Source organism: Ovis canadensis, chromosome 1, assembly GCF_042477335.2.
Source record: "Ovis canadensis isolate MfBH-ARS-UI-01 breed Bighorn chromosome 1, ARS-UI_OviCan_v2, whole genome shotgun sequence".
Lineage (NCBI taxonomy): Eukaryota > Metazoa > Chordata > Mammalia > Artiodactyla > Bovidae > Ovis > Ovis canadensis.
Genome location: NC_091245.1, coordinates 123,122,295 through 123,194,383, shown reverse-complemented (window position 1 = coordinate 123,194,383; position 72,089 = coordinate 123,122,295).

Below are 72,089 nucleotides of genomic sequence, written 5' to 3'. Positions count from 1 at the left end.
GTCCTTGACACCCTTGATTCAACTCGAGAAGTTCCCTGACATACCCGCCTCCACTCGAGAGGAACACCAAAGTTCCCGCCACAACTCAAGAAGAGCCCCATTTTTCTCTCCTCATCTCGAGATGAGGGTCTATTTCCCTGCCTCGTGGGGAAAGGAATCACGGCCTTCCAGTCGCACCTCAAGAGGAGGCGGTCTCAACTTGAAAGTAGAGAGGAATGCCAGGGGTCATGCCACTATTCCCAAAGACCCTGATTGCCAGGAACCAGCATGGGTGATCCCACCCAGGACAAGGTCATGTGAAGAGACCTTATGGGTAAGGCGAGTCAGGTCTCAAGGGGTCCTCTGCCTGAGCATCTACCCCCAAACCAAAATCTGTCTGTTTACTCTCTGCTATACTATACTCTTCTGCCATTACAGGAGGCTATCCCCAACCACCTTTCCTCTGGAAAATATTAACTTAGAACTCCAACTGGTCTCCTGCATATGAAAGGAGTGGCTCAGCTCAAATCCCTCTGATGGCCCTCTAACTTGCCTGACAGGTTCCCCTGGACTTTTACAACTTGTGAATTTTTTACAGCCCCCCAGCCGCTAGAGGCATGCAGCTTAAAGCACCTTAAAGATATAGAGCCTTTTCTAAAAAGCTAGAAATTATATTGATGATAGGTTCCACTGTTGAGTCAATGACTGCCAGGAGCCAGCGTGAGGAATTTCGCCCATGACAAGGTCATGAGGAAGGAAGCTGACATACTCAAGGTCGTGATCAGACTTCAGGAGCTCCCCCTGGCATTTCCTGAGCATCCCCCCCACCCCAGCAAATGACTGCTGCCAGGCCTCCATATTCTTTATCTTTTAGGCACCTGAAGGATATTAATCAATGTAATTGGGATATAGAAAAAAGAATAGAATAGTTTTTTTTAATAAAAAATTGTTTATTCTTACTTTATTTCACTTTAAATACCGTATTGGTTTTGGCATACATTGACATGAATCTGCCACGGGAGTACATGAGCTCCCAAACGTGTACCCCCCTCCCACCTCCCACCCCACATCATCCCTCCGGATCATCCCCATACACCAGCCCCAAGTATCCTGCATCCTGCATCGCACATAGACTGACGATTCGTTTTTTACATGATAGTATACATGTTCCGGTGCCATTCTCCCAAATCATCCCACCCTCTCCCTCTCCCTCAGAGTCCAAAAGTCCGCTCTACACATCTATATTTCTTTTGCTGTCTTGCATACAGGGTCATCATTACCATCTTTCTAAATTCCATATATATGTGTTAGTATACTGTATTGGTGTTTTTCTTTCTGGCTTACTTCACTGTGTATAATCGGCTCCAGTTTCATCCACCTCATTAGAACTAATTCAAATGTATTCTTTTTAATGTCTGAGTAATATTCAACTGTGTATATGTATCACAGCTTTCTTATCCTTTCGTCTGCTGATGGACATCTAGGTTGTTTCCATGCCCTGGCTATGATAAACAGTGCTGCGATGAACATTGGGGTACAAGTGTCTCTTTCAATTCTGATTTCCTTGGTGTGTATGCCCAGAAGTGGGATTGCTGGGTCATAAAGCAGTTCTATTTGCAATTTTTTAAGGAATCTCCACACTGTTCTCCATTGTGGCTGTACTAGTTTGCATTCCCACCAACAGTGTAAGAGGGTTCCCTTTTCTCCACACCGTCTCCAGCATTTATTGCTTGTAGACTTTTGGATTGCAGCCATTCTGACTGGTGTGAAGTGATACCTCATTGTGGTCTTGATTCACATTTCTCTGATAATGAGTGACGTTGAGCACCTTTTCATGTGTTTGTTAGCCGTCCATATGTCTTCTTTGGAGAAATGTCTATTTAGTTCTTTGGCCCATTTTTTGACTGGGTCATTTAATTTTCTGGAATTGAGCTGCATAAGTTGCTTGTATATTTTGGAGATTAGTTGGTTTTCAGTTGCTTCATTTGCTATTATTTTCTCCCATTCAGAAGGCTGTCTTTTCACCTTGCTTATAGTTTCCTTTGTTGTGCAGAAGCTTTTAATTTTAATTAGATCCCATTTGTTTATTTTTGCTTTTCTTTCCAGTATTCTGGGAGGTGGATCATAGAGGATCCTGCTGTGATTTATGTCTGAGAGTGTTTTGCCTATGTTCTCCTCTAGGAGTTTTATAGTTTCTGGTTTACATTTAGATCTTTAATCCATTTTGAGTTTATTTTTGTGTGTGGTGTTAGAAAGTGATCTAGTTTCATTCTTTTACAAGTGGTTGACCAGTTTTCCCAACATCACTTGTTAAAGAGATTGTCTTTACTCCATTGTATATTCTTTCCTCCTTTGTCAAAGATAAGGTGTCCGTAGGTGCGTGGATTTATCTCTGGGCTTTCCATTTTGTTCCTTTGATCTATATTTCTGTCTTTGTGCCAGTACCATACTGTCTTGATGACTGTGGCTTCGTAGTAGAGCCTGAAGTCAGGCAGGTTGATTCCTCCAGTTCATTCTTCTTTCTCAAGATTGCTTTGGCTATTCGAGGTTTTGTGTATTTCCATACAAATTGTGAAATTATTTGTTCTAGTTCTGTGAAAAATACTGCTGGTAGCTTGACAGGGATTGCATTGAATCTGTACATTGCTTTGGGTAGTATACTCATTTTCACTATATTGATTCTTCCGATCCATGAACACGGTATATTTCTCCATTTATTAGTGTCCTCTTTGATTTCTTTTATCAGTGTTTTATAGCTTTCTATATATAGGTCTTTAGTTTCCTTAGGTAGATATATTCCTAAGTATTTTATTCTTTTCATTGCAATGGTGAATGGAATTGTTTCCTTAATTTCTTTTTCTACTTTCTCATTATTAGTGTATAGGAATGCAAGGGATTTCTGTGTTGATTTCATATCCTGCAATTTTACTATGTTCATTGATTAGCTCTAGTAATTTTCTGGTGGAGTCTTTAGGGTTTTCTATGTAGAAGACCATGTCATCTGCAAACAGTGAGAGTTTTACTTCTTTTCCAATTTGGATTCCTTTTATTTCTTTTTCTGTTCTGACTGCTATGGCCAAAACTTCCAGAACTATGTTGAATAGTAGTGGTGAAAGTGGGCACCCTTGTCTTGTTCCTGACTTTAGGGGAAATGCTTTCAATTTTTCTATGTTGGGGATAATGTTTGCTGTGGGTTTGTCATATATAGCTTTTATTATGTTCAGGTATGTTCCTTCTATCCCTGCATTCTGGAGAGTTTTTGTCATAAATGGATGCTGAATTTTGTCAAAGGCCTTCTCTGCATCTATTGAGATAACCACATGGCTTTTATTTTTCAATTTGTTAATGTGGTGAATTACACTGATTGGTTTGTGGATATTGAAGAATCCTTGCATCCCTGGGATAAAGCCCACTTGGTCATGATGTATAATCTTTTTAATGTGTTGCTGGATTCCGTTTGGTAGAATTTTGTTGAGGATTTTTGCATCTCTGTTCATCAGTGATATTGGCCTGTAGTTTTCTTCTTTTGTGGCATCTTTGTCAGGTTTTAGTATTAGGGTGATGGTGGCCTCATAAAATTAGTTTGGAAGTTGACCATCCTCTGCAATTTTCTGGAAGAGTTTGAGTAGGATAGGCATTAGCTCTTCTCAAAATTTTTGGTAGAATTCAGCTGTGAAGCCATCTGGACCTGGGTTTTTATTTGCTGGAAGATTTCTGATTAGAGTTTCAATTTCCATGCTTGTGATGGGTCTGTTAAGATTTTCTATTTCTTCCTGGCTCAGTTTTGGAAAGTTGTTCTTTTCTAACAATTTGTCCATTCCTTCCACGTTGTTCCTTCCATTTTATTGGCATATAATTGCTGAGAGTAGTCTCTTATGATCCTTTGTATTTCTGTGTTGTCTGTTGTGATCTCTCCATTTTCATTTCTAATTTTATTGATTTGATTCTTCTCTGTTTGTTTCTTGATGAGTCTGGCTAATGGTTTGTCAATTTTATTTATCCTTTCAAAGAATCAGCTTTTGGCTTTGTTGATTTTTGCTATGGTCTGTTTCGTTTCTTTTGCATTTATTTCTCCCCTAATTTTAAGATTTCTTTCCTTCTACTAACTCTGGGGTTCTCCATTTCTTCCTTTTCTAGTTGCTTTAGGTGTAGAGTTAGGTTATTTATTTAACGTTTTTCTTGTTTCTTGAGGTATGCCTGTATTGCTATGAACTTCCTCTTAGCACTGTTTTTATAGTGTCCACAGGTTTTGGGTTGTTGTGTTTTCATTTTCATTCGTTTCTATGCATATTTTGAATTCTTTTTTGATTTCTTCTGTGATTTCTTCTGTGATTTGTTGGTTACTCAGAAGTGTGTTGTTCAGCCTCCACATGTTTGAATTTTTAATAGCTTTTCTCCTGTAATTGAGATCTAGTCTTAATGCATTATGGTCAGAAAAGATGCTTGGAATGATTTTGATTTTTTTGAATTTATCAAGGTTAGATTTATGGCCCAGGATGTGATCTATCCTGGAGAAGGTTCCGTGAGCATTTGAGAAAAAGGTGAAATTCATTGTTTTAGGGTGAAATGTCCTATAGATATCATTTAGGTCTAACTGGTCTATTGTATCACTTAAAGTTTGCATTTCTTTGTTGATTTTCTGTTTAGTTGATCTGTCCATAGGTGTGAGTGGGGTATTAAAGTCTCCCACTTTTATTGTGTTTTGTTGATTTCCCCTTTCATACTTGTTAGCATTTGTCTTCCATATTGCAGTGCTCCCATGTTGGGTGCATATATATTTATAATTGTTAAATCTTCTTCTTGGATTGATCCTTTGATCATTATGTAGTGGCCTTCTTTGTCTCTTTTTAAGACATTTGTTTTACAGTCTATTTTATTGGATATGAGTATTGCCACTCCTGCTTTCTTTGGGTCTCTATTTGCATGATATATCTTTTTCCAGCCCTTCACTTTCAGTCTGTATGTGTCCCTTGTTTTGAGGTGGGTTTCTTGTAGGCAGCATATAGAGGGGTCTTGTTTTTGTATCCATTCAGCCAGTCTTTGCCTTTTGGTTGGGGCATTCAACCCATTTATGTTTAAGGTAATTATTGATAAGTATGATCCCGTGGCCATTTACATTATTGTTTTGGGTTCGGGTTTATACACCCTTTTTGTGTTTCCTGTCTAGAGAATATCCTTTAGCATTTGTTGGAGAGCTGGTTTGGTGGTGCTGAATTCTCTCAGCTTTTGCTTGTCTGTAAAGCTTGTGATTTCTCCTTCGTATTTGAATGAGATCCTTGCTGGGTACAGTAATCTGGGCTGTAGGTTATTTTCTTTCATCACTTTAAGTATGTCTTGCCATTCCCTTCTGGCTTGAAGAGTTTCTATTGAAAGATCAGCTGTTATCCTTATGGGTATCCCCTTGTGTGTTATTTGTTTTTCCCTTGCTGCTTTTAATATTTGTTCTTTGTGTTTGATCTTTGTTAATTTGATTAATATGTGTCTTGGGGTGTTTCGCCTTGGGTTTACCCTGTTTGGAACTCTCTGGGTTTCATGGACTTGGATGATTATTTCCTTCCCCATTTTAGGGAAGTTTTCAACTATTATCTCCTCAAGGATTTTCTCATGGTCTTTCTTTTTGTCTTCTTCTTCTCGGACTCCTATAATTCGAATGTTGGAACGTTTCATATTGTCCTGTAGGTCTCTGAGATTGTCCTCATTTCTTTTAATTCGTTTTTCCTTTTTCCTCTCTGATTCATTTATTTCTACCATTCTATCTTCTATTTCACTAATCCTATCTTTGGCCTCCGTTATTCTACTATTTGTTGCCTCCAGAGTGTTTCTGATCTCATTTATTGCGTTATTCATTATATATTGACTCTTTTGTATTTCTTCTAGGTCCTTGTTAAACCTTTCTTGCATCTTCTCAGTCCTTGTCTCCAGGCTAGTTATCTGTGATTCCATTTTCATTTCAAGATTTTGGATCATTTTCACTATCAATATTCAGAATTCTTTCTCAGGTAGATTTCCTATCTCTTCCTCTTTTGTTTGGTTTGGTGAGCATTTCTCCTGTTCCTTTACCTGCTGAGTATTCCTCTGTCTCTTCAATTTGGTTATATTTTCTGCATTTGGGGTGGCCTTTCTATACTCTGGGAATTTGTGGAGTTCTCTTTATTATGGAGTTTCCTCAGTGTTGGTGGGGTTGTATCAGTGGCTTGTCAAAGTTCCTTGGTTAGGGAGGCTTGTGTGGGAGTTCTGGTGGGTGGAGCTGGATTTCTCTCTGGAGTGCAGTGGAGTGACCAGTAATGGGTTATGGGACATCAATGGTTTTGGAGTAACTTTGATTTAAATATACAAAATTGACAACAAGAAACAAAAATAAAGATTAGAAATCTAGAGTAGAGGTTGGATTTTCAAAAATATAATATTAAATAAAGAAGAAGAAGAAAGAAAAAAAAACAAAAGAACAAAGCCACAAGAATTATTTAAAAAAAATAACAACCACACAAATGCTATATATGGCATTTGCTTTAAAAAGAAGGTCTTTTTTTTTGGAAAAGTAATAGTATGTTATAGAAATAAAAATTAAAGGAGAAATAGAGGAGTTAACAATTTTTAAAAGTTAGAAAAAAAGAAGAGAAAGAAAAGAAGAAAAAACAACCATACAATATCAACAAAAAAAAAGCAAGAAAAAAAAAAAACAAAAAAGGGGAAAAAAAACAACAAAAAAAAGAATGATTGTAAAAATAGTAAAGATATATCTGGCCCTTACTCTGGTGTTGTGGGCAGTGTGGGGTCAATTCCAAGGCGATTCCCTTTGTTTAACTTCGGTTTGCTGGTCTCTTCAGTGTCTGATTTCTGTCCTGACAGAGAGGGGTTGGTGGTGGACACTTTTTGTTTTTTTTTTAGGCTCACTTGTTTAGTCACGCTGTATGGAGGGAGGGATGCTGCAAACAAATAACACTGTTGTGTGCACGCAGTGTCTCAGCCCCGATGGGCCTGCTCTTGCTTGCGGCGCACAAACTGCTCTGGCTCTACGTTGCTCCACCGGGAACTGTCTGAGGCCGGCCCTAGACTGCATGCAGCTCCCCTGTCTAAGCTGCTCCGGTTCGGTGCACAGGTAGCCTTCCAAGGCGCAGATTTGGTTGGGACTGCGTTTTGTGCCCTTCGCAGGTTCGAGTAGCTTAGGTGATTGGCGAGCGCGTTCGCTGAGACTTATCGCCTTTCCCATCTCTGCCGCTCAGTTTTCTGGGTGTACCACTGGCACCCCTTGTGAGCCGGATGGTGACTGTCCAGAACTCCCAGAAGTCTTAGCAAAGAAGCCTGCTTGCAGTTTGGTAGGTAAAGTCTCTCCGGGGCTGCAACTGCCCCATTCCAGCCCTTACGGCTCTGGCTGCCTGTCACCGGTGGGGGATGGTCTGCAGCTGGCCAGTTCTGTTCCACCCTTTGTTCTGTGAGCGGTCCTGGCGGTGTCTTATTTACGAGCTTTTCACGTGGTAGCTATCCCACAGTCTGGTTTGCTAACCCAAGTTAGTTCGTTCTGGTTATGCATGGGGCATTCCTGCCAATTCTTAAAAGCACTGCAGCCCTCGCCTCCTGCGCCTCCCTGCCCTGCCCCCACTTGCTAGTGGTGGATGCAGGCGTTTGCACTGCTTTTCCACTGGGGGAGTTACTGTTGGGCTTTTAATCTGTTGGTTTTAATTATTTATTTATTTTTCCTTCCTGTTATGTTGCCTTCTGTGTTTCCAAGGCTCTCCACGGACTCGGCAAAGAGAGTGTTTCCTGGTGTTTGGAAACCTCTCCTTTTAAGCTTCCCTTTGCGGGATGGGATTCCCTTCCTGGGACGGAGCTCCCTCCCCACATCCTTTGTCTCTTTTTTCGTCTTTTATATTTTTTCCTACCTGTTTTTCAAGTCAATGATCTGTTTTTCTGGGTGCCTGATGTCCTCTGCCAGCATTTAGAAGTTGTTTTGTGGAGTTTGCTCAGCGTTGAAATGTTCTTTTGATGAATTTGTGAGGGAGAAAGTGGTCTCCCCGCCCTATTGCTCGACCATCTTAGGACAACCTCCTAGAGTAGTTTTAGTGTTAGCAACATTAGATTTTTGAGTTAATGAATTTTCTCTTTGTTATAAATCACTGTACTGCTCTTTCCTTGTTATAAAGTGTTGTGTCCTTGCTATGTAAGAATGTAACTTTATTTAGTGCTTTCTGAGAGTGGCATCAGACTTTGGGAAGAACACCATTAAGGCAAATAAGTATTCTGGTTGACAGACCCTTATCAGAAAAGGGCTGTAAAATGTTAATTGGCCTTCTGGCCAGAAGATGATGTTAATCACCTAAGACTTGTGTATACAGCTGGGTATGCAGAGACAAAGCCTGGTCTCAATAAGAGTCAGGGCTGCTAATGCTGCATAATTTTGTATTATCCATTGATCTCTATGTACAACCAAAGGGATCAAAAGCCTTTCTGGACAATAAAAGATGGGCCAGTCACTGGAAAGACTGGCTTCCCCCGTGTCGACTCTTTCTCCCTCTCCCTCCCTCCCTCTCCTTTTCAGACTGAATTCCCATTTGGAACATGGAGGCTCACTATGTCTACTTACTTGCCCTGGCATCTAAGACTCATGCGAGAGGGAGCCCAAGGCGGGGCACCCTCTGCTATTCAAGCGGGTACTTTTGGCCTACATAGATGGTGCAAACCTCTTGTCTCGGGGTTTTATTAGCTCTCTACATAACCCATGTTATTCAACCTCTTTTCTCCACTAATTTTCCTACTATACTATTCTATCCTAATGTTTATATTTCTAATTAAATAATTTTTTCTAAGACGCCAACTCCATCTCCCCTTCGAATTGCCTGGATCCACCAGGGCTGGACCCTGGCAAGTGCGCCCGGAACAGGCTATTCGAAGGTAGATTTCAGTATTGCTCAGTAAGATAGGTATGGTTAGAGGGAGTGGGAAGTGTTTAAGGGTTGAAGAAACCTACGGGTTGAAAGAAACCCCCCCCCCTTAGTGAAGGGTAGATGGGTTGAAAGAAACCCCCTTTGGCAAGGATAGAAACCTTGACAAGGCAGACTTTTACAAGTTGAAAAGAAAAAAACCCCTTGGCTAAGGTAAAACCCTTGACAAAGCAGACTTTTCTATAAATCTTAATTTTCTAACACGGGTAACAATGAGTTAAGAGATCGACAACTCTTTAATGAACTAATTTTGCAACTGTTAAACAAAAGAGAAATTTAAGTTAAAATGGCTAGTGTTCAATTCTTTTTCTAAATTTGTGTAAGAGCAATGTCCTTGGTTTCCAGAAAAGGGCACTGCTAATTTAGATACTTGGGTGAAGCTAGCAAAACAGCTAAAAACATTATACTTTGCATGGGCTTGTAAATGCTTTTGCTCTGTGGAATATGATTAGAAATGTTCTGGACCCCCATCATGAGGCTTTAGATAGCTTATGGGAGAGGCTATAGTGAAGGATGGTAGTGGGTCTCCACCTTCTGCGCAGATCATATTTTCTGCAATTGATGAAGAAAGGGAAGGATATTGTGCTCTCCCTCCCGAGGATGGAGAGGGTTTACAGGATGCTGTGGCTGGAGTGCCCTGGCGAGCCCCCTCCTCCTCTACACAAACCTTGAAAAATTTATCCAACATTTTCTGATTTAAGGCGACCACCCAACCTCTGCTTGCGCCTCCCCAGGGCTTAAGAACACCCCACTTTGCATCCAAAGCCCCCCAGAACATTGCTTAAGGTTGAAAAAGATAGGGAAATATTTTTAAACAAAGGAGCTTTTAAAACAGTGCCTGGTCCTTGCATAAAACCCCCTTGGGGGGGGCCTCACCCAAGCAAAAAAAAAAAAGGAGAGAAAAAGAAAAAAATACTCATAATAAAAAGGATTATACAAATAAAAAATGTTTATCTTATGGCTAAATAGAACATTTTTGCCGGCAATGTCCTGCTAAACAGAGACAACAAGCCATGCCAATCAACCACAGGTAGCTTAGGACTGGACCTCAGCTCCACTACCACAACAATATTAATTCCTGATGTGCCAGTTACTCCGATTCCAATGGGAGTGGCTGACCCCCTGTCTGAGGGCATTGTAGGACTTGTGCTAGGGCGTAGCTTGCTTTCTATTCAAGGAATTTCGGTGGTGTCTGGTGTAGTAGATTCTGATTACACTGAAAACATTACAGTTTTGGTCTCACCACCTACTAAAACTGTGCAAATTAATAAACATTAAAGAATAGCACAGCTTTTGCCTTTACCTTATTAGACAAGAAAAACCTTGACTTCTCAAGCTAGGGGCCCCAGAAGATTTGGATCTAGTGATCTAGCTTTCTGGGTGCAGGGAATTACATCTTCTAGGCCTTTAAAATATTTTTTTTAATTCAAGGATATAAAATGTCAGGGCTGTTAGACTCTAGAACAGACGTTTCTTGCATTGCTGGGAAAGACTGTCCCAGCTCCTAGCCAACACATACTACTGAAAATGAGTTGTTGGGATTAGAGAAAGTGATATGCGGGTTGGGAATGCTGCAGAGGAAAAAGTAAGGGAGAGTTGAAAACCTTGGCAAGTAGTGAGTTCCCCGTTGCTGGAAGTATTCAAGCAAAGATTAGATGGTTGCTTGTCATATAAAAAGCTATAGATCAGATTTGGGTTATGGAAGGATAACTGGAGAAGCTTATAAAGATAGTGTGCAACACCTCTTTATTTGCTTCTCATAGTTAGGTCTGCCAAAAGTTTTGAAAACTGATAATGTCCCTTTGAAGCTACAGAGAGATTGTTTACTAACTTTAAATGATTTCCAAAAATTATTAGGGGATATTAATTGGACACGCCCACATTTAAAACTGACTACTGCAGATTTAAAGTCTTTTGTTTGATTGCTTAAAACACAATCCTAATCCCAGTTCTAAGAGAAAGTTGACTAATGAGACAGTGTCGGCTCTTGTTAAAGTGGATGAGGCTTTAAATGATCAGTTAATTAGGATTAATATTACCAAAAGATGAGATTAAATTATTCTTGCCACAAAACATACACCTACAGGATGCTTGTGACAAGAAGGCCCATTGGTTCCATCTACCAGTGACCCCAAGAAAAACACTTTCATCTTATCCCAGCTTGGTGGCACAATTAATTTTAAAACAAAGAAGAAGAAGTGTGGGACTTTTTAGAAAAGAAGTAGCAAATATATTAATTCCATTCAAGGAGGATCAACTGCAAGTCTTTTACAAAATAGTGATGATTGGCAAGTTGCCCTGATAGACTTCAGGGGTCAAATTTTGTTTCATTTGCCCTCAAGCCCCCTCAGTAGTTAAACACGCAAAAATATTAAATTGGCAGTTTGAGGATACCTGTGAAACTTCCCTAAGTCTATGTAGTTCCTTCTCTCCCCTTTACCGTATGGGGGAGGGATGTGCGTCTCAAACAGGAGTTGCTCGGAAAAGGGATTTCTCAATTTCTTAGTTATCAATAGGCGGTACAGTTAACAATATTTTATGTATTGTTATAAATACATAATATAAATATATTTGCCTAATTACAGTTTGACTAATTATGTATGGGTATCAGTAAAATATAATATAGATATACCGAATTCTATTTATAAATTTATACTTAATTTGTATATAAATTAATATGTATACTATATATATAAATATATACTGTATAATTGTATTATATATAATATATATTGTGGTAATATAATATGTATGTGGCTGATATTGATTGATATAGATTGCTGTGCTGTGATAACATATATTATATATACTGTATAATTATATTGTGTGTGTGTGACATATATTATTAGAGTGCATTGGTTTGTGTTGGTTGGTATTAGTTGTGTGCATGTTGTATTGCTGCTGCAATATATATTAGTTAATATGTTAATTATAAAGATTAATTCAAGCATATTAATTTATATATATGTCAATAAGTTTATTCTTATTGCCATATATAAATACATATAGTTCCCCCCATCAGATTTTACAACATGCTGTCTTTGTAATAGATAATTTAAATGCTGATTGGTATGGAAGAACAAAATGCAAAGCCTTAGGTAAAGTGGAAGGACCTCCTCTCCAGACAATGGAAAGGTCCCGACCCATTATTAAATGGCGGTCGAGGATGTGCTTGTATTTTTTCCACAGGACGCAGATTCGCCAGTTTGGATCCCGAACAGGCTGATTCGTCATGTCGCAGTCCCCCAGGCACCTGGTTCCTCCACTGCCACGACCACAAAAAACAAAAAGGGAACTCCTCTGCTGCCGCCGCCATACAAAACAGCCACACACCGGGAGCTGCGGGCGGGGCCAGCCTCACTGATGGGACCCAGTGCACTGTGCCCACCAGCAGGAGAGGCAAGATAAACATCGTGATCCCAGCGGGACTGACAGAGCTGCTGCAGCATGAACTCCGACCAGAAAATAATTCTACTTATTCTGTTTTGGTTTGTCTACCCACTCCTTATGTATTTCTTTTCACCAATGATTCCGGAAAACTTAATGTACAAATGGACCTAAAGTAGTCCATTGTGAACAATGTATGCTTTCATTTCGATTAACTCTTCAATATAATGTTTGTTCTTTTGTGGTGTTAAAATGTCCACCCTATATTATGGTGCCTGTAACTGTAACTTCTTATTGGTATGATAATTATGGTCTTGCTGTGTTAAAACAACAAGATTTAATGCGATCAAGATGATTTGTGGGCTTACTAATCTTAGGGAATTCAGCTTTAATAACAACAATACTACTGTTACTGCTACTGTTACTCTCACTATTACTGTTACTGTTACTTTGGCAGCAATATCATTGACTCAACAAGTGCATACTGCCCAATATGTTGAAAAATCTTATTTTAGGTGTTTGGAACAGCTCAGATATTGGTTTAGATTTAGGGAAACTTCATAATCAGATACAGGCCATGGAAAATTTCTGATTGGATTTTACTGCCGCAGGAGCAGCTAATGACTTTTTCCACACTTTCTCCAACTTTATTTCGGGGAAGAACATTTTGTCTACTATTTTTGGCTATGCCACTGTGGGTGCTTGCGGGGGGTGTTCCGCAGAAAGAGAGAGGCAGTGAAACTTCCCTCAGCAAAGCCGAGGGGTCCCGAGGAGAGGTGAGCCTGCTGTCCGCCAACCCAGCCCCTCGGTGAGTGAGAGATGATCAGACTCGACAAGGGTTCCGTATGAGCAGTTCCACTTTATTGCCACAAACTCTTGGTTTATATAGGCAAGCAAGGGAGTTCTGTGAGGGACCTCCCATAGTTGCACCAATCACGTTAAAGGTCAAATTATAATATGCCATAGTTACACCAATCACGTTAAAGGTCAAGTCGTCATATGCTTCATTGTACCAGGAGTCTATGGTGATCACATGCTGTCCACGTGCACGGAAATCAAGAGAGCCAATCCAAAGTTTTAACATAGACCACACCCCTATATCTTCTGCAGGACGCCATCTTGGCTTCCAACCGCAAAAGCTAGCCCCTTTTTTAAAAGGTTTCCCACCTAGGGCCCCACAGGTGCTCTCCTTTTGCTTCTCATAATCATTTTTCCTTTATTGTGAGGATTCTTCAACAGACATTCAGAAGCTCACAACTGAACTACATGTTGCTGTCTTAAGAAATAAAAGGGGGAGATGCTGAGAGCCAGCATGGGAGATCCCACCCATGACAAGAAAATGCGGAGAGACCAGACAGGGCAAAGTGAGTCAGGTCTCAAGGGGTCCTCTGCCTGAGCATCTACATGAAACCAAAATCTGTCTGTTTACTGTCTGCTATACTATTCTCTTCTGTATTACAGGGGGCTATCCCCAACCACCTTTCTCTGGAAAAAGTTAACTTAGAGCTGCAGCAGGTCTCCTGCATATGAAAGGAGTGGCTCAGCTCAAATCCCTCTGATGGCTCTCTAACTTGCCTGACAGGTTCCCCCAGACATTTACAACTTGTGAATTGTTTACAGCCCCCCAACCATGAGAGGCATGCAGATTAGAACATCTTAAAGATATAGAGCATATTCTAAAAGCTAGAAATTATATTGGTGATGGGTTCTACTGTTGAGTCAATGACTGCTGCAAGGCCTCCATATTCTTTATCTTTTAGGCACCTGATGGATATTAATCAATGTAATTGGGATATAGAAAAAGGAATACAGTAGTTTTAATGTTAGCAACACTAGACTATTGAGTTAATGAATTTTCTCTTTGGTATAAATCACAGTAATCCAATTTCCTTGTTATAAATATTTATGTCCTTGCGTTGTAAGAATGTGACTTTATTTAGTGCCTTCTGAGAGTGGCACCAGACTTTGGGAAGAACAACACTATTAAGGCAAATAAGTTTTCTGGTTGACAGACCCTTATCCGAAAAGGGCTGTAAATGTTAATTGGCCTTCTGGCCAGAAGATGATGTAAATCACCTAAGAGTTGTGTATACAGCTGGGTATGCAGAGACAAAGCCTGGTTTCGATAAGAGTCAGGGCTGCTGATGCTGCATAATTTTGTATTGTCCATTGATCTCTATGTACAAGCAAAAGGATCAAAGGCTTTGTGGACAATAAAAGATGGGCCAGTCACTGGAAAGACTGGTTTCTCCCGTGTCGACTCTCTCTCTCCTTATCCCTCTCATTCCCACTCCTTTTCAGGCTGAATTTCCATCTGGAAGCTCACCATATCTACTTAGTTGCCCTGGCTTCTAAGACCCACGTGACAGGGAGCCCAAGGCGGGGCACCCTCCACTATTCAAGCGGGTGCTGGTGGCCTACATAGATGGTGCAAACCTCTTGTCTTGGAGTTATATTAGCTATCTGCATAACCCAAGGTATTCAGCCACTTTTCTCCACAAATTTTCCAACTATACTTTATTTTCCTAATTTTCATATTTCTAATTAAATATTTTTTAAGACGCCAACTTGGGCTCCCCTTTGAATTCCCTGGATCCACCAGGCTGGACCCCAGTACCCGATGTCCCAATCCACCCCAGATACACCTGATTCCCTGCACTGACTCGACTGTCACTCTGAGTATTGACTCAAAACAAGATGGCATGTATGACAGCCCTGTGGCACATCGAGAGAAAGCCACAAATCCTTATGTCAACTCGACAGGAAGACTGACACTACTGTTACAGCTCAAGAGGAAAGCTGACTTACATGTCTGAAAACGAGATGAGGCCAAACTCCCCTGCTGAATCTCCATAGAAACCCCGACACCATGTCAGCACTGGAGAGGAAATCTAGGTTCAGGCGTGAGCTCCAGATGAGAACCTAGGACCTCGAAGCGACTGGAGAGGAATCCCGAGAGGCCCTGTGTAGCTTGCATGGCGACTGGACTTTTCTGAGACAAGACGAGCAGGTCCCTGACGTCACCGTCGTAACTCAAGAAGTATACCAAGTTTCCCGCCACAACTCAGGAAAAACCAGGTGATTCTCCCTCAATGCGAGATGAGGACCTTTTCCACTGCAGCGTCTCAAGAGAAATCCCACTTTCCCTCTGAGCCTCAAAAGGGTCCGTGACACCCTTGAGGCAACTCAAGAAATTCCCCGACACACCCGTCTCCACTTGAGAAGAACCCCGAGGGTCCCGTCAAAACTCAAGAAGAGCCCCATTTTTTCTTCCTCATCTCGAGATGAGGGTCCATTTCCCTGCTTCATGGGGAGAGGCATCCGGGCATTTCTGTCACTACTGAAGAGGAGGCGGTCTCAACTTGAAAGTCGAGAGGAACGCCAGGGTTCGTGCCACCATTCCAAAAGACCCTGATGTCACAATCCACTCTAGATACACCTGATTCCCCTGCACAGACTCGACAGTCATTCCATGTATCAACTCAAAACACGATGGCACATGTAGAGCACTGTGACACCTCGAGAGAAAGCCACAGATCCCTATATAAACTCAACAGGAAGCCTGACACTACTGTTACAAATCAAGAGGAAAGCGGGCTTGCATGTCTCCACAAGAGACGAGGCCTGACTCCCCCGTTGAAACTCCATAGGAACCCCGAGATCCATGTCAGCACTGGAGAGAAACACAGAGGATCCTACCTCAGGTAGAGATGAGGATCTAGAACCCGGCACCGACTTCAAAGGAATCCCGAGAGGCCCCTCACAAATTGCATGGGGACTGGACCTTCGAGAGGCAATACGAGCGAGTCCCTGATGTCCCTGTCATAACTCAAGAGGAACTCCAGGTTTCCTGCCGCAACTCGAGAGAAACCAGGAGATTCTCCCCTCAACGTGAGATGAGGCCATTTTCCGCTGTGGCGTCTCAAGAGAAATCCCACCTTCCCTCTTTAGACTCGAATGGGTCCTTCACACACGAGATGCAACTCAAGAAGTTCCCCGACATACTGTCTCCATTCGAGAGGAACACCGAGGGTCCTGCCACAACTCAAGAAGAGCCGCGGTCCTGCCACAACTCAAGAAGAGCCGCGTTTTTCCCTCCTCATCTCGAGATGAGGGTCCATTTAACTGCTTCATCAGAAAAGGTATCCCGGCATTCCTGTCAAACCTCAAGAGGATGCGGTCTCCACTGGAGAGTCGAGAGGAACTCCAGGTGTCATGCAATCATTCAAAAGACCCTGAGTCCCAGACCACTCCAGATACACCTGATTCCCCAGCACTGACTTGACTGTCTCCCTAGTATCAACTCAAAACACGATGGCAGGTGTGACAGCCTTGTGGCACCTCAAGAAAAAGCCACAGATCCCTATATCAACTCGACAGGAAGCCTGACACTGCTTTGTCAGCTCGAGAGGAAATCAAACTTGCATGTCACCACACGACATAAAGCCTGACTCTCCTGTGGAAATTCCCGAGATCCATGTCAGCACTGGAGAGGAAACCTGAGATTCCGGCCTCAACTCAAGATGAGGACCTCGCCAGGCCAGCGACTGGAGAGGAATCCCGAGAGGCCCCTCACAACTCGCATGGAGAATGGACTTTCCTGAAGCAACACGAGTGGGTCCCTGAGGTCCCAGTCATAACTCGAGAGGAACTCCAGATTTCCCTCTGAAACTCAAGAAAACCCAGGAGATTCTCCCCTCAACGCGAGATGAGGACCTTTTCCACTCCAGCATCTCGAGATAAATCCCAGCTTCCCTCCTGAGCCTCGACAGGGTCCTTGACACCCTTGAGGCAACTCAAGAATTTCCCCAAGGTACCCGTATCTACTCGAGAGCAACACAAATGGTCCCACCACAACTCAAGAAGAGCCCCAGTTTTCCCTCCTCATCTCGAGATGAGGGTCTGTTTCCCTGCTTCATCGGCAAAGGAATCCTGGCATTCCCGTTGCACCTCAAGAGAAGGCAGTCTCAACTTGACACTCCAGAGGAACTCCAGGGTACATGGCACCATTCCAAATACCCCAATGTCCCAATGCACTCCAGATACACCTGACTCCCCTGCACAGACTCGAAGGTCACCCCCAGGATCGACTGAAAACACGATGGCATGTGTGAAGGCCTCTGGTACCTCGAGGGAAAGCCACCGAACCCTATGCCAACTCGACAGGAAGCCTGACACTGCTTTTCCAGCTGGAGAGGAAAGCGGACTTGCATGTCTGCACACAAGAAGAGGCCTGACTCCCCTGTGGACACTCCAGAGGAACCCCGAGTTCCATGTCAGCACTGGAGAGGAACTCTGAGGTTCCAGCCTCAACTCCAGATGAGGACCTCGGCCACGGCAGTGACTGCAGAGGAATCCCGAAAGTCCCTTCACAACTCGAATGGAGACTGGACTTTCCTGAGGCCACATGAGCGCGTCCCTGAGATCCCATCGTAACTCGATGGGGAACCCTGACTTTTCTGTCACAACTTGAGAAAAACTAGAAGATTCTCTCCTCAACGAGAGATGAGGCCCTTTTCCGCTGCGGTGTCTCAAGAGAAATCCCACCTTCCCTCTTGAGCCTTGAAAGGGTCCTTGACACACTGGAGGCAACTCCAGAAGCTCCCCGACATACCCGTCTCCACTCAAGAGGAAACCGAGGTTCCTGCCACAACTCAAAAAGAGCCACGGTTTTCCCTCCTCATCTCGAGATGAGGGTCCATTTCCCTGCTTCGTCAGGAAAGGAAGCCCCGTGTTCCCATCATACCTCAAGAGGGGGCTGTCTGAAGTTGACACTTGAGAGGAACTCCAGGGCTCGGGCCACCATTCCAAAAGACCCTGAATTCCCAGTCCACTCCAGACACACCTGACTCCCCTGCATTGACTCGACGGTCACCCCGAGCATCATCTCAAAACACCATGGCAGGTGTGACAGCCCTGTGGCACCTCGATTCAAAGCCACCAATCCCTATGTCAACTTGACAGGAAGCCTGACACTGCTTTTCAGGCTCGAGAGGAGAACAGACTTACAAGTCTCCACATGAGACGAGGCCTTACTCTCCTGTGGGAACTCCAGAGGAACCCTGAGATCGATGTCAGCACTGGGGAAGAAACCTGAGGTTCCAGCCTCAACTCCAGATGAGGAGCTCGGCCCAGGCTGCGACTGGAGAGGAATCCCTAGAGGCCCCTCGCAACTCACATGGAGTCTGGATTTTCCTGCGGCCCCACGAGCGGGTCTCTGAGGTCCTCTTCATAACTCAAGAGGACCCCACGTTTCCTGCCACAACTCGAGAAAAACGAGGACTTTTCCCCCTGAACCCGAGATAAGGCCCTTTCCCACTGTGGTGTCTAGAGAGATATCCCACTTTTGCTCTTGAGCTTTGAAAGGGTCCTTAATACCCTTGAGGCAACTCAAGAAGTTCCCTAACATACCCATCTCCAATCGAGAGGAATATCGAGGGTCCCGAAAACACTCAAGAAGAGCCCCGGATTTCCCTCCTCTTCTCGAGACGAGGCTCAATTTCTCTGCTTCTTCGGTAAAGGATTCCCAGTGTTCTCGTCATACCTCAAGAGGAGGTGGTCTCAACTTGACACTCGAGAGGATTCCAGGGGTTGTGCCACCATTCCAAAAGACCCCGATGTCTCAATCCACTCCAGATACACCTGGCTCCCCTGCACTGACTCAACAGTTACCCTGAGGACCGACTCAAAACATGATGGCAGGTGTGACAGCCCTGTGGCATCTCGAGAGAAAGCCACCAATCCCTATGTCAACTCGATAGGAACCCTGAGACTGTTTTTCCAGCTCGAGAGGAAAGCATACTTGCATGTCTACACATGAGACAAGGTCTGACTCCCATGTGGAAACTCCAGAGGAACCCCGAGATCCATGTTGGCACTGAAGAAGAACCCTGAGGTTCTGGCCTCAACTCCAGTTGAAAACTAGGCCCCAGCAACGACTGGAGAGGAATCCCAAGAAGCCCCTCACAACTCACATGGAGACTGGAGTTTCCTGAGGCCACACGAGCGGGTCCTGAGGTCCCTGTCATAACTCGAAAGGAACCACAAGTTTGCTGCTGAAACTCGAGAAAAACCAGGAGATTCTCCCTTCAATACGAAATGAGGCCCTTTTCCACTGAGACATCTCTAGGGAAATCCCACCTTCCCTCTTGAGCCTCAAAAGTGTCCTTGACACACTTGAGGCAACTCAAGAAGTTCCCCAACATCCCCGTCTCCAATCTAGAGGAACACCGAGAGTCCCACCACAACTCAGAAAGAGCCCTGGTTTTCCCTCCTCATCTCGAGATGAGGGTCCATTTCCCTGCTTCATCAGGAAAGGAATCCTGGCGTTCACGTAGCACCTCAAGAGGAACGGTCTCCACTTGACACTCGAGAGGAACTCCAGGGGTTGTGCCACAATTTCAAAAGACCATGATGTCCCAATCCACTCCTGATACACCTGACTCCCTAGCACTGACTCGACGGTCACCCCGAGGATCGACTCAAAACACGACTGCAGGTGTGACAGCCATGTGGCACCTTGAGTGAAACCGCAGATCCCTATGTCATCTGGAGAGGAAGCCTGACACTGCTTTGACTGCTTGAGAGGAAAGCGGACTTGCATGTCTGCACACGACGAGGCCTGACGCTCCTGTGGAAACTCCAGAGGAACCCAGAGACCCATGTCAGCACTGGACAGGACATGTGAGGTTCCGGACTCAACTTCAGACGAGGTCTCGGCCCCAGCAGTGACTGGAGAGGATTCCCGACAGGCCCCTAACAACTCGCGTGGAGACTGGATTTTCCTGGGGCAACACGAACGGGTCCCTGAGGTCCCAGTTGTAACTCAAGAGCAACCCCAAGTTCCCCTCCGCAACTCGAGAAAAACCAGCAGATTCTCACCTCAACGTGAGATGAGGCCCTTTTCCACCGAGGCGTCTTGAAAGAAATCCCATCTTCTCTCTTGAGCCTCAAAGGGTCCTTGACACCCTGGATGCAACTCAAGAATTTCACCAAAATACCGCTCTCCACTCGAGAGGAACGTCGAGGGTCCCCACACAACTCAAAAAGACCTCCGTATTTCCCTCCTCATCTCAAGATGAAGGTCAATTTCCCTGCTTCGTCAGGAAAGGAATCCTGGCCTTCCCGTCACACCACAGGAGGTGGTGGTCTCAACTTGAAAGTCGAGAGGAATGCCAGGGTTCGTGCCACCATTCCAAAAGACCCCGATTGCTGGGACCCTGCATGGTAGATCCCACCCTGGACAAGGTCATGTGGAGAGACCTGATGGGGCAAGGCGAGTCAGATTCAAGGGTTCCTCTGCCTGAGCATCTACCTCGAAACCAAAATCTGTCTATTTACTGTCTGCTATACTATACTCCTCTGACATTACTGGGGGCTATCCTCAACCACCTTTCTCTGCTAAAAGTAAACTTAGAGCTCCAACTGGTCTCCTGCATATGAAAGGAGTGTCTCAGCTCAAATCCCTCTGATGAATCTTTAACTTGCCTGAAAGGATCCTCCTGTCTTTTACAACTTGTGATACAGCCCCCCAACCATGAGAGGCATGCAGCTTAAAGCATCTTAAAGATATAGAGCCTTTTCTAAAAAGCTAGAAATTATATTGGTGATGGGTTCCACTGTTCAGTCAATGACTGCTGCCAGGCCTCCATATTCTTTACCTTTTAGTCTTCTGAAGGATATTAATCAATGTAATTGGGATATAGAAAAAGAAATACAGTAGTTTTAATGTTCACAACACTAGACTTTTGAGTTAATGAATTTTCTCTTTGTTATAAATCACTGTACTCCGCTTTCCTTGTTATGAACTGATGTGTCCTTGCTTTGTAAGAATGTAACTTTATTTAGTGCTTTCTGAGAGTGGCACCACACTTCAGGAAGAACAACACTATTAAGGCAAATAAGTTTTCTGGTTGACAGACCCTTATCAGAAAAGGGCTGTAAAATGTTAATTGGCCTTCTGGACAGAAGATGTTGTAAATCACCTAAGACTTGTGTATACAGCTGGTTATACAGAGAGAAAGTCTGGTCTCAATAAGAGTCAGGGCTGCTGATGCTGCATAATTTTGTATTATCCATTGATGTCTATGTGCAACCAAAAGCATAAAAAGCCTTTCCAGACAATAAAAGATGGGAGGGTCACTGGTAAGACTGGTTTCTCCCATGTTGACTCTCTCTCTCTCTTTCTCCCTCTCCCTCCCTCTCCTTTTCAGGCTGAATTCGCATCTGGGGCATGGAGGCCCACCATGTATGCTTATTTGCCCTGGCTTCTAAGACCCATATGAGAGGGAGCTCAAGGCGGGGCACCCTCCACTATTCAAGTGGGCACCGGAGGCCTACATAGATGGTGCCAACCACTTTTCTTGGGGTTTATTTGTTCTCCTGTAACCCAAGTTGTTCAGCCTCTTTTCTCCACTAATTTTCAGACTGTACTATTCTATCCTAATATTTATACTTCTAATTAAATAATATTTTCTAAGACACCAACTTTGTCTCCCCTTTGAATTCCCTGGATCCACCAGGGCGGGACCCCAGCACCCTATGTCCCAATCCACTCCAGATACAACAGATTCCCCTGTACTGACTCGACTGTCACCCAGAGTATCGACTCATAACACAATGGCACGTGTGACAGCCCTGTGGCACCTCCAGAGAAAGCCACTGATCCCTATGTCAACTCGACAGGAAGCCTGACACTGCTTTGACAACTCGAGAGGAAAGCATACTTGCATGTCTGCACAGGAGACGAGGCCTTACTCCCCTGTGGAAACTCTAGAGGAACCTCATAATCCATGTCAGCACTGGAGAGGAATCCTGAGGTTCCGGCCTCAACTCCAGATGAGGACCTTGGTCCCAGCAATGACTGGAGAGGAAAACTGAGAGGCCCCTCGCACCTTGCTTGGAGACTGGACTTTCCTGAGGCCACACGAGCGGGTCCCTGAGGTCTCCAGCATAACTTGAGAGGAACCCCGAGTTTCCTGCCGCAACTCGAGAAAAACCAGGAGATTCTCCCCTCAACATGAGATGAGGCCCTTTTCCACTGCAGTGTCTCAAGAGAAATCCCACCTTCCCTCTTGAGCCTCGAAAGGTCCTTGACATCCTTGTGGCAATTCAAGAAGTTCCCTGACATACATGTCTACTCTCGAGAGGAACGCCAAAGGTCCCGCCACAACTCAAGAAGAGCCCCAGCATTCCCTCCTCATCTCGAGATGAGGGCCCATTTCCCTGCTGCATCGTGAAAGGAATCCCAGCATTGCCGTCACACCTCAAGAGGAGTGGTCTCAACTTGAGACTTGAGAGGAACTCCAGGGGTCGTGCCACCATTCCCAAAGACCCTGATGTCCCAACCCACTGCAATAACTCCTGAATCCCATGCACTGACTGGACCGTCACCCCGACTGTAGACTCAAAACATGATGGCCGGTGTGACAGCCCTATGGCACCTCGAGAGAAAGCCACTGATCCCTATGTCAACTCGACAGTGAGCCTGGCACTGCTTTTCCAACTCGAGAGAAAAGCCGACTTGCATGTCTCCACACAAGATGAGGCCTGGCTCCCCTGTGGAAACTCTAGCACAACCCTGTGATCCGTGTCAGCATTGGAGAGGAAACCTAAGGTTCCGGCCTCAACTCCAGATGCAGACCTCGGCCCTGGCAGCGACTGGAGAGAAATCCCGAGAGGCCCCTTGCAAGTCGCCTGGAGATTTGACTTTCTTGATGTAACACGAGTGGGTTACTGAGGTCCCCATTGTAACTCGAGTGAAACCTCAAGTTTCCTGCTGCAACTCAAGAAAAACAGGAGATTCTCCCTTCAAAGTGAGATTTCCATGGTCCAGCCCCGTTGGGTCCAGGGAAATGTGAAGAGTGAATGACGTAGGTGAGGAAAGCTTATTTATTTAGAAATATAAGATTAGATTAGTAAAAAATAGTATAGTAGGAAAATGTAGTGGAGAAAAGAGGCTGAATACTTGGTTTACCTGGAAAACCAATACAACTTCAGGACAAGAAGTTTGCACCATCTACGTTAGGCCACTGGTGCTCGTTTGAATAGTGGAGTGTGTCCCACCTTGGGCTCCCTCTCTCACGGGACTTAAAAGCCCGGGCAAGTAAGTTGACATGGCGAGCTTCCACGTCCCAGATGGAAATTCAGCCTAAAAATAGAGTAAAGTGGAGACATGGGGGAAACCAGTCCAGTGACTTGCCCATCCTCTATTATCCAGAAAGGCCTTTTATACCTTTTTTTTTTTGTACATAGACATCAATGGATAATATAAAATTATGCAGCATCAGCAGCCCTGACTTTTATAAAACCACACTTTCTTTCTGCATACCTAGTTGTATACACAAGTCTTAGGTGATTTACATCATCTTCTGGCCAGAGGGCCAATTAACATTTTACGGCCCTTCTCTGATAATGGTTTGTCAACCAGAAGACTTATTTGTCTTGTTCTTCCCAAAGTCTGTTGCCACTCTCAGTTCAGTTCAGTTCAGTCGCTCAGTCGTGTCTGATTCTTTGTGGCTCCATGAATTGCAGCACGCCAGGCCTCCCTGTCCATCACCAACTCCCGGAGTTCATTCAAACTCGTTTCCATCAATTCGGTGATGCCATCCAGCCGTCTCATCCTCTGTCGTCCCCTCCTCCTCCTGTCCCCAATCTCTCCCAGCATCAGAGTCTTTTCCAATGAGTCAACTCTTCGCATGAGGTGGCCAAAGTACTGGAGTTTCAGCTTTAGCATCATTCCTTCCAAAGAAATCCCAGGGCTGATCTTCAGAATGGACTAGTTGGATCTCCTTGCAGTCCAAGGGACTCTCAAGAGTATTCTCTAACACTGCAGTTCAAACGCATCAATTCTTTGGCGCTCAGCCTTCTTCGCAGTCCAACTCTCACATCCATACATGATCACAGGAAAAACCATAGCTTTGACTAGACAAACCTTAGTCATAATCCAAGTCTATGCCCCAACCAGTAATGCAGAAGAAGCTGAAGTTGAACGGCTCTATGAAGACCTATAAGACCTTGTAGAACTAACACCCACACAAGATGTCCTTTTCATTATAGGGGACTGGAATGCAAAAGTAGGAAGTCAAGAAACACCTGGAGGAATAGGCAAATGGGCATTAGAATTTGGAATGAAGCAGGGCAAAGACTAATAGAGTTTTGCCAAGAAAATACACTGGTCATAGCAAACACCCTCTTCCAACAACAACAGAAGACTCTACACATGGACATCACCAGATGGTCAACAATGAAATCAGATTGATTATATTATATTATATTCTTTGCAGCCAAAGATGGAGAAGCTCTATACAGTCAGGGAAAACAAGACTTCACATTCCAGGATGTCTGGCTCTAGATGAATGATCACATCATATAGCACTCTCAGAAAGCACTAAATAAATTTACATTCTTACATAGGAAGGACACAAGAAGAGTGCATTTATATATAAAAAAAGAAAAGCAATTAACTCTAAAGTCTAGTGTTGCTAAAATCAAAATTACTACATTCCTTTTTCTATATCCCAATTACATTGATTAATATCCCTCAGGTGCCTGAAAGATAAAAAAATATGGAGGCCTGGCAGCAGTCATGGACTCAACAGTGAAAACCATCACTAATATGATTTTTAGCTCTTTAGAAAAGGCTATGTATCTTTAAGATGCTTTAAGCTTCGTGCCTCCAGCTGTTAGGGGGCTGTAAACAATTCACAAGTGGTAAAAGTCCCCAACTGTTAGGCAAGTTAGAAAGCCATCAAAGGGATTTGAGCTGAAACATGCTTTTTGTATGCGGGAGACTGTTAACTGAAGCCCTGAGTTAACTCTTCCCAGAGAAAAGGTGATAATGTCAGAAAACTATAGTATAGCAGAGAGTAAATAGACAGATGTTGGTTTTGGGGTAGAGGTTCAGACAGAGGAGCCCTCGAGACCTAAATCGCCTTGCCCATCAGGCCTCTCCGCATGACCTTGTCATGGATGGGATCTCCTGTGCTGGCTCCTGGCATGAGATGAGGCACTGTTCCGCAGCAGCGTCTGGAGAGAAATCCCACCTACCCTCTTGAGCCTCAAAAGGGTCTTAACACCCTTGAGGCAACTCAAGAAGTTCCCAGACATAACCGTCTCCAATCTAGAGGAACACCGAGGGTCCTGACACAACTCAAGAAGAGCCCCGGTTTTCCCTCCTCATCTCGAGATGAGGGTCCATTTCCCTGCTTCATCGGGAAAGGAATCCCAGCATTCCCGTCACCCCTCAAGAGGAGGCTCTCAACTTGACCCTCGAGAGGAACTCCAGGGGTCATGCCACCATTTCAAAAGACCCCAATGTCCCAATCCACTCCAGATACACCTGATGCCCCTGCATTGACTCGAGGGTCACCTCGAGTATCGACTCAAAACACGATGACAGGTGTGACAGCCCTGTGGCACCTCGAGAGAAAGCCACTGATCCCTATGTTAACTCAACAGGAAGCCTAACACTGCTTTGACAGCTCGAAGGAAAACGGATTTGTATGTCTGCACACGAGACGAGGCCTGATTCACCTGTGTAAACTCCAGAGGAACCCAGAGATCTATGCCATAACTGGAGAGGAAACCTGAGGTTCTGGACTCAACTCCAGATGAGGACCTGGGCCCCGGCAGTGACTCAAGAGGAATCCTGAGAAGGCCCTAGCAACTTGCATGGAGACTGGACTTTCCTGAGGCCACACAAGTGGGTCCCTGAGGTCCCTGTCATAACTCGAGAGGAAACCCAAGTATCCTGCCGCAACTTGAGAAAAAATAGGAGATTCTCCCCTCAACGCGAGATGAGGCCCTTTTCCACTGCGGCATCTAAAGAGAAATCCCTCCTGCTCTCTTGAGCCTCTTAAGGGTCTGGACACCCTTGAGGCAACTCAAGGACTTCCCTGACATACATGTCTCCACTCGAGAGGAACACCAAGGGTCCCGCCACAACTCAAGAAGAGCCCCGGTTTTCCCTCCTCATCTCGAGATGAGGATCCATTTCCCTGCTTCGTCAGGAAAGGAATCCCCGAATTCCCATCACACCTCAAGAGGAAGCAGTCTCAACTTGACAAACAGGAGGAACTCCAGGGGTGGTGCCACCATTCCAAAAGATCCAAATTGCCAGGAGCCAGCAAGGGAGATCTCACCCTGGACAAGGTCATGTGGAGAGACTTGACAGGGTGAGGCGAGTCAGGTCTCAAGGGGTCCTCTGCCTTAGCATCTACTCCAAAACCAAAATCTGTCTGTTTACTGCCTGCTATACTATACTGTTCTGACATTACAGGGGGCTATCCCCAACCACCTTTCTCTGGAAAAAGTTAACTTAGAGCTCCAACTGGTCTCCTGCATATGAAAGGAGTGGCTCAGCTCAAATCCCTCTGATGGATCTCTAACTTGCCTGACAGTATCCCCCAGTCTTTTACAAATTGTGATACAGCCCCCCAACCATGAGAGGCATGCAGCTTAAAGCAATTTAAAGACATAGAGCCTTTCCTAAACAGCTAGAAATTATATTGGTGATGGGTTCCACTGTTCGGTCAATGACTGCGGCCAGGCCTCCATATTCTTTATCTTTTAGTCTTCTGAAGGATATTAATCAATGTAATTGGGATATAGAAAAAGGAATACAATAGTTTTAATGTTCACAACACTAGACTTTTGAGTTAATGAATTTTCTCTTTGTTATAAATCACTGTACTCCGCTTTCCTTGTTATGAACTGATGTGTCCTTGCTATGTAAGAATGTAACTTTATTTAGTGCTATCTGAGAGTGGCACCAGACTTTGGGAAGAACAACACTATTAAGGCAAATAAGTTTTCTGGTTGACAGACCCTTATCAGAAAAGGGCTGTAAATGTTAATTGGCCTTCTGGACAGAAGATGCTGTAAATCACCTAAGACTTGTGTATACAGCTGGTTATACAGAGAGAAAGTCTGGTCTCAATAAGAGTCAGGGCTGCTGATGCTGCATAATTTTGTATTATCCATTGATGTCTATGTGCAACCAAATGTATAAAAAGCCTTTCCAGACAATAAAAGATGGGAGGGTCACTGGAAAGACTGGTTTCTCCCGTGTCGACTCTCTCTCTCTTTCTCCCTCTCCCTCCCTCTCCTTTTCAGGCTGAATTCGCATCTGGGGCGTGGAGGCTCACCATGTATACTTATTTGTCCTGGATTCTAAGACCCATGCAAGAGGGAGCCCAAGACAGGGCACGTTCTGCTATTCAAGCGGGCGCCGGGGGCCTGTGTAGATAGTGCAAACCTCTTGTCTTGGAGTTTGTTCTCCACGTAACCCAAGTTATTCAGCCTCTTTTCTCCACTAATTTTCCAACCGTACTATTCTAATCTAATCTTTATACTTTTAATTAAATAATATTTTCTAAGACGGAACTTTGTCTCTGCTTTGAATTCTCTGGATCCACCAGGGCTGGACCCCAGCACCCAATGTCCCAATCCACTACAGATACAACTGATTCCCTTGTACTGACTCGACTGTCACCCCAAGGACAAACTCGTAACATGATGGCACGTGTAAGAGCCCCGTGGCACCTCGATAGAAAGCCACAGATCCCTATGTAAACTCGAAAAGAAGCCTGACACTGCTTTTCCATCTCAAGAGAAAAGCGGACTTGCATGTCTCCACACGAGACAAGGCATGACTCCCCTGTAGACACTCCAGAGGAATCCTGAGATCCATGTCAGCACTGGGGAGGAACCCTGAGTTTCTGGCCTCAACTGCAGATGAGGACCTCGGCCCTGGCTGTGACTGTAGAGGAATCCTGAGAGGCCCCTCGCAACTCGCATGTAGACTGGACTTTCCTGATGCCACACGTGCAGGTCCTTGAGGTCCCTGTCGTAACTCAAGAAGTACCCCCAAGTTTCCTGCCGCAACTCGAGAAAAACCAGGAGATTCCCCCCTCAATGCGAGATGAGGCCCTTGTCCACTGTGGCATGTGGAATCTAGAGAGAAACCCCACCTTCCCTCTTGAGCTTCGATAGGGTCCTTGACAGCCCTGAGGAAACTCAAGAAGTTCCCCAATATACCCGTCTCCACTCGAGAGGAACACTGAGGGTCCCACTGCAACTCAAGAAGAGCCCCAGTTTCTCTCCTCATCACGAGATGAGGGTCTATTTCCCTGCTTTGCTGGGAAAGTCATCCCGGCGTTCCTGTCACACCTCAAGAGGAGGCGGTATCAAATTGACACTCGAGAGGAACTCCAGGGGTCGTGTCACCATTTCAAAAGACCCTGATGTCCCAGTCCACTCCAGAGACACCTGATTCTCCTGCACTAACTCGATGGTCATCCCGAGGAACGACTCAAAACACCATGGCAGGAGTGACAGCCCTGTGGCTCCTCGAGAGAAAGCCACCCATCCCTATGTCAACTCGACAGGAAGCCTGACACTGCTTTTCCAGCTCGAGAGGAGAGCGGACTTGCATGTTTCCACATGAGACAAAGCCTGACTCTCCTGTGGAAACTCCAGAGGAACCCCGAGATCCATGTCAGCGCATTTTCCGGCCTCAACTCCAGATGAGTACCTCAGCCCTGGCAGTGTCTGCAGAGTAATTCCGAGAGGCCCCTCACAACTCGCATGGAGACTGGACTTTCCTGAGGCCACACGAGTGGGTCCCTGAAGTCCCCGTCGTAACACAAAAGGAGCCCCAAGTTTACTGCCACAACTCGAGAAAAACCAGGAGATTCTCCCCTCAACGCGAGCTGAGGCCCTTTTCCGCTGCGGCGTCTCGAGAGAAATCCTGCCTTCCCTCTTTAGCCTCGAAAGTGTCCTTGACACCCTTGAGGCAACTCAAGAAGTTCCCCAACATACCTGTCTCCCTCGAGAGGAACACCGAGGGTCCCATCACAACTCAAGAGGAGCCTCGGTGACCCTTCTCATCTCGAGATGAGGGTCCATTTCCCTACCTCATCAGGAAAGGAATCCCAGCGTTCCCATCGCACCTCAAGAGGAGGTGGTCTCAACTTGACACTCGAGAAGAACTCCAGTATTCGTGCCACCATTCCAAAAGACCCAGATGTCCCAATGCACTCCAGATACACCTGACTCCCCTGCACTGACTCGATGGTCACCCCGAGGATCGACTCAAAACACAATGGCAGGCGGTCCTAAGATGGTGGAGGAATAGGACAGGGAGACCATTTTCTCCCTCACAAATTCATCAAAAGAAGATTTCAATCCTGAGCAAACTCCACAAAACAACTTCTGAATGCTGACAAGAGGACATCAGGCTCCCAGAAAGGCAGATCATTGTCTTCAAAAACAGGTAGGAAAAAATATAAAAGATGAAAAATGAGACAAAGGAGTTGTGGAGGGAGCCCATTCCTGGGAAGGGAATCCCATCCCAGGAAGGGAATCTTAAGAAGAGAGGTTTCCAAACACCAGGAAACACTCTCCCAGCCGAGTCTGTGGTGAGCCTTTGAAGCACAGAGGGCGACATAACAGGAAGGAAAAATAAATAAATAATTGAAACCAACAGATTACAAGCCCAACGGTAATTCCCTAGTGGAAAAGCAACGCAGACGCCTGCATCCGCCACTAGCAAGTGTGGGCAGGACAGGGAGGCATGAGAGGTGTGGACTGAAGTGCTTTTTAAGAATCGGGCAGGAACACCCTGCACGTAACCAGAATGAACTAACTTGGGCTAGCAAACTAGACTGTCGGATAGCTACCACACGAAAAGCTCGAACATAAGACACTGCCAGGACTGCTCACAGAACAAAGGATAGAACAGAAATAGCCAGCTGCAGATCATCCCCCGCCGGTGACAGGCAGCCAGAGCCGTAAGGGCTGGAAGGGGGCAATCACAGCCCCAGAGTGACTTTACCTACCAAACTGCAAGCAGGCTTCTTTGCTAAGACTTCTGGGGGTTCTGGACAGTCACCATCCACCTCACAAGGGGTGCCAGCGGTACACCCAGAAAACTGAGCAGCAGAGACGGGAAAGGCGATAAGTTGCAGCGACCACACTCGCCAAACACCTGAGCTACTCGGACCTGGGAAGGGCACAAAACGTAGTCCCAACCGAATCTGCACCTCTGAGGGCTATCTGAGCGCCGAACCTGAGCGGTTTAGACAGGGGAGGTGCATGCACCCTAGGGCCAGCCTCAGACAGTTCCCAGCGGAGCAACGTAGAGCCTGAGCAGTGTGTGCTGCGAGGAGGTGCAGGTCCAGAGGGCTGAGACACTATGTGCACAAGTCAGTGTTATTTGTTTGCAGGATCCCTCCCTCCCCACAGTGTGCCTGAAAAAATGAGCCTAAAAAAAAATGTCCATCACTGCCTCTGCCCTGTGTCAGGACGGAAATCAGACACTGGAGAGAGCAGCAAACAGAAGAAGTTAAACAGAGGGAACCGCCTTGGAAGTGATCCCACACTACCCACAACACCAGAGAAAGGGCCAGATATATCTTCACTATTTTTACAATCATTCTTTTTCCTTCTTTCTTTTCTTTTTTTCTTTTGTTGTTTATGTTGTTGTGTAGTTGTTTTTTCTTATTTTCTTTTTCTTCTTTCTTTTAACTTTTAAAAATTGTTAAGTCCTCTATTTCTCCTTTAATTTTTATTTTTATAACTTACTATTACTTAAAAAAACCTATTTTTTTTAAAGCAAACGCTGTATATAGTCTTTGTGTGGTTGTTGTTGTTTTAATAATTCTTTTGGCTTTTTTTCTTCTTCTTTTTTCTTTAATATTGTATTTTTGAAAATCCAACCTCTACTCCAGATTTTTCATCTTTGCTTTTTGGTATTTGTTGTCAATTTTGTACATTTAAAAACCCAAACTTCACTACCCAATTTTACCTGAGAGCGAGATTACTGGCTTGACCACTCTCTCCTCCTTTGGACTCTCCTTTTTCTCCAACAGGTGGCCTTTGTCTCTTCCCTCCCCCTTCTCTTCTCTACCCAACTCTGTGAATCTCTGTATTCCAGATGGTGGAGAACACTTAAGGAACTGGTTACTGGTTGGATCTGTTTCTCTCCTTTTCATTTCCCTCTTTTATCCTCCTGGCCACCTCTGTCTACTTCCTCCCTCTCCTATTCCCTGTATAACTCCGTGAATACCTCTGAGCAGTCCAGACTGTGGAGAACACATAAGGAAGTGACTACGGGCTAGCTTGCTCTCTCCTCTTTTGATCCCACCTCATCTCATTCCAGTCCCCTCTAACTACCACCTCCCTCTTCTCTTCTCCAGTGAACCTCTCTGGGTGTCCCTCAATGTGGAGAAACTTTTCATCTTAACCTAGGTGTTTTATCATCGGTGCTGTATAGATGAAGAAGTCTTAAGGCTACTGTAAAAATACAACTGAAAACCAGAAGCAGGTGGCTTAAGTCCAAATCCTGAGAATATCAGAGAACTCCTGAATCCAGGAAACATTAATTGATAGGAGCTCATCAAACGCCTCCATACCTACACTGAAATAAAGCACCACCCAAGGGCCAACATGTTCCAAAGGAAGACATGCCACGCAAATTCTCCAGCAACACAGGAACACACCCCTAAGCTTCAACATACAGGTAGCTCAAATTTACTCGAAAATCACTGACGTCTCATAACCCATTACTGGTCACTCCATTGCACTCCAGAGAGAAGAAATCCAGCTCCACCCACCAGAACTCCAACACAAGCCTCCCTAACTAAGAATCCTTGACAAGCCACTGATACAACCCCACCCACACTGAGGAAACTCCATAATAAACAGAACTCCACAAATTCCCGGAATACAGAACGGCCACCCCAAACGCAGCAATATAACCAAATTGAAGACACAGAGGAATACTCAGCAGGTAAAGGAACAGGAGAAATACCCACCAAACCAAACAAAAGAGGAAGAGATAGAGAATCTACCAGAGAAAGAATTCCGAATATTGATAGTGAAAATTATCCAAAATCTTGAAATCAAAAAGGAATCACAGATAAATAGCCTGGAGACAAGGACTGAGAAGATGCAATAAAGGTTTAACAGGGACCTAGAAGAAATACAAAAGAGTCAATATATAATGAATAATGCAATAAATGAGATCAGAAACACTCTGGAGGCAACAAATAGTAGAATAACGGAGGCAGAAGATAGGATTAGTGAAATAGAAGATAGAATGGTAGAAATAAATGAATCAGAGAGGAAAAAAGAAAAACGAATTGAAAGAAATGAGGACAATCTCAGAGACCTACAGGACAATATGAAACGCTCCAACACTCGAATTATAGGAGTCCGAGAAGAAGAAGACAAAAAGAAAGACCATGAGAAAATCCTTGAGGAGATAATAGTTGAAAACTTCCCTAAAATGGGGAAGGAAATAATCACCCAAGTTCAAGAAACCCAGAGAGTTCCAAATAGGATAAACCCAAGGCAAAACACCCCAAGACACATATTAATCAAATTAACAAAGATCAAACACAAAGAACAAATATTAAAAGCAGCAAGGGAAAAACAACAAATAACACACAAGGGGATTCTCATAAGGATAACAGCTGATCTTTCAATGGAAACTCTTCAGGCCAGGAGGGAATGGCAAGACATATTTAAAGTGATGAAAGTAAATAACCTACAGCTCAGATTACTGAACCCAGCAAGTATCTGATTCAAATATGAAGGAGAAATCTAAAGCTTTACAGACAAGCAAAAGCTGAGAGAATTCAGCACCACCAAACCAGCTCTCCAACAAATGCTAAAGGATATTCTCTAGACAGGAAACACAAAAAGGGTGTATAAACCCAGACCCAAAACAATAAAGTAAATGGCCACGGGATCATACTTATCAATAATTACCTTAAACGTAAGTGGGTTGAATGCCCCAACCAAAAGGCAAAGACTGGCTGAATGGATACAAAAACAAGATCCCTATATATGCTGCCTACAAGAGACCCACCTCAAAACAAGGGACACATACAGACTGAAAGTGAAGGGCTGGAAAAAGTTATATCACACAAATAGAGACCAAAAGAAAGCAGGAGTGGCAACACTCATATCTGTTAAAATAGACTTTAAAACAAAGGCTGTGAAAAGAGACAAAGAAGGCCACTACATAATGATCAAAGGATCAATCCAAGAAGAGGATATAACAATTATAAATATATATGCACCCAACATGGGAGCACTGCAATATGGAAGACAAATGCTAACAAGTATGAAAGGGGAAATTAACAATAACACAATAATAGTGGGAGACTTTAATACCCCACTCACACCTATGGACAGATCAACTAAAAAGAAAATTAACAACGAAATGCAAACTTTAAATGATACAATAGACCAGTTAGACCTAAATGATATCTATAGGACATTTCACCCTAAAACAATGAATTTCACCTTTTTCTCAAATGCTCACGGAACCTTCTCCAGGATAGATCACATCCTGGGCCATAAATCTAACCTTGATAAATTTAAAAAAATTGAAATCATTCCAGGCATCTTTTCTGACCATAATGCATTAAGATTAGATCTCAATTACAGGAGAAAAACTATTAAAAATTCAAACATATGGAGGCTGAACAACACACTTCTGAATAACCAAAAATCACAGAAGAAATCAAAAAAGAATTCAAAATATGCATAGAAACGAATGAAAATGAAAACACAACAACCCAAAACCTGTAGGACACTATAAAAGCAGTGCTAAGAGGAAAGTTCATAGTAATACAGGCATACCTCAAGAAACAAGAAAAACGTTAAATAAATAACCTAACTCTACACCTAAAGCAACTAGAAAAGGAAGAAATGGAGAACCCCAGAGTTAGTAGAAGGAAAGAAATCTTAAAAATTAGCGCATAGTAGCGGTGAAAGTGGACACCCTTGTCTTGTTCCTGACTTTGGGGGAAATGCTTTCAATTTTTCACCATTGAGGATAATGTTTGCTGTGGGTTTGTCATAGATAGCTTTTATTATGTTGAGGTATGTTCCTTCTATTCCTGCTTTCTGGAGAGTTTTTATCATAAATGGATGTTGAATTTTGTCAAAGGCCTTCTCTGCATCTATTGAGATAATCATATGGTTTTTATTTTTCAATTTGTTAATGTGGTGAATTACATTGATTGATTTGCGGATATTGAAGAATCCTTGCAACCCTGGGATAAAGCCCACTTGGTCATGGTGTATGATCTTTTTAATGTGTTGTTGGATTCTGATTGCTAGAATTTTGTTGAGGATTTTTGCATCTATGTTCATCAGAGATATTGGCCTGTAGTTTTCCTTTTTTGTGACATCTTTGTCAGGTTTTGGTATTAGGGTGATGGTGGCCTCATAGAATGAGTTTGGAAGTTTACCTTCCTCTGCAATTTTCTGGAAGAGTTTGAGGAGGATAGGTGTTAGCTCTTCTCTAAATTTTTGGTAGAATTCACCTGTGAAGCCATCTGGACCTGGGCTTTTGTTTGCTGGAAGATTTCTGATTACAGTATCAATTTCCGTGCTTGTGATGGGTCTGTTAAGATTTTCTATTTCTTCCTGGTTCAGTTTTGGAAAATTGTACTTTTCTAAGAATTTGTCCATTTCTTGGCCACAGCAATCAGAGCAGAAAAAGAAATAAAAGGAATCCAAATCGGAAAAGAAGAAGTAAAACTCTCACTGTTTGCAGATGACATGATCCTCTACATGGAAAACCCTAAAGACTCCACCAGAAATTTACTAGAGCTAATCAATGAATATAGTAAAGTTGCAGGATATAAAATCAACACACAGAAATCCCTTGCATTCCTATACACGAATAATGAGAAAGTAGAAAAAGAAATTAAGGAAACAATTCCATTCACCATTGCAATGAAAAGAATAAAATACTTAGGAATATATCTACCTAAAGAAACTAAAGACCTATATATAGAAAACTATAAAACACTGATGAAAGAAATCAAAGAGGACACTAATAGATGGAGAAATATACCATGTTCATGGATTGGAAGAATCAATATAGTGAAAATGAGTATACTACCCAAAGCAATTTACAAATTCAATGCAATCCCTATCAAGCTACCAGCCACATTTTTCACAGAACTAGAACAAATAATTTCAAGATTTGTATGGAAATACAAAAAACCTCGAATAGCCAAAGCAATCTTGAGAAAGAAGAATGGAACTGGAGGAATCAACTTGCCTGACTTCAGGCTCTACTACAAAGCCACAGTCATCAAGACAGTATGGTACTGGCACAAAGACAGACATATAGATCAATGGAACAAAATAGAAAGCCCAGAGATAAATCCACACACATATGGACACCTTATCTTTGACAAAGGAGGCAAGAATATACAATGGAGTAAAGACAATCTCTTTAACAAGTGGTGCTGGGAAAACTGGTCAACCACCTGTAAAAGAATGAAACTAGATCACTTTCTAACACCGCACACAAAAATAAACTCAAAATGGATTAAAGATCTAAATGTAAGATCAGAAACTATAAAACTCCTAGAGGAGAACATAGGCAAAACACTCTCAGACATAAATCACAGCAGGATCCTCTATGATCCACCTCCCAGAATTCTGGAAATAAAAGCAAAAATAAACAAATGGGATCTAATTAAAATTAAAAGCTTCTGCACAACAAAGGAAACTATAAGCAAGGTGAAAAGACAGCCTTCTGAATGGGAGAAAATAATAGCAAATGAAGCAACTGACAAACAACTAATCTCCAAAATATACAAGCAACTTATGCAGCTCAATTCCAGAAAAATAAACGACCCAATCAAAAAATGGGCCAAAGAACTAAATAGACATTTCTCCAAAGAAGACATACGGATGGCTAACAAACACATGAAAAGATGCTCAACATCACTCATTATTAGAGAAATGCAAATCAAAACCACAATGAGGTACCACTTCACACCAGTCAGAATGGCTGCGATCCAAAAATCTGCAAGCAATAAATGCTGGAGAGGGTGTGGAGAAAAGGGAACCCTCCTACACTGTTGGTGGGAATGCAAACTAGTACAGCCACTATGGAGAACGGTGTGGAGATTCCTTAAAAAATTGCAAATAGAACTACCTTATGACCCAGCAATCCCACTGCTGGGCATACACACCGAGGAAACCAGAATTGAAAGAGACACATGTACCCCAATGTTCATCGCAGCACTGTTTATAATAGCCAGGACATGGAAACAACCTAGATGTCCATCAGCAGATGAATGGATAAGAAAGCTGTGGTACATATACACAATGGAGTATTACTCAGCCATTAAAAAGAATTCATTTGAATCAGTTCTGATGAGATGGATGAAACTGGAGCCGATTATACAGAGCGAAGTAAGCCAGAAAGAAAAACACCAATACAGTATACTAACACATATATATGGAATTTAGGAAGATGGCAATGACGACCCTGTATGCAAGACAGGGAAAGAGACACAGATGTGTATAACGGACTTTTGGACTCAGAGGGAGAGGGAGAGGGTGGGATGATTTGGGAGAATGACATTCTAACATGTATACTATCATGTGAATTGAATCGCCAGTCTATGTCTGACGCAGGATGCAGCATGCTTGGGGCTGGTGCATGGGGATGACCCAGAAAGTTGTTATGGGGAGGGAGGTGGGAGGGGAGTTCATGTTTGGGAATGCATGTAAGAATTAAAGATTTTAAAATTTAAAAAATAAAAAACTAAAATTAAAAAAAAAATTAGCGCAGAAATAAATGCAAAAGAAACAAAAGAGACTGTAGCAAAAATCAACAAAGCCAAAAGCTGGTTCTTTGAAAGGATAAATAAAATTGACAAACCATTAGCCAGACTCATCAAGAAACAAACAGAGAAAAGTCAAATCAATAAAATTAGAAATGAAAATGGAGAGATCACAACAGACAACACAGAAATACAAAGGATTATAAGAGACTACTATCAGCAATTATATGCCAATAAAATGGACAACGTGGAAGAAATGGACAAATTCTTAGAAAAGTACAACTTTCCAAAACTGGACCAGGAAGAAATAGAAAATCTTAACAGACCCAACACAAGCATGGAAATTGAAACTGTAATCAGAAATCTTCCAGCAAACAAAAGCCCAGGTCCAGACAGCTTCACAGCTGAATTCTACCAAAAATTTTGAGAAGAGCTAACACCCATTCTACTCAATCTCTTCCAGAAAATTGCAGAGCAAGGTAAACTTCCAAACTCATTCTATGAGGCCACCATCACCCTAATACCAAAACTTGACAAGGATGCCACAAAAAAAGAAAACTACAGGCCGATATCACTGATGAACATAGATTAAAAAATTCTCAACAAAATTCTAGCATTCAGAATCCAACAACACATTAAAAAGATCATAGACCATGACCACGTGGGCTTTATCCCAGGCATGCAAGGATTCTTCAATAGCCACAAATCAATCAATGTAATTCACCACATTAACAAATTGAAAAATAAAAGCCATATGATTATCTCAATAGATGCAGAGAAGGCTTTTGACAAAATTCAACATTGAATTATGATAAAAACTCTTCAGAAAGCAGGAACAGAAGGACCATACCTCAACATAATAAAAGCTATATATGACAAACCCACAGCAAACATTATCCCCAACAGTATAAATTGAAAGCATTTCCCCTAAAGTCAGGAACAAGACAAGGGTGCCCACTTTCACCGCTACTATTCAACATAGTTCTGGAAGTATTGGCCAGAGCAGTCAGAGCAGAAACAGAAATAAAAGGAATCTAAATTGGAAAATAAGAAGTAAAACTCTCACTGTTTGCAGATGACATGATCCTCTACATAGAAAACCCTAAAGACTCCACTAGAGCTAATCAATGAATATAGTAAAGTTGCAGGATATGAAATCAACACACAGAAATCCCTTGCATTCCTATGCACTAATAATGAGAAAATAGAAAAAGAAATTAAGGAAACAATTCCATTCACCATTGCAACGAAAAGAATAAAATACTTAGGAATATATCTACCTAAGGAAACTAAAGACCTATATATAGAAAGCTATAAAACACTGATGAAAGAAATCAAAGAGGACACTAAAAGATGGAGAAATACACCATGTTCATGGATCAGAAGAATCAATATAGTGAAAATGAGTATACTGCCAAAAGCAATGTACAGATTCAATGCAATCCCTGTCAAGCTACCAGTGGTATTTTTCACAGAACTAGAACAAATAATTTCACAATTTGTATGGAAATATAAAAAAACTTGAATAGCCAAAGCAATCTTGAGAAAGAAGAATGGAACTGGAGGAATCAACTTGCCTGGCTTCAGGCTCTACTACAAAGCCACAGTCATCAAGAGAGCATGGTACTGGCACAAAGACAGAAATATAGATCAATGGAACAAAATAGAAAGCCTGGAGATAAATCCACACACCTACAGACACCTTATCTTTGACAAAGGAGGAAAGAATATACAATGGAGTAGGCCTTCTCTTTAACAAGTGATGCCGGGAAAACTGGTCAACCACTTGTAAAAGAATGAAACTAGATCACTTTCTAACACCGCACACAAAAATAAACTCAAAATGGATTAAAGATCTAAATGTAAGACCAGAAACTATAAAACTCCTAGAGGAGAACATAGGCAAAACACTCTCAGACATAAATCACAGCAGGATCCTCTATGATCCACCTCCCAGAATTCTGGAAATAAAAGCAAAAATAAACAAATGGGGTCTAATTAAAATTAAAAGCTTCTGCACAACAAAGGAAACTATAAGCAAGGTGAAAAGACAGCCTTCTGAATGGGAGAAAATAATAACAAATGAAGCAACTGACAAACAACTAATCTCAAAAATATACAAGCAACTTATGCAGCTCAATTCCAGAAACATAAATGACCCAATCAAAAAATGGGCCAAAGAACTAAATAGACATTTCTCCAAAGAAGACATACGGATGGCTATCAAACAGATGAAAAGATGCTCAACATTGCTCATTATCAGAGAAAGGCAAATCAAGAGCACAATGAGTTACCACTTCAGACCAGTCAGAATGGCTGTTATCCAAAAGTCTGCAGGCAATAAATGCTGGAGAGGGTGTGGAGAAAAGGGAACATTCTTACACTGTTGGTGGGAATGCAAACTAGTACAGCCACTATGGAGAACAGTGTGGAGATTCCTTTAAAAATTGCAAATAGAACTGCTTTATGACCCAGCAATCCCACTGCTGGGCATACACACCGGGGAAAGTGAAAGTGAAAGTGAAAGTGAAGTCGCTCAGTCATGTCCTACTCTTTGCGACTCTGTGGACTGTAGTCTACCAGACTTCCTTGTCCATGGGATTCTCCAGGCAAGAATACTGGAGTGGGCTACCATTTCCTTCTCCAGGGGATCTTCCCGACCCTGGGATCAAACCCAGGTCTCCTGCATCGGAGGCAGACGCTTTAACCTCTGAGCCACCAGGGAAGCCTACCGAGGAAACCAGAATTGAAAGAGACACATGTATCCCAATGTTCATCGCAGCACTGTTTATAATAGCCAGGACATGAAAACAACCTAGATGTCCATCAGCAGATGAATGGATAAGAAAGCTGTGGTACATATACACAATGGAGTATTACTCAGCCATTAAAAAGAATACATTTGAATCAGTTCTAATGAGATGAATGAAACTGGAGCCGATTATACAGAGTGAAGTAAGCCAGAAAGGAAAACACCAATACAGTATAGTAACATATATACATGGAATTTAGAAAGACCGTAATGATGACCCTGTATGCGAGACAGCAAAAGAGACACAGATGTGTAGAGCAGAATCTTGGAATCTGAGGGAGAGGGAGAGGGTGGGATGATTTGGGAGAATGGCATTGAAACATGTATATTATCATGTAAGAAATGTACCGCCAGTGTATGTTCAATGCAGGATACCAGATGCTTGGGGCTGGTGCACGGGGATGATCCAGAGAGATGATATGGGGTGGGAGGTGGGAGAGGGGTTCAGGATTGGGAACTTATGTACACCTGGAGCAGATGCATGTCAATGTATGGCAAAACCAATAGAGTATTGTAATGTAAAATAAAGTAAAAATAAAAATTAAAAAATAAAACACGATTGCGGGGTGACAGCCCTGTGGCATTTTAAGAGAAAGCCACCGATCCTTATGTCAACTCGACAGGAAGCCTGACACTGCTTTTTCAGCTCGAGAGGACAGCGGACTTGCATGTCTCCTCATTAGACGAGGCCTGACTCCCTTGTGGAAACTCCAGAGGAACCCTGAGATCCATGTCGGCTCTGGAAAGGAACCCTGAGGTTCCGACCACAACTCCAGATGAGGACCTCGGCCCTGGCAGCAACTGCAGAGGAATCCCGAGAGGCTCCTTGCAACTCGAATGGAGACTGGACTTCCCTGAGGCCACACGAGCCGGTCCCTGAGGTCCCCATTGTAACTCTAGAGAGACCCCAAGTTTGCTGCCGCAACTCGAGAAAAACCAGGAGATTTACCCCCCAACGCAAGATGAGGCCCTTTTCCACTGCAGCGTCTCAAGAGAAATCCCACCTTCCGTCCTGACCTCGAAAGGGTCCTTGACACCCTTGAGGCAACTCAAGAAGTTCCCCGACGTACCCATCTCCACTCGAGAGGAACACCGAGGGTCCCGCCACAACCCAAGAAGAGCCCCGGTTTTCCCTCTTCACCCCGAGCGAGAGTCCATTTCCCTGCTTTGTCAGAAAGGAATCCTGGCATTCCTGTCATACTCAAGAGGAGGCTGTCTCAACTTGACACCAGAGAGGAACTCCAGGGGTCGTGCCACCATTTCAAAAGACCCCGATGTTCTGATGCACTCCAGATACACCTGACTCCCCTGCACTGACTCGACGGTCATGCAGAGGATCGACTGAAAACACGATGTCAGGTTTGACAGCCCTGTGGCATCTCGAGAGAAAGCCACCAATCCCAGTGTCAACCTGACAGGATGCCTGAGACTGCTTTTCCAGCTCGGGAGGAGAGTGGACTTGCATGTCTCCACACAAGACGAGGCCTGACTCCCCTGTGGAAACTCCAGAAGTACCCTGAGATCCATGTCGGCACTGGAGAGGAAGCCTGAGACCCTGGCCTCAACTCCAGATGAGGACCTCGGCCCCGGCAGCGTCTTCAGAGGAATCCCGAGAGGCCCCTTGCAACTCGCATGGAGACTGGACTTTCCCGAGGCCACACGAGCGGGTCCCTGAGGTCCCCATCGTAGCTTGAGAGGAACCCCAAGTTTGCTGCCACAACTCGAGAAAAACCATGAGATTCTGCCCTCAATTCGAGCTGAGTCCCTTTTCCACTGCTGCGTCTCGACAGAAATCCCACCTTCCCTCTTGAGCCTCGAAAGGGTCCTTGACACCTTTGAGGCAACTCAAGAAGTTCCCCGAAATTCCCGTCTCCACTCAAGAGGAACACCGTGGGTCCCACCACAACTCAAGAAGAGCCCTGGTTTCCCCTCCTGCTCCCGAGAGTAGGGTCCATTTCCATGCTTCGTCGGGAAAGGAATCTCGGCTTTCCCATTGCACCTCAAGAGGAGGCAGCCTCACCTTGACCCTCGAGAGGAACTCCAGGGGTCGTGCCACCATTTCAAAAGACCACGATATCCCAATGCACTCCAGATACACCTGACTCCCCTGCCCTGACTCGACGGTCACCAGGAGGATGGACTCAAAACACGATAGCAGGTGTGACAGCCCTTTGGAACCTCGAGAGAAAGCCACCAATCCCTATGTCAACTCGACAGGAAGCCTGACACTGCTTTTCCAGCTCGAGAGGAGAGTGGACTTGCATGTCTCCACACGAGACGAGGCCTGACACCCCTGTGGAAACTCCAGAGGAACCCCGAGATCCATGTCAGTACTGGAGAGGAAACCCGAGGTTCTGGCCTCAACTCCAGATGAGGACCTCGGCTCCAGCAGCGACTGCAGAGGAATCCTGAGAGACCACTTGCATCTTGAATGGAGACCGGACTTTCCTGAGGCCACACGAGCCGGTCCCTGAGGTCCACATCGTAACTCAGGAGGAAGCCCAAGTTTGCTGCTGCAACTCGAGAAAAACCAGGAGATTCTCCCCTCAACGAGAGATGAGGCCCTATTTCGATGTGGCATCTCGAGAGAAATCTCACCATCCCTCTTGAGCCTCGAAAGGGTCCTTGACTCCCTTGAGGCAACTCAAGAAGTTCCCTGATGTACCCATCTCCACTCGAGAGGAACACCGAATGTCCCGCAACAACTCAAGAAGATCACAGGTTTCCCCTCCTCCTCCCGAGGGGAGGGGCCATTTCCCTGCTTCATCGGGGAAAGGAATCCCGGCATTCCCGTCGCACCTCAGGTGGAGGCAGTCTCAACTTGACACGCGAGAGGAACTCCAGGGGTTGTGCCACCATTTCAAAAGACCCCGATGTTCCAATGCACTCCAGATACACCTGAGTCCCTTGCAGCTGACTCAATGGTCACCCCAAGGACTGACTCAAAACACGATGGCATGTGTGACAGCCCTGCAGCACCTTGAGAGAAAGCCACTGGTCCCTATGTTCAACCCGACGGGAAGCCTGACACTCCTTTTCTGGCTCGAGAGGAGAGCGGACTTGCATGTCTCCATATGAGACGAGGCCTGAATCCCCTGTGGAATCCCCAGAGGAACCCCGAGATCCATGTCGGCACGTGAGAGGAAACCTGAGGTTCTGGCCTCAACTCCAGATGAGGGCCTTGGCCCCGCCAGAGACTGTAGAGGAATCTCGAAAGGCCTCTCTCAACTCACATGGAGAGTGAATGTTCCTGAGGCCCCCCACAATCGGCTCCCTGAGGTCCCCGTCATAACTAGAGAGGGATCCCAAGTTTGCTGCTGCAACTTGAGAAAAACTAGGAGATTATGCCCTCAACTCAAGATGAGGCACTTTTCCGCTGCAGTGTCTTGAGAGAAATCCGAACTTATCTCTTGAGCCTCGAAAGGGTACTTGACTCCCTTCAGGCAACTCAAGAATCTCCCCGCCATAACCGTCTCCACTCGAGGAACACTGTGGGTCCCACCACAACTCAAGATGAGGCCCGGTTTCCCCTCCTTCTCCATAGAGGAGGGTCCGTTTCCCAGCTTCATTGGGGAAAGTAATCCCAGGGTTCCCATCGCACCTCCAGAGGAGGTGGTCTCAACATGACGCTTGAGAGGAACTCCAGGGGTCGTTCCATCATTTCAAAAGTCCTTGATGTCCCAGTGCACCCCAGATACACCTAAGTCCCTTTAAACTGACTTGACTGTCACCCCGAGGACCCACTGAAAACACGATGGTGGGTGTGACAGCCCTGTGGCACCTTGAGAGAAAGCCACCAATCCCTATGTCAACCCGACAGGAAGCCTGACACTGCATTTCCAGCTCGAGAGGAGAGTGGACGTGCATATCTCCACACAAGACGAGGTCTGACTCCACTGTGGAAATTCCAGAGGAGCCCCGAGATCCATGTCAGCATGGGAGAGGAACCCAGAGTTTCCAGCCTCAAATCCAGATGAGGACCTTGGCCCCAGCAGCTACTGCAAAGGAATCCAGAGAGGCCCTTCACACCTCCTGGAGACTGGACGTTCTTGAGGCTCCAACGAGAGGGACCCTGAGGACCCATGGTAACTCGTGAGGGACTTCAAGTTTGTTGCCGCATCTAGAGAGAAACCAGGAGATTCTCCCCTCAACGAGAGATGAGACCCTTTTCTGCTGTGACGTCTCGAGAGTAATCTCACCTTCCCTCTTGAGCCTCAAAAAGGTCCTTGACACCCTTGATGCAACACAAGAAGTTCCTCGACTTACCCGTCTCCACCCAAGAGGAACACTGAGGGTCCCGCCACAACTCAAGAAGAGCCCTGGTGTCCCCTCCTCCTGAGAGGAGGGTCCATTTCCATACTTCCTCAGGGAAAGGAATCCCGGCGTTCCCATCGCACCTCAAGAGGAGGTGGTCTCAACTTGACACTCGAGAGGAACTCCAGGGGAAGAGCCACCATTTCAAAAGACCGCTATGTCCCAATGCACTCCAGATAAACCAGACTCCCTGGCAACTGACTCGACGGTCACCCCGAGTACCGACTCAAAACATGATGGCGGCTGTGATAGCCCTGTGTCACCTGGAGAGAAAGCTTCCGATCCCTATGTCAACACGACAAGAAGCCTGACACTGCTATTCCAGTCGAGAGGAGAGCGGACGTGCATGTCTACATATGAGACAAGGCCTAACTCCCCTGTGGAAATGCCAGAGGAACACTGAGATCCATGTCGGAATGGGAGAGGAACTCGGAGGTTCCGGCCTCAACTCCAGATGAGGACCACGGCCATGGCAGCGACTGCAGAGGTATCTCGAGAGGCCCCTCGCACCTCACATGGAGACTAGACCTTCCTGAGGCCCTCACAAGCTGGTCCTTGAGGTCCCCGTCGTAACTCGGGAGGGACCCCAAGTTTGCTGCCGCAACTTGTGAAAAACCAGGAGATTCTCCCCTCAACGTGAGCTGAGGCTCTTTTCTGCTGCAGCGTCTCGATTGAAATCCTACCTTCCGTCTTGAGCCTCGAAAGGATCCTTGACACTGTGGAAGCAACTCAAGAAGTTCCCCGACGTACCTGTCTCCACTTGAGAAGAACACCGAAGATCCTGCCACAAGTCAAGAAGTGCCCCGGTTTCCCTTCTTCCTCCCAAGAGGAGAGGAAGAGGAGGGTCCGTTCTCTGCTTGGTCGGGAAATGAATCCCGGCATTCCTGGCACACCTCAGGAGGAGGCGGTCTCAACTTGACACTCGAGAGGAACTTCAGGGGTCGTGCCACCATTTCAAAAGACCCTGATGTCCAAATGCACTCCAGATACACCTGACTTCCCTGCAACTGACTCAACAGTCACCCCAAGAACCGACTCAAAACACCATGGCGGATGTGACATCCATGTGGCACCTCAAAAGAAAGCCACCGTTCCCACTGTCAACCAGCAGGAAGCCTGACACTGCTTTTCCAGCTCGAGAGAAGAGCGGACGTGCATGTCTCCCCATGAGACGAGAACTGACTCTCCTGTGGAAACCACATAGGAACCCCAAGATCTATGTCAGCAGGGGAGAGAAACCCAGAGGTTCCGGCCTCGACTACAGATGAGGATCTCAGCCCCGGCAGTGACTGCAGAGGAATCCCGAGAGGCCCCTCGCACCTCGTGGAGGCTGGAGGTTCCTAGGGCCCAATGAGAGGGTCCCTGTGGTCCCTGTCGTAACTTGGGAGGGACCCCAAGTTTGCAGCCGGAACTCGAGAAAAACCAGGAGATTCTCTGCTCAATGAGAGATGAGGCCCTATCTCAATGCAGCGTCTTGAGAGAAATCTCACCTTCCCTCTTGAGCCTTGAAAGGGTCCTTGACACCCTTGAGGCAACTCAAGAAGTTCCCCGACGAACCCGTCTCTACTTGAGAGGAACACCGATGATCCCGCCACAACTCAAGAAGAGCCCCAGTTCTCCCTCCTCATCCTGAGAGGAGGGTCCGTTTACCTGCTTAGTCCGGGAGGAAATTCCGGCGTTCCCGTTGCAACTCAAGATGAGGCGGTCTCACATTGACACTCGAGAGGAACTCCAAGGGTCGTGCCACCATTTCAAAAGACCCCAATGTCCCACTGCACTCCAGATACACCTGGTACTCCTGCAGCTAACTCGACAGTCACATCGAGGACCGACTCAAAACACGATGGCGGGTGTGACAGCCCTGTGGCACTTCAAGAAAAAGCCACCGAGTCCTATGTCAACCCGACAGGAAGCTAACACTGCTTTTGCAGCTAGAGAGGAGAATGGACGTGGATGTCTCCACACGAGACGAGGCCTGACTCCCCTGTGGAAACCCAAGAGGAACCGCAAGATCCATGTCGGCATGGGAGAGGAACCCTGAGGTTCCTGCCGCAACTCCAGATGAAGACCTCGGCCCTGGCAGGGACTGCAGAGGAATCCCAAGAGGCCCCTTGCACCTCGCATGGAGACTGGACGTTCCAGACACCCTCACGAGGGGTCCCTGAGGTCCCCATCATAACTCGGTAGGGACACCGAGTTTCCTTCCCCAACTCACGAAAAACTGGGAGATTCTCCCCTCAACGCGAGATGAGGCCCTTTTCCTCTGCGGCTTCTTGAGAGAAATCCCACCTTCTGTCTTGAGCCTCGAAAGGGTCCTTGACACCCTTGAGGTGACTCAAGAAGTTCCCCGACGTACCTGTCATCACTCAACAGGAACACCGATGGTCCCGCCACAACTCAAGAAGAGCCCCAGTTCTCCCTCCTCATCCTGAGAGGAGGGTCCGTTTACCTGCTTAGTCAGGGAGGAAATCCCAGCATTCCCGTCGCAACTCAAGACGAGGCGGTCTCCACATGACGCTCGAGAGGAACTCCAGTGGTCGTGCCCCAATTTCAAAGACATCCGATGTCCCAGTGCACTCCAGACACACCTGACTGCCCTGCACTGACACGACGTTCACCCCGAGAACCGAGTCAAAAAACGATGGCAGGTGTGACAGCCCTGTGATGCTTCAAGAGAAAGCCATCGATCCCTATGGTCAACCTGACAAGAAGCCTGACACTGCTTTTCAGGCTTGAGGGGAGAGTGGACTTGCATGGCACCACATGAGATGAGGCCCTGACTGCCCTGTGGACTCCCCAGAGGAACTTTGAGATCCATGTCGGCCCTTGAGAGGAAACCTGAGGTTCCGGTCTCAACTCCAGATGCCGACCTCGGCCCCAGCAGCACCTGCAGAGGAATCCCGAGGGGCCCCTTGGGACACGCGTGGAGACTGGACCCCCCTTAGGCCCCACAAGCGAGTCACTGAGGCCCCCGTCATAATTCGAGAGGAACCACACTGCAACTCGAGCAGAACCAGGAGATTCTCCCCTCAATGCAAGCTGATGCCCTTTTCCTCTTGGGTGTCTTGAGAGAAATCCCACCTTCCCTCCTGAGCCCAGGAAGGCTTGAGGCATCTGAAGAAGTTCTCTGCCGCCCCGTCTGCACTCGAGAGGAACACCGAGGGTCCCGCAATAACTCTAGAAGATCCCCGGATCTCCCCCCTCATACCGAGAGGAGGGTCCATTTCCCTGCTTCATCGTGTAGGGAATCCCGGCATTCCCGTCGCACCTCAAGAGGATTCGGTCTCCACCTGACCCTGGAGTGGAACTTCAGGGGGCATGCCACCATTTCAGAAGACCCCTGATGTCCCAATACACTCCAGAGACACCTGACTCCCCTGCACTGACTCGACGGTCACGTAGAGGACGGACTCAAAACAACATGTCAAGTGTGACAGCCCTGTGGCACCTTGACAGAAAGCCACTGATGTCTATGGTCAACCCGACAGGAAGCCTGACACTGCTTTTCTGGCTCAAGAGGATAGTGGACTTGCATGGCTCCACAGGAGACAGGGGCCCTGGATATCCTGTGGTTGCACTCGAGAAACCCTGAGATCCATGTCGGCCCTGGAGAGGAACTCTGAGTTTCCAGCCTTAACTCCAGATGAGGACATCGGTCCCTGCAACGACTGCAGAAAAACCCCGAGGGGCACCTCGCGACTAGAGTGGAGACTGGACCGACCTGAGGCCCCACAAGCAGGTCCCTGAGTTCCCCGTCGTAACTCAAGAGGAACCCACCGCAACTCACAAAGAACCAGGATATACTCCCCTCAACGCAAGCTGAAGCCCTTTTCTGCTGCGGCGTCTAGAGAAAACCCACCTTCCCTCCTGAGCCCCGAAAGTTTCCTTGAACACCCTTGAGGGAACTCAAGAAGTTCCCCGAAATCCGCGTCTTCCCTCGAGAGGAACACCGAGGATCCCGCCACATATCAAGAGTAGCTCCCGATCTCCATCCTCATCCCGAGAGGTGGGTCCGTTTCCCTGCTTCGTCTGGGAGGGAATCCCGGCGTTCCAGTCACACCTCAAGAGGAGGCGGTCTCCTCTTCACGATCGAGAGGAACTCCAGTGGTCGTGCCACCGTTTTAAAAGAACCCCGATATCCCAGTGCACTCCAGACACAACTGACTCCCTTGTACTGACTCGACAGTCACCCCGAGGACCAACTCAAAACACGAAGGCCGGTGTGACAGTCCTGTGTCTCGTCGAGAGAAAGAGAACGTTTCCTATGGTCAACCAGACAGGAAGCCTGACACTGATTTACCGGATGGAGAGGAGAGTGGACTTGCATGGATCCACACGAGATGGGGGCCCTGGATCCTCTGTGGATGCCCCAGAGAAACCCCGAGATCCATGTCGGCCCTGGAGAGGAACTCTGAGGTTCCAGCCTCAAGTCCAGATGAGGACCTCGGACCCAGCAGCGACTGCAGAGGAATCCCGAGGGGCCCTTAGACTCGCGTAGAGACTGGACCTCCCTGAAGCCCCACGAGCAGGTCCCTGAAGTCCCCGTCATAACTCGAGAGGAACCCCGCGGCAACTCGGAAAAAAAACCAGGAGATTGTCCCTTCAATGCAAGCTGAGGCCCTTTTCCACAGCGGCATCTAGAGAGAAATCCCACCTTCCCTCCTGAGCCCTGAAAGGGTCCTTGACACAGTTTAGGCAACTCAGAAGCTCCCCGAAATCGCCATCTGCACTCGAGAGGAACACTGAGAGTCCCGCCACAACTGAAGAATAGCACCGGTTCTCCGTTCTCATCCCGAGAGGTTGGTTCATTTCCTTGCTTCATCGGGGAGTGAATCCCAATGTTCCCGTCACATCTCAAGAGGAGGCAGTCTCCACTGGATGCTCGAGAGGAACTTCAAGGTTCGTGACACCATTTCAAAAGACTCCCGAAGTCCCAGTACACTCCCTAAACACCTGACTCCCTGCAATGACTCAACGGTCACTCGAGGAGTGACTCAAAACACGATGGCAGGTGTGATAGCCCTGTGGAACCTCGAGAGAGAGCCACCAATCCATATTGTCAACATGACAGGAAGCCTGACAATGCTTTTCAGCATCGAGAGGTGAGCGGACTTGCATGGCTCCATACGATATGAGACCTGACTGCCCTGTGGACGCCCCAGATGAACCCCGAGGTCCATGTCGGCCCTGGAGAGGAAACATGAGGTTCCGGCCTCAACTCCAGATGATGACCTCTAACCTGCAACTGCAGAGGAATCCCGAAGGGCCCCTCATGACTCCCGTGGAGATTGGACCTTCCTGAGTCCCCATGATTGGGTCCCTGATATCCTCATCGTAACTTGAGAAGAACCCTGCCACAACTCAAGAGTTGAGGCCCTTTTCCGCTGTAGCTGCTCGAGAGAAATTCCACCTTCCCTCCTGAGCCCCAAAAGGGACATTGACAATTTTGAGGCAACTCAAGTAATTCCCCGAAATCCCCGTCTGCACTCCAGAGTAACATCGAGGGTCCCGCCACAACTCAAGAAGAGCCCCTCTTCTCCCTCCTCATCTTGAGAGGAGGGTCCGTTTCCCTGCTTCGTCGAGGAGGGAATCCCAGCATTCCCGACACACCTCAAGAGGAGGCAGTCTCCAATTGATGCTCGAGAGGAACTCCAGGGGTCATGCCACCTTTTCAAAAGACTTCAGATGTCCCAGTGCACTCCAGACACACCTGAATCCCCTGCACTGACTCGACGGTCACCCCGAGGACCAACTCAAAACACGATGGCAGGTGTGACAGCCCTGTGGTGCCTCAAGGGAAAGCCACCGATCCCTATGGTCAACACGACTGGAAGCCTGACACTGCTTTTCCCACTCGAGAGGAGAGTGGATTGCATGGCTCCACACGAGACGAGGCCTGACTCCCCTGTGGACGATCTAGTGGAACCCCGAGATACGTGTCAGGACTGGAGAGGAAGCCAGATATACCAGCCTCAAATCCACATGAGGACCTCGGACCCGGCAGCGATTGCAGAGGAAACCCGAGGGGAACCTCGGGACTCGAGTGGAGACTGGACCTCCCTGAGGCCCCACAAGCGTGTCTATCAAGTCCCCATCATAACTCGAAAGCTACCCCGCCACAACTCGAGAAAAACCAAGAGCTTCTCCCTTAAATACGACATGAGATACTTTTCCGCTGAGGTTTCTCGAGAAAAATCCCACTTTTCCTCCCGAGCCCAGAAAGGGTCCTTGACACCCTTGAGGCAACTCAAGAAGTTCCCTGACATCCCCGTCTGCACTAGAGAGGAACACCAAGAGTCCCACCACCACTCAAGAAGAGCCGCGGTTTCCCTCCTCATCCCGAGAGGATGGTCCATTTCCCTGTTTCATTGGGGAGGGAATCCCAGCATTCCCGTCGCACCTCAGAATGAAGCGGTCTCCACGTGACACTCAAGAGTAACTCGTGCCACCATTTCAAAAGACCCCAATGTCCCAGTGCACTCCATACACACCTGACTCTCCTGAACTGACTAGTCAGTCACCCCGAGGACCGACTCAAACCACAATGGCAGGTGTGACAGCCCTGTGGCCTCTTGAGAGAAAGCCACAGATCCCTATGGTCAACCCGACAGGAAGGCTGACACTGCTTTTCCCACTCGAGAGGAGAGCAGACTTGCATGGCTCCACACTAGACGAGGCCTGACTGACCAGTGGACGCCCCAGAGGAACTCTGAGATCCATGTCGGCCATGGAGAGGATCCCTGAGGATCCAGCCTCAACTCCATGTGAGGACCTCGGACACGGCAGCGATTGCAGAGGAATCCCGAGGGGCCCCTGGCAATTCGAGTGGAGACTGGACCTCCCTGAGGCCCCCGAGCGGTCCCTGAGTTCCCTGTCGTAACTCGAGAGGAACAACGCCGCAATTCGAGAAAAATCAGGGGATTCTCCGCTCAAAGCGAGTGGAGACCGTTTTCTGCTGTAGCGTCTCAAGAGAAATCCCACCTTCCCTCCGAGCCCCGAAAGTGTCCTGACACTCTTGAGGCAAATCAAGAAGTCCCCGGACATCCCCTTCTGCACTCGAGAGGAACACCGAGGGTCCTGCCACAACTCAAGAAGAGCCCCGGATCTCCCTCCTCATCCCGAGAGGAGGGTCCGTTTCCCTGCTTCGTCAGGGAGGTAATCCAGGAGTACCCATTGCACCTCAAGAGGAGGTGGTCTCCACGTGACCCTCTAGAGGAACTCCAGGGGTCATGCCAAGGTTTCAAAAGACAACTGAAGTCCCAGTGCTCTCCAGACACATCTGACTCACCTGCAATGACTCGGCGGTCACCCCGAGGACCGACTAAAAGCACGATGGCAGGTGTGACAGCCCTGTGGCACCTCGAGAGAAAGCCACCGATACCTATGGTCACTGCAACCGGAAGCCTGACACTGCTTTTCTGGCTCGAGAGGAGAGCAGACTTACATGGCGCCACACGAGACGAGTTCTGACTCTCCTGTGAATGCTACAGAGGAACCCCGACATCCATGTCGGCCGTGCAGAGGAACCCTGAGGTTCCGGCCTCAAATCCAGATGTGGACCTCAGCCCTGGCAGTGACTTCAGAGGAATCCCGAGGGACCCCTCGCGAATCGGGTGGAGAGTGGACCTCCCTGAGGCCTCACGAGCTGGTCCCTGAGGTCCCCGTCGAAACTCGAGAGGAACCCCACTGCAACTCGAGGAAAACCAGGAGCTTCTCCCCTCAATGCAGGCTGAGGCCCTTTTCCACTGCGGCATCTCGAGAGAAGCCCCCCCTTCCCTTCTGAGCCTTGAAAGGTTCCTTGACACCCTGGTGGCAACTCAAAAAGTTTCCTGACATCCCCGTCTGCCCTCGAGAGGAAAACCGAGGGTCCCACCACAACTAAAGAAGAGCCCCTGTCCTCCCTCCTTATCCTGAGAGGAGGGTCCGTTTCCGTGCTTCGTCAGGGAGAGTAACCCGGCGTTCCCGTCGCATCTCAAGAGGACGTGGTTTCCACTTGACATCGGAGAGGAACTCCATGAGTCATGTCTCCATTTCAAAAGACCCCCGATGTCCCAGTGCACTACAGACACACCTGACACCCCTGCACTGACTCGATGGTCACCCCGAGGACCGACTCAAAACACGATGGCAATGTGATAGCCCTATGGCGCCTCGAGAGAAAGCCACGGAAACCTATAGTCAACCCTACAGGAAGCCTGACACTGCATTCCAGGTTTGAGAGGAGAGCGGCCTATCATGGCTACATATGAGACAAGGCCCTGACTCCCATGTGGACACCACAGAGGAACCCTGAGAACCATGTCGGCCTTGGAGAGGAACCCTGAGGTTCTGGCCTCAACTCCAGACGACGTCCTCGGTCCCGACAGCGACTGCAGAGGAATCCCGAGGGCCCCCTCGAGACTCGCATGGAGACTGGACTTCCCTGAGGCCCCAAGAGCGGTTCCCTGAGGTCCCCTTCGTATCTCGAGCGGAACCCCGCCACACCTTTAGAAAATCCAGGAGATTCTTCCTTCAACGAAAGCTGATGCCATTTTCCACTGTAGCATCTCGATAGAAATCCCAGTTCCCTCCTGAGCCCAGAAAGGGTCCTTGACACCCTTGAGGCAACTCAAGAAGTTCCACGACATCCCCGTATGTGCTCGAGAGGAATACCGAGGGTCCCGCAACAACTCAAGAAGAGCCCCGGTTCTCCCTCCTCATCCTGAGAGGAGGGTCCGTTTCCCTGCCTCATCAGGGAGCGTATCCCGACTTTCCCGTCATGACTCAAGAAGAGATGGTCGCCACTTGACGCTCGAGAAGAACTGCAGGGGTGGTGCCACCATTTCAAAAGACCCCTGATGTCCCACTGCACTCCTGACACACCTGACTCCCCTGCACCCACTTGACAGAACCACGAGGACTGACTCAAAACACAATGGCAGGTGTGACAGCCCTGTGGCACCTCGAAAGAAAGCCACAGATCCCTAAGGTGTACCCGACAGGAAGTCTGACACTGCTTTTCCGGCACGATAGGAGAGCCGACTTTCATGTCTCCACACAAGACGTGGCCTGACTCACCTGTGGAAGCCCCAGAGGAACCCTGGGGAGCCCCTGGAGAGAAAACCTGAGGTTCCGGGTTCAATTCCAAATGAGGACTTCGGCCACGGCAGTGACTGCAGAGCAATCCAGAGGGGCCCCTCGCGACTCACGTGGAGACTGGACCTCCCTGAGGCACCACGAGCGGGTCCACGAGATCCCCGTCTTGACTCGAGAGGAACCCCACCAAAACTCGAGAAAAAACAGGAGATTCTTCCCTCAACGCGAGCTGAGGCACTTTTCCTCTGTGGGGTCTCTAGAAAAATCCCACCTTCCTTCCTGAGCCCCGAAAGGGTCCTTGACAGCCTTAAGGCAACTCAAGAAGTTCTCCGACATTCCGGTCTGCACTTGAGAGGAACACCGAGGGTCCTGCCACAACCCAAGAAGAGCCCCGGTTCTCCCTCCTCATCACGAGAGGAGGGTCCATTTCCCTACTTTGTCAGGGAGGGCATCCCATTGTTCCCGTAGTACCTCAAAAGAAGGCGTCTCCACTGGAGGCCTGAGAGAACCTCCAGGGGTCTTGCCACCTTTTCAAAGACCGCCGGTGTCCCAGTGCACTCCAGACACACTTGACTCCCCTGCACTGACTGGACGATCACCATGAGGACCGACTCAAAAAACGATGGCAGGTGTGACAGCCCTGTGGCGCCTCGAGAGAAAGCCACCGATCTCTATGGTCAACACGACAGGATGCCTGACACTGCTTTTCCGGCTCGAGAGGAGAGTGGACTTTCATGGCTCCACATGAGACGAGGCTTGACTCCCCTGTGCAGGCCCTTGAGGAATCCCGAGATCCATGTCGGCCCTGGAGAGGAAACCTGAGTTGCCGACCTCAACTCCAGATGAAGACCTTGGCCCTGGTAGCGACTGCAGAGGAACCCCAAGGGCCCCTAGAGGCTCACGTGGAGACTGGACCTTCTTGAGGTTCCACCAGCGGGTCCCTGAGGTCCACGTCGTAACTCGAGAGGAGCCCCGCCGTAACTCTACGAAAATCAGGAGATTCTCCCTTCAATGCGAGCCGAGGCCTTTTTCCACTGCGGTGTCTCCGGAGAAATCCCACCTTCTCTCCTGAGCCCCCAAGTTGTCCTTGACACCCTTGAGGCAACTCAAGAAGTTCCCCAATATCCACTTCCACACTCGAGAGGAACACCGAGGGTCCCGCCACAACTCAAGAAGTGTCCCGGTTCTCCCTACTCATCCCGAAAGGAGGGTTGGATTCCCTGCTTCTTCAGGGAGGGAATCCCTGCTTTCCCGTTGCACCTCAAGAAGAGGCGGTCACCACTTGATGCTTGAGAGGAACTCCAGGTGTCGTGCCACCATTTCAAAAGACTCCTGATGTCACAGTGCACTCCAGACACACCTGACTCCCCTGCACTGACTCGACGGTCACCCCCAGGACCGAATGAAAACACGATGGCAGATGTGACAGACCGGTGCACCTTGAGAGAAAGCAACTGATCGCTATGTTCAGATCGACAGGAAGCCTGACAGTGCTTTTCCGGCTTGGGAGGACAGCATACTTCCATGGGTACACAAGAGACGAGGCCTGACTCCCCTGTGGATGCCCCAGAGGAACCCTGAAATGCATGTCAGCCTTGGAGAGGTTACAGCTCAACTCCAGATGAGGACATAGGTCCAGGCAGCGACTGCAGAGCATTCCCGAGGGGCCCCTCGAGACTTGCGTGGAGACTGGACTTCCCTGAGGCACCACGAGTGGGTCCCTGAGGTCCCCGTATTAACTCTTTTGGAACCCCACTGCAACTCGAGATAAACCAGGAGATTCTTCCCTCAACGCAAGCTGATGCCATTTTCCACTGCGGCGTCTCGATAGAAATCCCAGTTCCCTCCTGAGCCCAGAAAGGGTCCTTGACACCCTTGAGCCAACTCAAGAAGTTCCCCGATATTCACGTCTGCACTCGAGAGGAACACTAAGTTTCCCGCCCCAACTCAAGAAGAGCCCCGGTTCTCCCTCCTCATCCAGAGAGAATGGTTCATTTCCTTGCATTGTTGGGGAGCGAATTTGGGCATACCTGTCACAAAAATGGAGGCGGTCTCATCTTGAAACTCGAGAGGAACTCCTGGGGTCGTGCCACCATTTCAAAAGATCTCTGATGTCCCAGTGCACTTCAGACACACCTGACATCCCTGCACTGACTCGACAGTCACTCCGAGGACCGAGTAAAAACACGATGGCAGAGGTGACAGCCCTGTGGCACCTTGAGAGAAAGCCCCCAATCCCTTTGGTCAACCCAGCAGGAAGCCTGACACTGCTTTTGCGGCTGGAGAGGAGAGCGGACGTGCATGGCTCCACGTGAGGCGAGGCTCTGACTCCCCTGTGGATGCCCCAGAGGAACCCCGAGGTCCAGGTCGGCCCTGGAGAGGTAACCTGAGGTTCCAGCCTCAAATCCAGATGAGGACCTCGGCCCTGGCAGCGACTGCAGAGGAATCCCGAGGGACCCCTCGCGAATCGGGTGGAGAGTGGACCTCCCTGAGGCCTCACGAGCTGGTCCCTGAGGTCCCCGTCGAAACTCGAGAGGAACCCCACTGCAACTCGAGGAAAACCAGGAGCTTCTCCCCTCAATGCAAACTGAGGCACTTTTCCGCTTTGGAGTCTCAAGAGAAATCCCACGTTCCCTCCCGAGCCCCAAAAGAGTCAATGAAACCCTTGAGGCAACTCCAGAAGTTCCCCAACATCCCCGTCTGCACTTGAGAGAAACACCGAAGTCCCGCCACAACTCAAGAAGAGTCCAGATATGCTCTCCCCACCCTGAGAGGAGGGTCCATTTCCCTGCTTCTTTGGGGAGGGAATCCAGGCATTCCCTTTGCATCTCAAGAGGAGGTGGTCTCCAGTTGACACTCGAGAGCAACTCCAGGGGTCGTGCCACCATTTCAAAGTACCCCCTATGTCCCAGTGCACTCCAGACACACCTGACTTCCCTGCACTGACCTGGCGATCACCCCAAGGACCGACTCCAAACACTTTGGCAGGTGTGACAGCCCTGGGGCGCCTCGAAAGAAAGCCACCGATCCCTATGATCAACTCAGCAGGAAGCCTGACACTGCTTTTCTGGCTCGAAAGGAGAGTGAACTTGCATGGCTCCACACGAGACGAGGCACTGACCGCCGTGTGGAAGCCCCAGAGGAATCCCGAGATACATGTCGGCCCAGAAGAGGAAGCCTGAGGTTAACGCCTCAACTCCAGTTGATTATCTCAGCCCCGTCAGCGACTGCAAAGGACTCCTGAAGGGGCCCTCCCAACTCGCGTGGAGACTGGACCTACCTGAGGCGCCACGAGCAGATCACTGAGGTACGCAACATAGCTCGAAAGGAACCTGCTGCAACAGGAGAAAAACCAGGAGATTCTCCCCTCAAAGCGAGCTCAGGCCCTTTTCCGCTGCAGCGTTCAGAGAGAAATCCCATATTCCCTCCTGAGCCCCGAATGGATCCTTGAGACCCTTGAGGCAACTCAAGAATTTCCCCGGCATCTTCGTCTGCACTCGAGAGGAACACCGAGACTCCCGCCACAACTCAAGAAGAGCCCCGGTTCTCCCTCCTCATCTTGAGAGGAGGGTCTGTTTCGCTGCTTCGTAAGGGAGGGAATCCTGGCATTCCTGTCACACCTGAAGAGGAGGCGGTCTCCACTTGACACTCGAGAGGAACTCCAGAGGTCATGCCACCGTTTGAAAAGGCCTCCGATGTTCCAGTGCACCCCAGACCCACCTGACTTCCCTGCACTGACAAGACAGTCATCTCGAGGACCAACACAAAACACGATGGCAGTTTCCGGCCTCAACTCAGGATGAGGACCTCGGCCCCGGCAGTGACTGCACAGGAATCCCGAGGGGCCCCTCTTGACTTGCGTGGAGACTGGAATTTCCTGAGACCACATGAGCAGTTTTCTAGGGTCCGCACTTAACTCGAGAGGAACCCTGCTGCAACTCGAGAAAAACCAGCAGATTCTGCCCTCAATGCGAGCTGAGGCCCTTTTCCTCTGCAGCATCTCGAGAGATATCACACCTTCCCTCCTGAGCCCCAAAAGGGTCCTTGACACGCTAGACAACTCTAGAAGTTCCCTGACATCCACGTCTGCACCCAGAGGAACACCGACAGTCCAGCCACAACTCAAGAAGAGCCCCAGTTCTCCCTCCTCATCCCGAAAGGAGGGCTCGGTTCCATGCTTCGTCGGGGAGGGAATCCCTGCTTTCCCTTCGCACCTCAAGAAGAGGCGGTCACCACTTGATGCTCGAGAGGAACTCCAAGGGTCGTGCCACAATTTCAAAGACTCTGGATATCACAGTGCACTCCAGACACACCTGACTCCCCCGCACTGACTCGACTGTCACCCCGAGGACCAAATGAAAACACAATGGCAGGTGTGACAGCCCCGTGGCACCTTGAGATAAAGCAACCGATCCCTATGTTCAGCTTGACAGGAAGCTTGAAACTGCTTTTCCGGCTCGAAAGGACAGCGGACTTCCAAGGCTTCACAAGAGACGAGGCCTGACTCCCCTGTGGACGCCCCAGAGGAACCCCGAGATCCATGTCGGCCCTGGAGAGGTTCAAACCTCAACTTCAGATGAGGACATATGTCCTGGCCGCGACTGCAGAGGATTCCCAAGGGGCCCGTCACGACTTGCGTGGTGACTGGACTTCCCTGAGGCCCCATGAGTAGGTCCCTGCGGTCTCTGTATTAACTCTATTGGAACCCCCTGCAACTCGAGATAAACCAGGAGATTCTCCCTTCAACACAAGCTGAGGACCTTTCCACTGCAGCGTCTCAAGAGAAATCCCACTTCCCTTCTGAGCCCAGAAAGGGTCCTTGACACCCCTGAGGCAACTCAAGAAGTTCCTCGATATCCACGTCTGCACTCGAGAGGAACATCGAGGGTCCTGTCACAACTCAAAAGGATACCCGGTTCTCCCTCCTCTTCCAGAGAGGAGGGTTCATTTCCCTGCTTCGTTGGGGAGGGAACCCCGGCATACCCATCTCAAAAAAGGAGGCGGTCCCATCTTGAAACTAGAGAGGAACTCCAGGGGTGGTGCCACCATTTCAAAAGACCCCCGATGTCCCAGTGCCGTCCAGACACACCTGACACCCCTGCACTGACTCGACAGTCACCCTGAGGACCGACTCAAAACATGATAGCAGAGGTGACAGCCCTGTGGCACCTCGAGAGAAAGCCCCCGATCCCTATGGTCAACCCAGCAGGAAGCCTGACACTGATTTTGCGGCTGGAGAGGAGAGAGGACTTGGATGGCTCCACACGAGGCGAGGCCCTGACTCCCCTGTGGACGCCCCAGAGGAACCCCAAGGTCCATGTCAGCCCTGGAGAGGTAACCTGAGGTTCCAGCCTCAACTCCAGATGAGGACCTCGGCCCTGGCAGCGACTGCAGAGTAATCCTGAAGGGCCCCTCGAGACATGCATGGAGATGGAACCTGCCTAAGGCCCCGCGAGCGGGTCCCTGAGGTCCCCAATGTAACTCGAGAGAAACCCTGCCACAACTGGAGAAGAACCAGGAGATTCTCCCCTCAACGCGAGCTGAGGCCCTTTTCCACTGAGGCATCTCGAGAGAAATCCCACTTCCCTCCTGAGCCCAGAAAGGGTCCTTGATACCCTTGAGGCAACTCAAGTAGTTCCTCGATATCCACGTCTGCACTCGAGAGGAACACCAAGGGTCCTGCCACAACTCAAGAATAGCCCCAGTTCTTCCACGTCATCCAAAGAGGAGGGTCGTTTCCCTGCTTCATTGGGGAGGGAATTCAGGCATACCCATTGCAAAAAAGGACGTGGTCTCATCTTGAAACTCGAGAGGAACTACAGGGGTCCTGCCAACATTTCAAAGACCCCCAATGTCCCAGTGCACTCCAGAGACACCTGACGCCCCTGCGCTGACTCGACAGTCACCCCGAGGGCCGAGTCAAAACACGATGGCAGATGTGACAGCCCAGTGGCACCTCGAGAGAAAGCCAAAGATACCTATGGTCAATCTGACCAGAAGCTTGATACTGCTTCTCCGGATTGAGAGGAGAGTGGACTTGCATGGCTCCACACGAGACGAGGCATGACTACCCTGTGGACGCCCCAGAGGAAGCCCTAGATCCATGTCGGCCCTGGAGAGGAAACCTGTGATTCTGGCCTCAAATACAGAAGAGGACCTCGGCCCTTGCAGCAACTGCAGACGAATCCCGAGGGGCTCCTCCCAACTGGCGTGGAGACTGAAGTTCGCTCAGGCCCCACGAGTGGATCACTGAGGTCCCCGATTAACTCAAGGGGAACCCCACAGCAACTCGAGAGAAAACAGGAGATTCTCCCCTTAACATGATCTGAGGCCCTTTTCTGCTGCGACATCTCGAGAGAAATCCCACCTTCCCTCCTGAGCCCCGAAAGGGTCCTTGACACCCTTGAGGCAACTCAAGAAGTTCCCCGACATCCCCATCTGCACTCAAGAGGAAGACCAAGGGTCCCGCCACAACTCAAGAACAGCCCCCATTCTCCCTCATCATCCCGAGAAGAAGGTCCGTTTCCCTGTTTCGACGGGGAGAGAATCCTGGTTTTCCCATCACACCTGAAGTGGAGACAGTCTCCACGTGACAATTGAGACGAACTCCAGGGTTCATGTCACCATTTCAAAAGACGCCCGATATCCCAGTGCACTCCAGACACACCTGACTCCCCTGCACTGACTCGACGGTCACCGCGAGGACCGACTCAAAACACGATGGCAGGTATGACAGCCCTGTGGCGCCTCAAGGGAAAGCCTGCAATCCCTATGGTCAACCCGACAGGAAGCCTGAAACTGCTTTTCTCGCTCCCTAGGAGAGCAGACTTGCATGGCTCCACATGAGACCAGGCCCTGACTCCCATGTGGATGCCCCAGAGGAACCCCGAGGTCCATGTCGTCCCTGGAGAGGAACCCCGAGGTTCGTGCCTAAACTCCAGATGAGAAAATTGGCACTGGCAGCGACTGCAGAGGAATCCCGAGGGGCCCTTCGTGACTCGTGTGCAGACTGGATCTCCTGAGGCCCCACGAGCGGGTCTCTGAGGTCTCCATCGTAACTCGAGAGGAACCTCGGCACAACTCGAGAAAAACCAGGAGATTCTCACCTCACAACGAGCTGAGGCTCGTTTCCACTGCAGTGTCTCGAGAAATATCCCACCCTCCCTCCTGAGCCCTGAAAAGGTCCTTCACACCATTGTGGTGACTTTAGAAGTTTCTTGACATCACCGTCTGCATTCGAGGGGAACACCTAGGGTCCCACCACAACTCAAGAAGAGCCCTGGTACTCCATCCTCATCCTGAGAAGAAGGTCCATTTCCTGCTTCGTCGTGGAGGGAATCCCAGTGTTCCAGTCGCACCTGAAGAGGAGGCGGTCTCCACTTAATGCTCGAGAGGAACTCCAGGGGTCGTGCCACTATTTCAAAGACCGCTGATGTCCCAGTGCACTCCAGGCACACCTGACTCCCTTTCACTGACTCGACGGTCACCACGAGGACCAACTCAAAACACGATGGCAGGTTTGACAGCCCTGTGGCACCTTGAGAGAAAGCCACCAATACCTATGGTCAACCCGAGAGGAGAGCCTGACACTGCTTTTCCGGCATGAGAGGAGAGTGGAGTTGCATGGCTCCACATGAGATGAGGCCATGACTCCACTGTGGATGCCCCACAGTAACCCCTAGCTTGATGTCGGCCCTGGAGAGGAACCCTGAGGTTTCGGCCTAAGTTCCAGAAGCGGACCTCGGCCCTGGCATCGACTGCAGAAAAATTTTGATGAGCACATTGCGACTGGATTGGAGACTGGACCTCCCTGTGGCCCCACTAGGGGGTCCCTGAGATTTCCGTCGCAACTCGAGAGGAACCACGCCGCAACTCGGGGAAAACCAGGGGATTCTCCCCTCAACACAAGCTGAGGCCCTTTTCTGATGCGGCGTCTCGAGAGAAATCCCAACTTCCCTCCTGAGCCCCGAAAGGGTTTTTTACACCCTTGAGGCAACTCAAGAAGTTCCCTGTCGTCCCCATCTGCCCTCAAAAGGAAAACCGAGGGTCCCACCACAACTCAAGAAGAGCCCCTGTTCTCCCCCTCATTTGGGAGGAGGGTCCTTTTCCCTGCATCGTTGGAGATGGAATCCCGTCATTCTCTTCGCACCTCAGGAGGAGGGGGTCTTCACTTGATGCTCCAGGGGAACTACAGGGGTTGTGCAACCATTTCAAAATACCCCCAAAATGCCAGTGCACTCCAGACACATCTGACTCCCCTGCAATGACTCGAAGGTCACCTAGAGCACCAATTCAAAACACGATGATAGCTGTGACAGCCCTGTGGCGCCTCGAGAGAATGACACCATTCCCTGCAGCCAACACTAGAGGAAGCCTGACACTGCTTTTCCAGCGCGAGAGGAGAGTGGAGTTGCATGGCTCCACACGAGAAGAGGCCCTGATTCCCCTGTGGATGCCCCAGAGGAACCCTGAGATCCATGTCGTCCCTAGAGAGGAACCCTGAGATTCTGGCCTTAACTACAGAAGAGGACATCGGCACCAGCAGTGGCTGCAGAGGAATCCCAAGGGGCCCCTTGTGACTCGCGTGCAGCATGGACTTCCCTGAGGTCCCAGGATCGGGTCCCTGAGGTCCCTGTCGTATCTTGAGAGGAACCCCTAGGCAACTCGAAAAAAACCAGGAGATTCAAAACACGATTGCAGGTGTGACAGCCCTGTGGCACATTGAGAGAAAGCCACCGATCCCAATGGCAACACGACAGGAAGCCTGACACTGCTTTTCCGTCTTGAGAGTCGAGCAGAATTGCATGGCTACACAAGAGAAGGCATGACTCCCTTGTCGACGCACCAGAGGAACCCCGAGATCCATGTTGGCCCTGGAGAGGAGCCCTGAGGTTCCATCCTCAACTCCAGATGAGGACCATGGCCCCAACAGCGACTGCAGAGGAATCCTTAGGGGCCCCTCGAAACTCGCATGAAGAATGGACCTCCCTGAAGCCTCAAGAGTGGGTCCCTGATGTCCTTCGTAACTCGAGAGGAATCCCGCAGCAACTGGAGAAGAACCAGGAGATTCTCCCCTCAATGCGAGCTGAGGTCCTTTTCTGCAGTGGTGTCTCGAAAGAAATCCCATCTTCTCTTCTGAGCCCCGAAAGTGCAGTTGACTCCATTTAGGCAACTCAAGAATTTACCCGACATCCCCATCTGCACTCAAGAGGAACACCGAGGGTACCGCCACAACTCAAGAAGAGCCCCGGTTCTCCCTCCTCATCCTGAAAGGAGGGTCTCTTTCCGTGCTTCGTCGGGGAGGGAATCCCGGCGTTCTGTTCTCACTTCAAGAGGAGGCGGTCTCCACTTGACGCTGGAGAGGAACTCTAGGGGTCATGCCACCATTTCAAAAGACCCCCGATGTCCCAGTGCACTCCAGACACACCTGAATCCCCTGCACTGACTCGACGGTTACCCCGAGGACTGACTCAAAACACAATGGCAGGTGTGACAGGTCTGTGGAACCTCGGGAGACAGCCAAGGTTCCCTATGGTCAACCCGACAGGAAGCCTGACACTGCTTTCCCAGCTCGAGAGGAAAGTGGACTTGCATTGCTCCAATCGAGACGAGGCTTGACCAACCGTGTACACCCCAGAAGAACCCCGAGATGCATGTCAGCCATGGAGAGGAAACCTGATGTTCTGGCCTCAGCTCCACATGAGGACCTCAGCCCTGACGACGACCTCAGAGGAATACCTAGTAGCCCATAGCGACTCGCATGGAGCGTGGACATCCCTGAGGTCCCACGAGCTGGTCCCTGGGGTCTCCATCATAACTGGAGAGAAATCCTGCCACAACTGGAAAAAAAACCAGGAGATTCTCCCATCAATGTGATCTGAGGCCCTTTTCCACTGCAGGGTCTCAAAAAATGACAGCTTCCCTCCTGAGCCTCGAAAGGGTCCTTGACACCTGAGGCAATTCAGTAAGTTCCCCGACTTCCCAGTCTGCACTCGAGAGGAACACTGAGGGTTCCGCCACAACGCAAGAAGAGCCCTGGTTTTCCCTCCTCATCTAGAAAGGAGGGTCTGTCTCCATTCTTCTTCAGGGATGGAATCCCGGTGTTTCTGTCACAACTCAAGAGGAGGCAGTCTCCACTTGACGCTCGAGAGGAACTCCAAGAGTCGTGCTACCGTTTGAAAAGACCCCCGATGTCCCAGTGCACTCCAGACACACCTGACTCCCCTGCACCGACCAGATGGTGACATTAAGGAGTGACTCAAAACACGATGGCAGGTGTATCAGCCCTGTGGAACTTCGAGAGAAACCACCGATCCCTATGGTCAACACAACAGGAAGCCTGACACTGCTTTTCCGGTTCGAGAGGGAAGTAGACTTGCATGGCTCCACACCAAACGAGGCCTGCCTCCCTTGTGGATGCCCCATAGGAACCCCAAGATCCATTTTGGCCCTTGAGAGGAAACCTGAGCTTCTGGCCTCAACTCCAGGTGAGGACTCTGGCCCCCACAGCGACTGCAGAGGAATCCCGAGGGGCCCCTAGTGACTCATGTGGAGACTGGACGGCCCTAAGGCCCCAGGAACGGTTCCCTGAGGTACCCACTATAACTCGAGAGGAACCCCGCCACAACTCAAGAAAAACCAGGAGATTCTGCCCTCAACGCTAGCTGAGGCCTTTTTCCGCTTCGGCATCTTGAAGGAAATCCCACCTTTCCTGTAGAGCCCCAAAGTGTCCTTGACACTCTTGAGGCAAGTCAAGAAGTCCCCGACATCCCTGTCTGCACTCCAGAAGAACACCTAGAATTCCACCAAAACTCAAGAAGAGCCCCAGTGCTCCCTCCTCATCCCGAGAGGAATGTCCATTTCCCTGCTTCGTCGGGGAAGGAAACCCGGCGTCCCTGTCGCACCTCACGTGGAGGTGGTCTCCCCATGATGCTCGAGAGGAACTCCAGGGGTCGTGCCAGCATTTCAAAAGACCCCCGATTTCCCAGAACACTCCAGACAAACCTGACTCCCCTGCACTGAGTCGATGGTCACCCCGAGGCCCGCTAAAAACACGATGGCTGGTGTGACAACCCTATGGCACCTCGAGAGAAGGACCCCGGTCCCTATGGTCAACCCGAGAGGAAGCCTGACCCTGCTTTTCCGGCTCAAGAGGAAAGCAGACTTGCATGGCTCTACACGAGATGAGGCCTGACTCCCCTGTGCATGCCCCAGATGAAGCCGAGTTCCATGTCTGCTTTGGAGAGGTTCCGGGTTCAACTCCAGATGAGGACCTCGTCCCTGGCAGTGAAGGCCTAGGAATCCCGAGGGGACAGTCGCGAATCAGATAGAGACTGGACTGCCCTGATGCCCAACGAGCGGGTCCTTGAGGTCCCCATGGTAACTCAAGAAGAACCCCGCCGCAACACAAGAAAAACCAGGAGATTCTCCCCTCAACCCAAGCTGAGACCCTTTTCCACTGTGGCGTCTCGAGAGAAATCCCACCTTCACTCCTGAGCCCCGAAAGGATCCTTGACACCCTTGAGGCAACTCAAGAAGTTCACCTCATCCCAGTCTGCACTGGAAAGGAACACCGAGGGTCCAGCCACAACTCAAGAAGAGCCCCGATTCTCCCTCCTCATCCTGAGAGGAGGGTCCATTTCCTTGCTTCGTTGGGGAGGGAATCCCGGCTTTCCCATCACACCTCAAGAGGAGGCAGTCTCTTGACCCTCGAGAGGAACTCCAGGGGTCGTGCCACCATTTCAAAAGATCCCAGATGTCCCAGTGCACTTCAAACACACCTGACTCCCCTGCATTGAGTCGACAGTCACCCAGAGCACTGACTCAAAACAGGATGGCAGGTATGACAGCCCTGTGGTGCATAGAGAGAAAGGCACCGATCCCGATGGCAACAAGACAGGAAGCCTGACACTGCTTTTCTGTCTCGAGAGTTGAGCGGAATTGCATGGCTACACAAGACGGGCATGATTCCCCTGTCGACACACCGGAGGAACCCTGAGATCCATGTCTGCCCTGGAGAGGAACCCTGAGTTTCCGTCCTCAACTCCAGATGAGGATCATGGCCCCGACAGCGACTGCAGAAGGATCCTTAGTGGCCCCTCGAAAATCGCGTGAAGTCTGGACCTCGCTGAGTACTCACGAGCGGGTCCCTGATGTCCCCATCATAACTCGAGAGGAACCCTGCCACAACTCGAGAAGAACCAGGATATTCTCTCCTCAAAGCGAGCTGAGGCCCTTTCTGCTGTGGCGTCTGGAGAGAAATCCCACCTTGCCGCCTGAGCCCCGAAAGGGTCCTTGACACCCTTGAGGCAACTGAAGAAACTCCCCAGCATCTCGTCCGCACTCTAGAGGAACAGCAAGGGTCCGGCCACCACTCAAGAGGAGCCCCGGTTCTCCCTCCTCATCCAGAGAGGAGGGTCCGTTTCCCTGCTTGGTCAGGGAGGGAATCCCGGCATTCTCGTCGCACCTCAGGAAGATGTGGTCTCCACTGGAAGCTCTAGAGGAACTCCAGGGGTCGTGCCACCATTTCAAAACACCCCCAATATCCCAGTGCACTCCAGACACACCTGACTCCCCTGCCCTGACTCGACAGTCACCCCGAGAACCGACTCAAAACACGATGGAATATGTGACACCCCTGTGGCGCCTCGAGAGAAAGCCACCGATTCATATGGTCAACCCGACAGAAATCCTGACACTACTTTTCCGGCTCGAGAGGAGAGTGCATGTGCATGGCCACACACAAGACGAGGCCCTGACTCCCCTGTGGACGCCCCAGAGGAACCCTGAGATCCATGTCAGTCCTGGAGAGAGAGCCTGAGGTTCCGGCCTCAACTCCAAATGAGGACTTCGGCCCAGCAGCGAGTGGAGAGGAATCCCCAGGGGCCCCTCCCGACTTGCATCGAAATTGGATCACCCTGAGGCCCCACAAGTGGGTCCCTGAATTCCCCGTCGTAACTCGAGAGGAAATCCAACTTTGCTGCACCAGCTGGACAAAAACCAGGAAATCTTCCCCTCAACCCGAGCTGAGGCCCTTTTCTGCTGCGGCGTCCTGAGAGCAATCCCACCTTACCTCCTGAGCCATGAAAGGGTCCTTGAAACCTTGAGGGAACCCAAGAAGTTCCCCAACATCCCCGTCTGCAATCGAAAGGAATATCAGGGTCCCGCCACAACTCAAGAAGAGCCCCGGTTCTCCCTCCTCATCCCAATAGGAGGGTCCGTTTCCCTGCCTCATCGCGGAGGGAATCCTGGTGTTCCCATCGCACCTCAGGAGGCGGCGGTCTCCACTGTGAAAGAGGAATTGCAGATGCTAAATATGCTGTGGGAACACAGAAAATACCATGCTTAACTTCCTGGGGTAGGACAGGGGGAGAAGCCCCCCAGCACACCCAGAGAGGGGGCATTCATAGTGGTACTTGAAGGCTCAGTAGGAGTTTGCCAGGTGGAAAGCCAAGAGGTCTTTGAGAGAAATCATCTGCGCCAGAAGCATGGTGCTCTGATGGATCCTGGCACATCCAGAAAATGGAGTCATCTGGGGTCTCAGGAGCAAAGGGGTTCTTGAGGAGTATGGGAGGAGATGTGGTGGGCAGATGGTCATGGGATAGGGCACATTCATGGGCCAGACCAGGACACAGAATTCCATCTCAGAATCATTGAAGATCTGTAAGGTGTTTTCTGGCAAGTGATGTGTGTGCTTGTCTTTGCTTTAGCTGAGGTCTCCCTCCACAGTGGGAGGTGGCTGCATGAGTGTGGCAACCAAGGAAGAGATTATTGAAATCTTTTAAACAAGGTTTGAGAGCTGGATCAGTTGAGGTGAATGACAGTCTCATTTTAGAGATGGGTCTGAATTGGAGATGGTTGGTTTCAGCTACTGACTAGACTTAGAATGTGCAGGGTTGTGCAAAAGTCAACAGGTTTCTAGATTGGGAGATTGGATGGAATATGTAATTTTTGAGTAACTTTAAATAATTCATACTCTCAAAATTTTTTAACAATTCTCAGTTTTTCAATGAAAGGACTCCTTAGTTACATCATTTAACAGCAAACAGCAAACCTAATTAGATGCCTTTTTTAAATTTTTATTTATTTTTTACTTATTTTTTTTTAATTTTAAAATCTTTAATTCTTACATGCATTCCCAAACATGACCCCCCTCCCACCTCCCTCCCCACAACATCTCTCTGGGTCATCCCCATGCACCAGCCCCAAGCATGCTGCACCCTACGTCAGACATGGACTGGTGATTCAATTCTTACATGATAGTATACATGTTAGAATTCCCATTCTCCCAAATCATCCCACCCTCTCCCTCTCCCTCTGAGTCCAAAAGTCCGTTATACACATCTGTGTCTTTTTTCCTGTCTTGCATACAGGGTCGTCATTGCCATCTTCCTAAATTCCATATATATGTGTTAGTATACTGTATCGGTGTTTTTCTTTCTGGCTTACTTCACTCTGTATAATTGGCTCCAGTTTCATCCATCTCATCAGAACTGATTCAAATGAATTCTTTTTAACGGCTGAGTAATACTCCCTTGTGTATATGTACCACAGCTTTCTTATCCATTCATCTGCTGATGGACATCTAGGTTGTTTCCATGCCCTGGCTATTATAAACAGTGCTGCGATGAACATTGGGGTACATGTGTCTCTTTCAATTCTGGTTTCCTCGGTGTGTATGCCCAGAAGTGGGATTGCTGTGTCATAAGGTAGTTCTATTTGCAATTTTTTAAGGAATCTCCACACTGTTCTCCATAGTGGCTGTACTAGTTTGCATTCCCACCAACAGTGTAGGAGGGTTCCCTTTTCTCCACACCCTCTCCAGCATTTATTGCTTGCAGATTTTTGATTCGCAGCCATTCTGACTGGTGTGAAGTGGTACCTCATTGTGGTTTTGATTTGCATTTCTCTGATAATGAGTGATGTTGAGCATCTTTTCATGTGTTTGTTAGCCATCTGTATGTCTTCTTTGGAGAAATGTCTATTTAGTTCTTTGGCCCATTTTTTGATTGGGTCGTTTATTTTTCTGGAATTGAGCTGCATAAGTTGCTTGTATATTTTGGAGATTAGTTGTTTGTCAGTTGCTTCATTTGCTATTATTTTCTCCCATTCAGAAGGCTGTCTTTTCACCTTGCTTATAGTTTCCTTTGTTGTGCAGAAGCTTTTAATTTTAATTAGACCCCATTTGTTTATTTTTTTTTTAATTTTTAAATTTTAAAATCTTTAATTCTTACATGCATTCCCAAACATGAACCCCCCTCCCACCACCCTCCCCAGAACATCTTTCTGGGTCATCCCCATGCACCAGCCCCAAGCATGCTGCATCCTGCGTCAGACATAGACTGGCGATTCAATTCACATGATAGTATACATGTTAGAATGTCATTCTCCCAAATCATCCCACCCTCTCCCTCTCCCTCTGAGTCCAAAAGTCCGTTATACCCATCTGTGTCTCTTTCCCTGTCTTGCATACAGGGTCGTCATTGCCATCTTCCTAAATTCCATATATATGTGTTAGTATACTGTATTGGTGTTTTTCTTTCTGGCTTACTTCACTCTGTATAATCGGCTCCAGTTTCATCCATCTCATCAGAACTGATTCAAATGAATCTTGCTTTTATTTCCAGAATTCTGGGAGGTGGATCATAGAGGATCCTGCTGTGATTTATTTCTGAGAGTGTTTTGCCTATATTCTCCTCTAGGAGTTTTATAGTTTCTGATCTTACATTTAGATCTTTAATCCATTTTGAGTTTATTTTTGTGTACGGTGTTAGAAAGTGATCTAGTTTCATTCTTTTACAAGTGGTTGACCAGTTTTCCCAGCACCACTTGTTAAAGAGATTGTCTTTAATCCATTGTATATTCTTGCCTCCTTTGTCAAAGATAAGGTGTCCATATGTGTGTGGATTTATCTCTGGGCTTTCTATTTTGTTCCATTGATCTATATGTCTGTCTTTGTGCCAGTACCATACTGTCTTGATGACTGTGGCTTTGTAGTAGAGCCTGAAGTCAGGCAAGTTGATTCCTCCCGTTCCATTCTTCTTTCTCAAGATTGCTTTGGCTATTCGAGGTTTTTTGTATTTCCATACAAATTGTGAAATTATTTGTTCTAGTTCTGTGAAAAATGTGGCTGGTAGCTTGACAGGGATTGCATTGAATTTGTAAATTGCTTTGGGTAGTATACTCATTTTCACTATATTGATTCTTCCAATCCATGAACATGGTATATTTCTCCATCTATTAGTGTCCTGTTTGATGTCTTTCATCAGTGTTTTATAGTTTTCTATATATAGGTCTTTAGTTTCTTTAGGTAGATATATTCCTAAGTATTTTATTCTTTTTGTTGCAATGGTGAATGGAATTGTTTCCTTAATTTCTTTTTCTACTTTCTCATTATTCGTGTATAGGAATGCAAGGGATTTCTGTGTGTTGATTTTATATCCTACCACTTTACTATATTCATTGATTAGCTCTAGTAATTTTCTGGTGGAGTCTTTAGGGTTTTCCATGTAGAGGATCATGTCATCTGCAAACAGTTAGAGTTTTACTTCTTCTTTTCCAATTTGGATTCCTTTTATTTCTTTTTCTGTTCTGATTGCTGTGGCCAAAACTTCCAGAACTATGTTGAATAGTAGTGGTGAAAGTGGACACCCTTGTCTTGTTCCTGACTTTAGGGGAAATGCTTTCAATTTTTCACCATTGAGGATAATGTTTGCTGTGGGTTTGTCATAGATAGCTTTTATTATGTTGAGGTATGTTCCTTTAGATGCCTTTTTTAAATGGTGGCTGGGACTTGGGAAGGCCCTTGCAAAGAGAATCTTTCAGCTTGGTTTGAGGCAGATCAAAACCATTCATTTAAATTCCATTCCAGTCTGCTTATGAAATTTTATTTTAGGATACTTCAGATTCATTGATTATTTGCTGAAAAGACTGAAGTCTCTGCATGGGAGCTTCTATTTGATTCATCTGTGTTGCTCATGCTGTGGTTTCAAGGGCATGCTGGGGATGTCTTACTCCATGCTGGGTGTGGGAGGTGGCGCTAGCAGGCTTGCATCTCTGAAACAGAGGCCATGAACTTGCCTCAAAGGAAGGGCTTTAAAAAAAAAAAGAAAAAGAAAAACTAAGACACTTCTAATATCTGAATTAGAGCAGGACAGGGTCAGCAGGCACTTTGAGCCTGGGATGGTAAGAGAAATCCACTTTTGTGGTGAAAAGCCTCATGAAACATAGAAAAGGTGTATTGGGCCCGTCACCCAAAAAGTTAAAGTAAAATGTTCTGACCAGGAAGATGGAATTTGAGTGTCTGCTGGTGAGTAAAGGTTGAACAGACATGGCTGTTAATCATCTGAGCAATAATTTATGCTAAAGACAAGAAAATAGGAAAACTAAGGCTTAGAAACAAAAATATATTTTGCTACTTGAGAAGCCCTTTGAAATGTTTAGAAACAGTGAAAGAACAGAATTTATCATTTGGAGTTCATTTTCTCTTCTTTTCTAGTGACTTTTTTTTTTTATTTAATTGGAGGGTAATTGCTTTACAATGTTGTGTTGGTTTCTGCCATACAACATGAAGTACATATAACTATACATATCTCCTCCCTCTTGAGCCTCCCTTCCATGGCCCCTGCATCCTATCTCTAGATCATCTAGTGTCTTCACTCCTTCCATGCAGATAGGTTTATCAGTACCATTTTTCTAGATTCCATATATATTCATTAATATATATTTGTTTTTCTCTTTCTAACTTGCTTCACTCTGTATAACAGGCTCTAGGTTCATCCACCTCACTGTAACTGACACACATTCGTTCCTTTTTATGGCTGGGTAGTATTACATTGTATATATGTACCACAACTTCTTTATCCATTCATCTCTCAGTGGACACCTACGTTGCTTCCATGTCCTTGCTGTTGTAAATAGTGCTGCAGTGTATTTTGCGGTACATGTGTATTTCAGAATTGTGGTTTTCTCAGTTTATTTGTCTAGTAAAGGGGTTGCTAGATCATATGGTCATTTTATTCCTAGTTTTTAAGGAGTCTCCATCTGTCCTCCATAGTGGCTGTATCAGGTTATGTTCCCGGCAACAGGGTCCCCTTCTCCACATATTCTCCAAGCATTTATTTTTCGATGGTGGTCACTCTGACTTGTGTACTTGTGTTAGTCACTCAGTCATGTCTGACTCTTTGTGACCCCATAGACTGTAGCCACCAGGCTCCTCTCTCCATGGAGTTCTCCAGGCAAGAATACTAGAATGAGCTGCCATTCCCTTCTTCAGGGAAACTTCCCAACCCAGAGATCGAACCCAGGTCTCCTGCATTGCAGGTGGATTCTTTACCATCTGAGTAGTACCTGGGAAGAAGTCCCAGCTGGGAAGTACCTGGTGTGAGGTGATACTTCATTGCAGTTTTTCTTTGCATTTCTCTAGTAATGAGTGATGCTGAGCATCTTTTCATGTGTTTATTGGCCATCTGTATGTTATCTTTGGAGCAATGTCTGTTTAGGTTCTCTGCCTGTTTTGATTGGGTTGTTTGGTTTTCTGATTTTGAACTGCTTATATGTATCAGAGACTAATCCTTTGTCAGTTGCTTCATTTGCAATTGTTTTATCCAATTCTGAGGGTTGTCTTTTCCTCTTATTTACAATTTCCTTTGTTATGCAAAAACTTTAAAGTTTATTTAGGTCCCATGTGTTGACTTTTGTTTTTATTAAAATTATCCTAGGAGGTGGGTCAGAGAGGATCTTACTGTGATTTATGTCAATGAGCATTCTGCCTGTTTTCCTCTAAGAGTTTTATAGATTCTGACCTTACATTTAAGTCTTTAACCCATTCTGAGTTTATTTCTGAGTGTATGGTTAGGAAGTGTTCCAGTTTCATTCTTTTATATTACATGTAGCTGTCTAGTTTTGCCAGCACCACTTATTGAAAGCGACGTCGCTCAGTCGTGTTTGACTCTTTGCGACCCCATGGACTGC